This window comes from Drosophila tropicalis, unplaced genomic scaffold (genome assembly GCF_018151085.1).
Source record: "Drosophila tropicalis isolate 14030-0801.00 unplaced genomic scaffold, ASM1815108v1 contig_108, whole genome shotgun sequence".
In the NCBI taxonomy this organism is placed as follows: domain Eukaryota; kingdom Metazoa; phylum Arthropoda; class Insecta; order Diptera; family Drosophilidae; genus Drosophila; species Drosophila tropicalis.
The window spans coordinates 948,147-1,020,235 of NW_027172444.1; the positions used below are offsets into that span (position 1 = coordinate 948,147).

Here is a 72,089-nt window from a genome sequence, read left to right on the forward strand (position 1 = left end):
CAATTGAGTTGTCCGAGATTATGAAAAATGGCTTAACCATTGGAAATAAAAAAGTTCACTTAGAACTTCGCGGTATTGTCTGTGATGCTCCTGCAAGAGCATTTGTTACTGGCACGCCTGGTCATACTTCCAGTCACGGTTGTAGCAAATGCATTCAGGTGTCACGAAAAGTTGACTCTGTTTTGAAATTTAGCACTAAGAGTGCTGAATTAATCTCAGATGAAGACTTTCGCAATAGAAAGTATCCGTCGCATCATCAAGCCGAATATTTAAACATTCAGTCCGCATTTTAAAAATTGGTGTTTTAATGATAACACAAATACCACTCGACTGCATGCATCTTGTTGAATAGGGTGTCATGCGTAAATTTTTGACTAGAATAAGTACAAATAAAGTTGTCAGTAAAATATCAAAAACTGACAAAGAGAAAATTTCCGAAGCATTAAAATCCATGCGAAAATATATTCCGAAAGAGTTTGCAAGAAAGCCGAGATCATTAGTAGAGCTTGCGAATTGGAAGGCAACTGAGTACAGACAGTTTTTGTTGTATACTGGGATTGTAGCTCTTAATGATACAATGAATGGTGACCAGTATTACGAGTTTTTATTGCTTCACTGTGCTTACAGGTTGCTATGCTCCCAAAAGCAAAGACACAGTAATGTGGAAACTTCTCAGCGAATGTTGAACTTATTTGTTGAGAATTTTCCACTTGTTTTTGGGGAAAACAGTGTTTCCTACAATGTTCATAGCTTAGTCCACTTAAAAGAGACTGTTGGGCAAATCGGTGATCCGATTTCAGGCTCCTCATACTCTTTCGAAAATTATTTGCAAACTCTTAAGAGATTTGTCCGAAAACCAACTCAAATTTTACCACAAATTTTTAGGAAAATCACAGAAGATAGTTTAATTGTGGGGGAGGAGGAAGAAATAGAGTTAGGTGAAAATTGTTTAAAAGTGAAGGGATGCACTCTTAGCAATAGAAGGCCAGATAATTTTTGTTTCATAGGTAGTTTCTTTCACAGAGCAGCTTGGTGAAATATTTATTGTAGGAAAACGATTTGCAGAGATTACAAGTTTTTTTAATGAGCCTATAAGCTCAAGCAGTATAGGAATATATTTCACCGATTTAGAAATGGCATCAACTTTGGAAAAGTTTTCTGTGTCCGATTTTGTGACCAAAGCGGTAGCCATGCCGTATAAGGGGGGTTTAGTAGTTGTTCCCATGCTACATCTGTAGGTAGATAGAAATGGGGAAATGGAGGTGTTTAGTCCGTAGGCGTACTTGTAGTATGAATCGGGCATATTTATTGCGACGAAAATTCACCCACCATGATTCGAAAAACCAAAAAAAAAAAAAAAAAAGGGGGGGGAATTTAAATTTTTAAATGACAACAGTAAATAATATATTTTTCCTTCAGAATGGCCGACCAAGGAAGCTCCAAAAAAATGATGAAAATGAGTTTTGAAGTAGCAGAATCGGGTAAGCATTCAAGTGTTTAGGAAATGACAAATATTTTAATAATTTTTTCCTTTATTTCATATATTACAGACGCGACCCTTCGCTCAGATGGCTCAGAACAAAGTAAGTATATAAATAATAAATAGCGAAATATTAAAAATTTTGTATTATCTCTCTTTTTTAAACTTAGTACAGAATCTAATGAACCTGAGAAAAGTAAGTACTTGTAAAGAATTTATTGGCAGCCTGTAATTCAATACTACTTTCTTTTTGCAAACATTTCTTTCAGACAATGCTGTCATGTTGAGGCAGATAATGTCAGAGGTGCAGGAGTTGAAGGGGCTGGTCGCAACGCAGACGGCAATGATAAAGCAGATGATGAGGATGATGGCCCAGGAGGAAACACCCAACGTTGCCTTTCCTATAAGCAGTGACGAACAGCTTATACTCATGGAGAGTAAACTGGGTCCGGACAATCGGAAATATTTCGTAAGCTATTTTTATCAAAACTAAATACAAACTTATAGTAATGTTTTTCATGTGTTTTCCATTTGGCAGGTTAAAAAAATGACGCTTATCATTTCACAAGCTGCGCCTGCGACGACCTCATAGCAAGCTATAATGTGGACGGGAGGAATGGAAAATATAGCTTGAAAGCTTATCCCAATTTCCTGTCGGTGTTGCTAGGTAAGCAAAGTAAATTTGAACGTGCATTCTTCATTGCCTGATAAATAGTTATCTTTTCAGAATCAATTCAAAACTCTCACCCCGGCGACCCTCCCGAAAATACCCTAAGAGCGAGTTTGGCCTATGCCAAAAATACATTTAACAAACAAAAAAATAAAATTAATAAATAATAAATAAAATTAACACAATTGTTTAAAATTATATTGTCACTTATTTTTGGGAATGAAAGTCCATTAATGTTTCGTCGAAAATGTCGCCGCAATGTCGATTGTAAATCCGAGGTAAATTTTTGCTGGGATATTCTATCGACAATGTCGCCGCAATGTCGATTGTAAATCCGAGGTATAATTTTGCTGGGACATTCCGTCGAACACACGAGCGACTTTGTTATTCTTCTTCAGAGGAAATTCCGTCGACATGTCGCCGAAAAATCGATAGAATGTCCGAGGCGCTAGGACACACAATGTTAAATGTCGCCGCAAATTTGTATGGCATGTCCCCTGAAAATCCGAGGCGACATCTCAAAAATTGCCTCGGATTTTCTGAGGATTTTGCGGCGACCGGTACTGAAGGGCTACGTCTTTCGTCATCAACAGAGTACATGTCCTGCAGTACGTGTCTGCGGAGACTCTCCGTCGAGTTTCCGGGGACATGTCCGCTGTCTTGGGGGACATAGCGGCGACACGCTCATTTAAGTTGCGGCGACATTTAACATTAGATGGCCTAGCAATAAGGACAATCGGGACAACTGAGCGACATAGTCGACGGTATGTTCAGGGATGGTTTTTCAAAAATGTATTGAGGGACATTTGCAAAGAAATTTCCTCTGAACGTCGGCAGGTCTTCTTTGCGCTCGTGTCAGAGGACGTTTCATCGACATTTGCTTTGAATGTCGACTGTTGATCGACGGATCTTCTTTGCATGCGCTTCAGAGGACGTTCCATCGACAATTACATTAAATGTCGATAGTGTTGTCCATACAAAAATAAAATACAAAATTTTCTTTTAATTAATTTATTCATTTATTAAATTTTTATTTAACATCAAGGGTATAACAGTAAACATAAACAATAAATTATGTATCTTCTAATACCGCCGGCTGTACTCCTTGAGACATCTGCAACATAAAAAATTAAAATTTGTCACTTCTATTTTTAAAATTTAGAAACTTTATTTGAATTATTTTGAAATGCATGCAAACTTACCTTTATAAATTTTTAATAATTTAAATATTTTCGCTGTAATCTTTCACACTGAAATCTTTGACAACTGTCTTGTACGCAAATTTAAATCAAATGCAAAGAGAAACGAAAATTACAAAGCGACGCGTGCCGAAATGGTAAATGAAAACAACAATGCAATGTCCCGTTTGAACTTTGTTCTTTTTGTCTTCCTTTTTGTGGCGTGCCGAAAACACAGAGTATGCTTGGCCATAACCGACGATGCATGTAAAATTATGTGAAATTTACATATGGTTCACATCAAAAAAACATGCTTATTTAATGATCAATTTATGTATAAGTAACAAGTTATTGACAAATTATGTATGTATATATAAAAATAATATGTATGTGGTAATAATGTTCAAATTTTTCCCTCATCCATAAGTAACAAGGGTATGGAAAAGCCGTCATGAAAATAAATATTATTTGATGCTGCATTTTTCCTATTCTTGGCTTTTTTGAGGGAAGAAGAAGAAGAACAAATTGTAAAATAGAGAGTAAAATTGTTTTGTTTGTATATTGATGAATTGAGTTGCAGAAAACAAATTTTGAACATGTAAATTTATTATTGCCAAGGACTGCAAGGGTATATAAACTTCGGCATAGCCGATGTTAGCTTCTTTGATTTTTTATGCTTACATGTAAACATAAACCAACGTCATATACAGGGAAAGCTACGTGGGCGGCTAGCTACGGTTTTAGTATTTCTGTCGGCGGGAGAGCTTTCACTGTATATCATAAATATATTTACCTTCTGTTGTGGAAAACGGTCGTAGATCATTTGTAAAAAATAACAGCCATAACGCTGGACGGAACTTTTCTTTGTAGAAATGTTTCCAGACTTTTTGCACAGCGTCGCTGTTATTTTGGGCGCATTTATGTCTGTGAAGTCCAGAAGTGCCATCTTTCGGTTTGTATGGCACGATAGCTTTACAAACATTGCACTACACAAAATCGACAATTTCTTTGTCGTGCTTAATAATTTGGAAATTCTTTAATATATCAGCTTTGTATTGTTAAATATTGTTATTTTGTCCGATTTTCGGGCAATTAACTTTACAATTTCTTTTTGCGTGGCCATTTCTTTATCGTTTAATAAAAAGAGTGGTTTCGTTACAGTAAAAGCACATGTTCTTCGTGTTACTAATAAATTGCAGTCAGTGAGTAATATCGATAAATACTGAAAATTTTATCGAACATTTTTTGGGTCCCGATAGTTTTTCCGGGACCTGCGGGAATTTCGGGATCGACCTCTTATCCCGCCCCGTCCCGGTTTTTTGAAAATCTTTCCCATCCCGCCCAATTCCCATAAAGTTTTCGTGTCCCGCGGGATTCCCGAAAATCCCGATCCCGACGCCCATCTCTAGTACTTACATTTACTTTCTAAAAAAAACACTATAACTCACTAAAAGAAAACTGTCGAATTCAAAATTTAAATTGAAGACTTTTTCCACAAAAATTAGTTTTCACTTTTATTTCAATTTTTATGTCCGCACTACTTGAAGATGATTTGAAAAAGAAAAGTCATTCCCGCCGACATACTTGGCTAAATGTCTAATCCCTTAGTTCTCTTTGGACCCCTCTCTTCGCCTCGATTACCCCTAAACTTCCCTGATCCCAACTTTAGAGGAGCCTAGGGGGCGCCACAAAAACACAAGAGAAAGTAATCGGATACTAAATTGAAAAATTCAAAATTCAAATTTTCTGAACACAACCAAAAACGAATCTCGAAATCGCAATTACTGCTTTTTCCAAATTTTACCTAGTAGACTTACATTCTGTTAGTGGTGACAGCTGTAAGCAAATCTGTTAAGTATAGGGAGAGAGTATTTTTGCTGGAGAGAGAACTAAAAATTATTATGTTACCACCATGATAAGCTCTGCCAGTGGCGTGCCGAAAAAGGGGTTAAGCAAAATTTTTACAGAAGTTCAATCATGACCAAAAAGAAATTACATAGAATAAAAAAAATTATAAAAGCAAAATAAAAAAAAAATTACAAAAAAAATCAAAAAAGCTAACATCGGCTATGCCGAAGTTTGTATACCCTTGCAGTCCTTGGTAATAATAATTTTACATGTTCAAAATTTGTTTTTTGCAACTCCATTCATCAATATACAAACAAAACAATTTTACTCTCAAATATGTAAATTTCATAGCATACTCGATTTTTATGAAAATGTTTCTTCTAGTTCTTCAATTATATAGTGGTCCGATCCTTATGGTTTTCATACTTTTTTTTTGCCGGGTAATAAAAACCCACGAAAAAAATTTCAGCCCGATAGCTCTTAAGACGGCTGAGTAAAACGCGTACGCACAGACGGACGGACAGACGGACATGGCTATATCGACTCAGCTTCTCACGCTGATCAAGAATATATATATTTTATGGGGTCGGAAACGTCTCCTTCTGTGCGTTACAAACATCTGATCAATTTTATAATACCCTCTGCAAGGGTATAAAAAAAATGTCTTTGGAGTAAACCAATGACTCAGAATTTTTCGTTTACGTAAAGATAAGCATTAAGACAAAATTATTAGGCCAAAAAAAAGTTAAAGACTAAAATTATTTCCGCCCAAAATTAATTTAGCACATTCAACATTAGGGCCTGACTAAGATATTTAATTTCATGGCTGAAGGCAATGTAGCGATCACCAGCAAAAGGCAAGCAAAAGTAATCGGATACTCCATTGGAAAATTCAAAGAAAATTTTCTGATCACAAAAACAAATCTCGACATCGCAGGTATTATTTTTTTTTTTTTAATTTTACATAGTAGACTAATATTCTGCTAGTTAGTATAACACTAATTAACAATACAAGCAGCGCAAGCAGTGAAAGCAGGTTACTATCTGAAATTTATATTGCTCGCCTTTAGGGATAAAACGTTTATATATCGTTTTAGTTATAAACAAAAAAAAAACATTCCTACTCTCATTTTTCGTTTTCATTCTAAATAAAAAAAACGGTTACAAGCGCTACCACACACTCAACACATTTGAAGCGTCATTTGCATGTTAAACATGGTGAAATAATTAGAGAGTGCGACACCAAAGAGGAGAATAAAATTTAAGTAATAAAGAAGAAAATAACTCATGAAACGAGTGAAGAAAGTATTGTAAATTTAATTGTTAAAATTGTAACAACCGACGGAAAGCCATTTATGTTCTTGGACAGCGAGGGATTTAAAGAAATTGTTGATCGAATTTATAATGCCCTTGGTATGAACCCTATGAGTCCATCAAAGATTACATTAAAAAAATTTTTTGGAAATTATTGACGAATATGGCATAACAGCTGATCAAATATTCAGGTGAACATTAAATTTTACTTTATTTTTAATATGTTTGCTATTAATGAAAATTAAATGTATGTACGCAGTGTTACCTCTGATAATGGGAGAAACATGGTGAAATCCGTATAAATATTAAATGACGACATGGAGGAGTCTCTTTTTGAAGATGACACCGAAGAGGAAAGTTGCATGAGAAAGCTTGATGAAGTGAGCTTGGCAAACATCCATCTGTTACGGTGTGCAGCGCACACTCTTCAGCTGTGCGTCTATGATGTTAATAAGCTAAACAAGATTAGCCAAAAAATTGGTATCTGTCGTAAATTATGCAAAACATTGCGTACTGAAACTATGAGGTAAAAATATATTTTATTTGTATAGACGTATATTTATTGAGCACAACAAAAATATACCATCACTCGATGTAGTCACCAGGTGGAATATAACATACTTAATGTTGAAAAAACTAATTGAGTTAAAAGAGTTCCTGGCCACAAAGTGTTGCATTAATACCGACATAGAATGGGACTGGGTGGAGACATATGTATGCATGTCGAAGCATTCAAGGACGCATATGATGCGACTATAAAGCTGCAGGAGAAACATTTAGCGTACATTTTTCATTATATGGGTGGAACTGAAACTACAGTGCCAGAATAGCAAAAATTTTCTTAAACAAAAATTATTGGCACAGATTAAACTTCGAGAAAGCAAATTGCTTGAAAACGAAGCATTATTATCTGCTATTTATATGGCTCCACGAGTGAATCGGAGTTTAACAGACCACCAAAAATATTTGGCAAGCAAAATTTGAAAAAAAAAAAAAATGGATTTTTGCCTGTTTGAGCTGAAACAAGTAGGACGAAGTAGAATTGAAGTTTGGGTCCTGTTTTATTTACATATGTCATAGCTTGTAGACACGTGTTCTTTGTTTGAAATAAGTACAATTGCCTTTTGGCATTTTACATTGCAAAAATCATAGCTTCTAAACCGATAGAGTGATTTTAAAAAAAAGATTATGGTAAAGAAGCTTCAAAGTGATTGTTTGTCAAGAGTGTTAGGTGTTCGTGGTGCTGATATATTTAAAATCAAAGTCAGAAAATATTTCCAAGCCTGTTTTTTTCTTTAAAAATCAAGCGAAACCAGTTTTTTTTTCAATCACAAATGGAATTTATCATTATTTTCAACGACTATGTAACATTTTACAATGTTTTATTTCGATTTTACAAAAAGTAAAAAATAAAAATTAAAAAAAAATTTTTTATGTTAATTTTGAAAATTTGCTATTGATGGCTGATTTTTTTTAAAATAATTTTCAATATTTACATTAATATCTAATAAACTCAACATTTTGGGACTATAGTTGCTATTTTCAAAATCATTTGGATTTTCACACTCATGGAAAACTTTCAAAATCCCTTTATTCTTTAACAACATGGTAGCACAAATAAATAAAACTGTCTTGAGTTATATTGACAAATACTATTCAGTCCGGATTTGATGTGTTTCCAATAAAAACAAACAAGCCACAGGCAAATATGCATGCGCTCTTCTTATTATATCTCCGCATATTGGGACTATATATGTACATCTGATAGGCAAATATTTCACCTACCCAGTGTAAGGTCCGGCATTGATCCTAGTCGATTCTTGTTAGTTGTATTCCACCAAAGTAAAAAAAACCTCAATATTTAGTGTATTTTTAAACGCTTCTAGTTCAATAACGATTTGAGTAATTATTAAAATTTATTTAACATGCTATTAATAAAGAACATACTTTTCAGATAAAACCTGAGATCGATTGTTGAAATCGCCCAATATTCAATTTTAAAGTTTCAATTTTTTGTAATAATTATCATTTATTCCCATTTACTAAAAATGTCTCAACTTTGGGCGACTCTAACACCTATGAATCTCAACCGATGGATTGGACTCAAATTCTCTGAAGTATTCCCTATCAATTGTACAAACTTTATTTTGTAAAACCAACATCGCATTATTATTTATTTGTTCCAAGTTAAGGGGGGATTTTGAAAAAATGGAAAATTTTTTTTTTCACATTTCGATAGTTTAGGTATTTAAGAATATTTTCCTAAAAGGATATTTCAAAATTCGAATTATATCTGAAGTTATTGTCATTTGGGTGACGTAGCATCCAGACCGGTTTGGGCTAACCGTAAAACTTTGAACGCGTTTATCTCGAAACTATTTTGTTCGATGCGATCGTCATAATATCTCAAGATCTAGTAGACCGATTTACTTGAAATTTGGCATGAATATTTTTTTTACATTCCTTTATAGCATGAACCATTGAAAACTAAAAATGTTTAATTTTCAATTAAAATTAATTAAATTGCGCGAAAAAATTTGTTTCAATTTGTTTTTTGGTTCATACCCTATTGGCATTTGTACAAACCAAGACATTCATAATTCATGAATTTTTTTCGGATGCACAGGAGTGTAGATATCATGACGGTAGTGACACTGTTTTTTTTCCCCCACCTCTACTTTAACGACGCATAACTTGCTGAAATTTTTATATTTATTTATTTTTATACCCTTGCAGAGGGTATTATAAAATTGGTCAGATGTTTGTAACGCACAGAAGGAGACGTTTCCGACCCCATAAAGTATATATATTCTTGATCAGCATGAGAAGCTAAGTCGATATAGCCATGTCCGTCTGTCCGTCGGTGCGTACGCGTTTTACTCAGCCATCTTAAGAGCTATCGGGATGAAATTTTTTTTACCCGGGTGAGATAAAGTATGAAAATCTTTGGGATCGGACTACTATATCATATAACTCTGGAACAAAATTTTTTGCAAAAATTGGAGTATCCCCATGAAATTTACCAATATAATAGAATTTGATATAAAATCTCAGATCCCAAAATTTGACCCTGATCGGATAAATAGAACACAAGTTACAGTCTATATAAATCGGTTCAATCGCTGCCGGCAGCTCTGCTTGCTGCCTACTACGTCATCATCAACACAACAGAGCACATGCATACACACACAGACGCAACGCTACATAAACTGTATGTGTATGCGTGCGTTGCTTTGCTTAGGGAATGAGGGAAGAAGAAGAACAAATTGTACATAGTATGAAGAGTAAAATTGTTTTGTTTGTATATTAATGAATTGAGTTGCAGAAAACAAATTTTGAACATGTGAAATTATTATTGTCAAGGACTGCAAGGGTATATAAACTTCGGCATAGCCGAATTTAACTTCTTTGATATTTTTTGTTGTTTTTTTTTTTTTTTTATTGTTTTTTCCTAAATACCCTAACTATCTAATTCTATACCTAATTCTACCCGCCCACACTAATCTTACTGATCTTGGCCCATCCTGTTGGGCCATTTGCCCCACCATTTCTGAGACCGTCTCCGGCCATTCGCTCTCTTCCACTGCCTCATACCTCTCATGCCCGTCTGGCGCTGGGCAAGACAACTGCCTGGCCAATATTGGCCGAACACTTTCATTTTGCACCGTGGGTGCAGACATTTGTCTCTTTAATGCCGGTCTTGGCCACACCCACGGGCACTCTTGGGAGTCGAGTTGCTGTTGTTGAAGTTGCTGCTGCTGATGTTGCTGTGGCTCCTGCTGTTGTTGCTCTGGCTTTTCTTGCTGTTGTTGTTGTTGCTGTGGCTGCAATTGTTGTTGCATCAATTGTAGCTGCAGTTGTTGTTGCTGCTGCCCTTGTTGCTGGCATTGTTGCAGTTGTTGTTGCTGTTGCTGCACTTGCTGCTGGCATTGTTGCAGTTGTTGTTGCTGTTGCTGCACTTGCTGCTGCCATTGTTGCAGTTGTTGTTGTTGCTGCACCATCACCATCACTATGGGTGAGCTATATGGGATGCATAGAACCATCGCAAAGCCCATATAGCTCACCCATAGTGATGGTGAGAAAGAAACAGACAGGCAAATGGAGATTATGCGTAGATTTCAGACAGATTAACGCAAAATCTATAAAGGATGCATACCCAATGCCACGCATCGATTACATCTTGAATCAACTACGCGAAGCAAAATTCATAAGCAGCTTAGATCTGAAGGACGGATACTGGCAGATTCCGTTAGAAGAGAAAAGTAGACCAATGACGGCATTCACAGTCCCAGGGAAGGGGTAATTCCAATGGAAAGTAATGCCATTCGGTTTACACTCAGCATCAGCAACTTTCCAACGCGCACTGGACCAAGTCATTGGCCCAGAAATGATACCAAACGCATTCGCATACCAAGATGACATTGTGATAGTGAGCAAAACAATCGAAGAACACATGAATCATCTACAAGAAGTGTTCAGGAGATTGAAGGAAGCAAACTTGAGAATTAATGCCGAGAAGTAACAATTCTTTAGAAAAGAGCTAAAATTTCTAGGCCACTTGGTGACAGAAAACGGTATTGCAACGGACCCCGAAAAGGTGGCCGCAATAGCCCAATTAGAACCACCAACTTGCACAAAGGAATTACGCCAGTACTTAGGAGTGGCATCCTGGTACAGACGGTTCGTACCAGGTTTTGCAGCACTAACACACCCATTGAACGAACTACTAAAGAAGAGAACAAAGTGGCACTGGAGCGAGGAGCATCAGGCAGCATTCGATGCTGTAAAGGAAAGGCTGACGAGTGGCCCAGTATTGGCATGTCCAGACTTCACAAAAACGTTTTAAAGTGGTAACAGATCACATGGCGTTGAAGTGGTTGAATAGCATAGAAAGCCCTACGGGCCGTATAGCCCGATGGGCACTGGAACTGCAACAATACGATTTCGAAATAGCATACAGAAAGGGCAAATTAAACATTGTCGCAGACGCTTTGTCAAGGCAACCAATGGAAGGGTGCAAAAGAATAATAGACAATGGTGCCAGATTAAGACAAGCAAACAACGAGTGTGGGTGGATTCAAGACATAATGGGAAAAATAAAACAACAACCACAGAAATATCCGGATTACATTATAGAAAATAGTCAGGTATACAGGAACATTCCACACAGAGCAGGCCAAGAAGAAGTGGTAGCTTGGAAACTATGTGTGCCAAAAACACTACGTAATCAAGTAATGGCCGAAAACCACACGGCAACAACAGCAGGGCATACAGGGAGCAGGCGAACTACTGCCAGGACCGCAGCAAGATATTACTGGCCAGGAATGCAACGAGATATCAGGACATTTGTAGGAAAGTGTACGATATGCCAACAATATAAACCCAGCCAACAGCAGGCAGCGGGAAAGATGCTAACACAAATACCGGAAGAACCATGGGCTACAGTATGCGCTGACTTTGTAGGACCGTTGCCAAGATCGAAACACGGAAATTCGATGCTACTAGTAATCATTGACAGGTTTTCGAAATGGACAGAACTGATACCGATGCGGAAGGCAACTGCAGAAAGTCTAGTTAAGGCCTTTCGAGAGAGGATACTATCTCGATTCGGAGCTCCAAAAATGGTGATAACGGACAATGGAGTTCAATTCACTAGCAGGATATTCAAAAAAATGTTAGAAGAATGGGGATGCCAACACCAACTGACAGCACCGTACACGCCACAAGAAAATCCAACCGAAAGAGCAAATAGAACAGTAAAAACAATGATTGCTCAGTTTACGGGGGAAAATCAACGCAACTGGGATGAAAGCTGGCCAGAAATAACTCTAGCAGTGAATACAAGCCAATCAGAGGCAACAGGATTCACGCCAGCGTATGTAATACAGGGGCGTGAACCAAGAATGCCGGGTGCACTATACGATAATGTCACGATAGGCACAGGGAAGCAAACGATACCACCAGACGCGAAGGTAAAACAAATGCAAGAGCTGTTCGAACTAATACGGCGAAATCTGGAAACGGCTGCACAGGATCAGGCCCGCCATTACAATCTGAGACGAAGAGAATGGAGACCAGTGATTGGAGCAACGGTATGGGCAAAAGAACACCACCTTTCAAATGCTGCAGAAGGATTCGCAGCAAAGCTGGCACCAAAGTTTGGAGGCCCATATGAAGTGATAGGCTTTGCATCTCCGGTCATATGCAAAATACGGCACAAAGAAACGAAAAAAACCAGACAAGCACACATCAGCCAACTGAAGCAACAGCAACAAATATGCGAAGAAGCGGATGGCACGAAAAGTGATGAGCAATGAGGATGGACGACTCGAATGACATGGCGGCGAGAAAATCTGCACAGACCGGCCGGCTGGACAGAGAACTCAAAACATGACTTAGAGCTGAAAATCTAAAAACGCATCGCATCAGAAACAAATTATAGCAAAGTTGCAAACCGCATCGCAGAGCACAATGAAGATGTGCGAATATCGTAATGACACGTATACAAGCATGCGAAAACGAATTTAGAAACTGGCAACGGATACCCGAATATCGTAACGATGCAAACAATATGCAGGCATAATAGAAAAAAACCAGAAATAGAACGATTGGGGACAGCACCAATACATATGCGCATACACCGTGAAAAGAGAGGGGAAACGCACCCACACAGGCGCATGATGTTACGCACCCACACATACGCACGATATGACGTATGTAATGGTGAGTCACCGCAATGCACATACACATGCGCATGCTACTATGCATATAATGGTGAAGCATCTCGGCGTTTTAAAATATGCCAAGAGAACAAGGGCAAGGAGGAGAAATCCTAAATAACGGTAAATATCAAAGAAATGACCGAAAGGCGAGGTTTCATGCGTGCAAGTGTCATGATCAGGAAACACTCAAAGTTTATCACTCGGCGAGTAAAGAAAAAAAAAAAAAAAACAAAGAAAAACCATGAACGCATTTAATGCAAATTTTGGCCAGGATGAAGGCGTAGCTCGACGAGGTGCGGCACCGCGGGCCAATATGGAACGCGGTGACTGGCATCGGTCCGATGAGGAGTCCGACGACGATGTGCCGGACATGGCAAATCCGGCCATCGCCGCCTCTTCGGACGAGGAGTTAGATGAGGACGGAGAGGAAAGCGGGTACATGACGGAGGAGAGCGAGGCCGAGTCAGCGGTAAACATACAGGAAGAGGAGAGCGACGATGAAGCAGTATGGAGGGAGCTGGATGAGGCTATGCAGATGATGGAGAACGAAGGGGCGGAAGAGGCGAGCAGCGATCGAAATAGCCCAGATGAATATGCGCCATGGGACCAAAACAGAATATATGAGCCGCCGGCAAGATTGTGGGAGCCAGCGCGGTGAAGCAGTATGGAGGGAGCTGGATGAGGCTATGCAGATGATGGAGAACGAAGGGGCGGAAGAGGCGAGCAGCGATCGAAATAGCCCAGATGAATATGCGCCACGGGACCAAAACAGAATATATGAGCCGCCGGCAAGATTGTGGGAGCCATCAACGCCGTTCCGTATGGTGGACGCAGGGTCAGAGGCCAGCGAAACGGCGGGGATGGCCGTGGCTGATGAAGGTGCGGCTGATGGAGTAGCCAGCCCACCTCCATTCGAGCCGGAGGGCATAGATTGGGAGGCAGAACGGGCCGCGGCCGAGTGCACGCAATGGATGAGTTGGTGGCGTCAGCATATCCTGCAGCAGCAGGAAGCTGAGAGGGATCTGCTGGCGTGGGAGAAAAGCCGAGAGGAGGAGGAGGAGCAGTTGAAGCGGGCGAGGGAACGGCTGGCGCTGATAATGCAGCAGCAACAACAACTGCAACAATGGCAGCAACAACAACAACTGCAACAATGGCAGCAGCAAGTGCAGCAACAGCAACAACAACTGCAACAATGCCAGCAGCAAGTGCAGCAACAGCAACAACAAATGCAACAATGCCAGCAACAAGGGCAGCAGCAACAACAACTGCAACAACTGCAGCTACAATTGATGCAACAACAATTGCAGCCACAGCAACAACAACAACAGCAAGAAAAGCCAGAGCAACAACAGCAGGAGCCACAGCAACATCAGCAGCAGCAACTTCAACAACAGCAACTCGACTCCCAAGAGTGCCCGTGGGTGTGGCCAAGACCGGCATTAAAGAGACAAATGTCTGCACCCACGGTGCAAAATGAAAGTGTTCGGCCAATATTGGCCAGGCAGTTGTCTTGCCCAGCGCCAGACGGGCATGAGAGGTATGAGGCAGTGGAAGAGAGCGAATGGCCGGAGACGGTCTCAGAAATGGTCCGCACCCGTCTCATGGGCTTGCTTGGCCCTCACTTTTATTTTCTCTCGCTCCCCAGATTTTGGCTGCTCGCAATCTAACTGCTTTCATTCTCATGAGCGTGACGTAGGCAGAGAGTGCGCTATTGGTCACCGATACTCTCCCTCACGCATAGTGTACGTGTGTCATGCGTGTACACTTATTCAGCGTATTCTAATGCATGCACTCATATTTGCCTCTCTGTGCTCTTAATTTGCATAAGTAGGCCAATGCCCCCGTTTGTGTGCAATTATGCAGTCAAGCCGGGTTCCATTTACTCTTATACAGCCACTAATACTCATTATGTTTCCCACGCATCTTCCCGCTTGTACGAAATCGCCAGCGGTTGCGTGGGGTTCGATCGGCCATGTTCGACCGGCCTCTTCCATTAGCTCTTATACGACCGAACTTATCGTATTATGTTTCCCACGCATCTTCCCGCTTGTACGAAAATCGCCAGCGGTTGCGTGGGGTTCGATCGGCAATGTTCGGCTGGCCTTGTTTATTTGATCATTTACATCCGATTTCACTCTTATACTTTAGTTTGTGTCTTGGCTGCGTTTGTATCTTATATTTTGTGGCTTTGTATCTTGTTTGTTGTAGCTTGTTTGTTGTGTGGGACATTATTCTTGTGTATATAATGTTCCTCACACTCCCCCTTCTTCGGGAGGGATTTGCCCTCCCCTGTCCCTTGTACCTTGTGTTTGTTTTCTGTATGTGTATTTTCTATTCTCGTATTTGTGCATTCAATATGTTTGCATTTGTAGCTTTGGCCTGTGTTTTGTATTTTTTTTTGTTTTCTTTGGTTTTGGCTTGTCTTTTGCTTGTTTTGTGTGTTTTGCTTATTTTGTGTTTTTCTTTGGTTTTGGATTGTCTTGTGCTTGTTTTGTGCCTTTTTTTTCTTGGGACTCAGCTCGCATCTTTTATTGGCCAATTGGCATCTTCTAATGTTGGCGATTACTGAGTATCTTTTCTTAAATGTTGTCGGATTAGGGCATCTTTTCATTGTTTGTTCCTTTTTTTTTCTTGGCCCGTTCCGCATCTTTTTTTTTACTTACTAACTTATTTCTAATTTTTTTTATACCCTTGCAGAGGGTATTATAAAATTGGTCAGATGTTTGTAACGCACAGAAGGAGACGTTTCCGACCCCATAAAGTATATATATTCTTGATCAGCATGAGAAGCTAAGTCGATATAGCCATGTCCGTCTGTCCGTCCGTCTGTGCGTACGCGTTTTACTCAGCCATCTTAAGAGCTATCGGGATGAAATTTTTTTTGGGAGCTTTTTTTTACCCGGGTGAGATAAAGTATGAAAATCTTTGGGATCGGACTACTATATCATATAACTCTGGAACAAAAATTTTTGCAAAAATTGGAGTATCCCCATGAAATTTACCAATATAATAGAATTTGATATAAAATCTCAGATCCCAAAATTTGACCCTGATCGGATAAATAGAACACAAGTTACAGTCTATATAAATCGGTTCAATCGCTGCCGGCAGCTCTGCTTGCTGCCTACTACGTCATCATCAAATCAACAGAGCACATGCATACACACACAGACGCAACGCTACATAAACTGTATGTGTATGCGTGCGTTGCTTTGCTTAGGGAATGAGGGAAGAAGAAGAACAAATTGTACATAGTATGAAGAGTAAAATTGTTTTGTTTGTATATTAATGAATTGAGTTGCAGAAAACAAATTTTGAACATGTGAAATTATTATTGTCAAGGACTGCAAGGGTATATAAACTTCGGCATAGCCGAATTTAACTTCTTTGATATTTTTTTATATACTCTTGAAATGTGAATAAGTAATAAAAAATGGCTAGTAAAAATCTCAACTGTTTCTTATTTATTTATTTCTTAAAAACTCTCGAAATATGGTCTTCTAGACTAGAATGCCCTCTTAATTAATTAACAAAAAATATGAATTATGTAATCAGAAGGAGTGTTGCCAGAAATTTAGAGTCACCATAAGCTAGATTTAAGGAAAAAATAAGCTAGAATAAGCTAAATATTTTAAAAAAAGCTTAAAAATAAGCTAACCATAAAAACACTTGGTGTATAACATTTAATTTAAATTTTATTTTATTGACAACATTTGCCATGACGGCGTAATCCATACCTGTAAAATTAAAAGGAATATATTAAAGGAATCATTTCAAAAACAAACCTTATACGTAAAATTGCGTTCAAACCTTTAACATTTAATTGGTTTCGCAATTTACTTTTAACGATGTTAACTTGGCTAAATACGCGTTGAACAGCAGCATTTGACCAAGGAAGCGATAGAATGTGTATAGTAAATAATGCTAGCTGCCGAAAAGTGTTGTTTCTGCCAGCATCCTTATAATTAAGGACCTCGGCCCAAAACTGGGAAGTATTTTCCTTTTCCTGCCAATTTATGAAATGAATTTTTGCAAATTGAGCAACAATTTCTTCAATATTTAAGTAATTTAAAAATTTCATTAAAGGATTATCTCAGTCGGGTTCTTATTTGCACGTAGAATATTGTGTACGGCAAGAAAATCCATTTTCTTCAGAACCTAAAATCGCTCAATATCGCTGTAGTATGACCAAATGTTAATAACGAAATAAACCCAAAAATGTAGGTACAAAATACCAAAAGTCACCGAGAAATATTATTTTAGGGTAAATGTTTACTATTACTACTCGAGATTTCAGTGTTGAAAAGTGGAAAAATCGGGTAAAGCTAGATTTCAGTGTTGTCAAACGCTATTTTTTATTTGGCGCGCTGTTTGACCGCCCTGGTAGCCAAATATTTTAATCAAATTTCTAAAGTCGAGGAATATTTGGCTGCTCTGGCAGCCGAATATTGTATTCTAAACTATATTTGTTCCATAAAATCAAGAAATATTGTAAACTCAACAATATTTTCGTTTGTTGAGAATAGTGCGAACAAAAGATTCAAAATGCCCGCGTATTCGAGTATCCAAAATTCGGCATTTGGCAACACCATCTCAAAATTGAACAGCTTTTTTTAGCCGAAAAAGGCTACTTTTAGCAATAGTCCCGCTAAAAATATTAATTTTCTTTTGTTAATTACTCAAAAACTACGAAATAAATCGCCAAGGCGCACCTGAGGTCGTGCTCGTGCAATTTTTCTCTTTCGTTTGATACCAAAATTATGTAGTTTAAGGGCGTTTTGGGCCCGAGTAGTAATAGTAAACATTTACCTATTTTAGTTTGATTTGCCCCTTTAAATGATTATAAAAATACTTTATAATCCCTAAAAAAATCTTTATGTAGAAATTTTTTTAAAACCAAAGTAAGCTTTTTGAATTTTGAAATAAGCTAGATTTCAAGCTACAAGCATTTTAAGCACTTTCCAAGCTATTTCATTTGAAAATAATCCAGATCTAGCTTAAAATAAGTCAAAATGGCAACACTGGTGTTTTCCATTTGGCAGGTTAAAAAAATGACGCTTATCATTTCACAAGCTGCGCCTGCGACGACCTCATAGCAAGCTATAATGTGGACGGGAGGAATGGAAAATATAGCTTGAAAGCTTATCCCAATTTCCTGTCGGTGTTGCTAGGTAAGCAAAGTAAATTTGAACGTGCATTCTTCATTGCCTGATAAATAGTTATCTTTTCAGAATCAATTCAAAACTCTCACCCCGGCGACCCTCCCGAAAATACCCTAAGAGCGAGTTTGGCCTATGCCAAAAATACATTTAACAAACAAAAAAATAAAATTAATAAATAATAAATAAAATTAACACAATTGTTTAAAATTATATTGTCACTTATTTTTGGGAATGAAAGTCCATTAATGTTTCGTCGAAAATGTCGCCGCAATGTCGATTGTAAATCCGAGGTAAATTTTTGCTGGGATATTCTATCGACAATGTCGCCGCAATGTCGATTGTAAATCCGAGGTATAATTTTGCTGGGACATTCCGTCGAACACACGAGCGACTTTGTTATTCTTCTTCAGAGGAAATTCCGTCGACATGTCGCCGAAAAATCGATAGAATGTCCGAGGCGCTAGGACACACAATGTTAAATGTCGCCGCAAATTTGTATGGCATGTCCCCTGAAAATCCGAGGCGACATCTCAAAAATTGCCTCGGATTTTCTGAGGATTTTGCGGCGACCGGTACTGAAGGGCTACGTCTTTCGTCATCAACAGAGTACATGTCCTGCAGTACGTGTCTGCGGAGACTCTCCGTCGAGTTTCCGGGGACATGTCCGCTGTCTTGGGGGACATAGCGGCGACACGCTCATTTAAGTTGCGGCGACATTTAACATTAGATGGCCTAGCAATAAGGACAATCGGGACAACTGAGCGACATAGTCGACGGTATGTTCAGGGATGGTTTTTCAAAAATGTATTGAGGGACATTTGCAAAGAAATTTCCTCTGAACGTCGACGGTACGTCGGCAGGTCTTCTTTGCGCTCGTGTCAGAGGACGTTTCATCGACATTTGCTTTGAATGTCGACTGTTGATCGACGGATCTTCTTTGCATGCGCTTCAGAGGACGTTCCATCGACAATTACATTAAATGTCGATAGTGTTGTCCATACAAAAATAAAATACAAAATACAAAATTTTCTTTTTATTAATTTATTCATTTATTAAATTTTTATTTAACATCAAGGGTATAACAATAAACATAAACAATAAATTATGTATCTTCTAATACCGCCGGCTGTACTCCTTGAGACATCTGCAACATAAAAAATTAAAATTTGTCACTTCTATTTTTAAAATTTAGAAACTTTATTTGAATTATTTTGAAATGCATGCAAACTTACCTTTATAAATTTTTAATAATTTAAATATTTTCGCTGTAATCTTTCACACTGAAATCTTTGACAACTGTCTTGTACGCAAATTTAAATCAAATGCAAAGAGAAACGAAAATTACAAAGCGACGCGTGCCGAAATGGTAAATGAAAACAACAATGCAATGCCCCGTTTGAACTTTGTTCTTTTTGTCTTCCTTTTTGTGGCGTGCCGAAAACACAGAGTATGCTTGGCCATAACCGACGATGCATGTAAAATTATGTGAAATTTACATATGGTTCACATCAAAAAAACATGCTTATTTAATGATCAATTTATGTATAAGTAACAAGTTATTGACAAATTATGTATGTATATATAAAAATAATATGTATGGTAATAATGTTCAAATTTTTCCCTCATCCATAAGTAACAAGGGTATGGAAAAGCCGTCATGAAAATAAATATTATTTGATGCTGCATTTTTCCTATTCTTGGCTTTTTTGAGGGAAGAAGAAGAAGAACAAATTGTAAAATAGAGAGTAAAATTGTTTTGTTTGTATATTGATGAATTGAGTTGCAGAAAACAAATTTTGAACATGTAAATTTATTATTGCCAAGGACTGCAAGGGTATATAAACTTCGGCATAGCCGATGTTAGCTTCTTTGATTTTTTATGCTTACATGTAAACATAAACCAACGTCATATACAGGGAAAGCTACGTGGGCGGCTAGCTACGGTTTTAGTATTTCTGTCGGCGGGAGAGCTTTCACTGTATATTATAAATATATTTACCTTCTGTTGTGGAAAACGGTCGTAGATCATTTGTAAAAAATAACAGCCATAACGCTGGACGGAACTTTTCTTTGTAGAAATGTTTCCAGACTTTTTTGCACAGCGTCGCTGTTATTTTGGGCGCATTTATGTCTGTGAAGTCCAGAAGTGCCATCTTTCGGTTTGTATGGCACGATAGCTTTACAAACATTGCACTACACAAAATCGACAATTTCTTTGTCGTGCTTAATAATTTGGAAATTCTTTAATATATCAGCTTTGTATTGTTAAATATTGTTATTTTGTCCGATTTTCGGGCAATTAACTTTACAATTTCTTTTTGCGTGGCCATTTCTTTATCGTTTAATAAAAAGAGTGGTTTCGTTACAGTAAAAGCACATGTTCTTCGTGTTACTAATAAATTGCAGTCAGTGAGTAATATCGATAAATACTGAAAATTTTATCGAACATTTTTTGGGTCCCGATAGTTTTTCCGGGACCTGCGGGAATTTCGGGATCGACCTCTTATCCCGCCCCGTCCCGGTTTTTTGAAAATCTTTCCCATCCCGCCCAATTCCCATAAAGTTTTCGTGTCCCGCGGGATTCCCGAAAATCCCGATCCCGACGCCCATCTCTAGTACTTACATTTACTTTCTAAAAAAAACACTATAACTCACTAAAAGAAAACTGTCGAATTCAAAATTTAAATTGAAGACTTTTTCCACAAAAATTAGTTTTCACTTTTATTTCAATTTTTATGTCCGCACTACTTGAAGATGATTTGAAAAAGAAAAGTCATTCCCGCCGACATACTTGGCTAAATGTCTAATCCCTTAGTTCTCTTTGGACCCCTCTCTTCGCCTCGATTACCCCCTAAACTTCCCTGATCCCAACTTTAGAGGAGCCTAGGGGGCGCCACAAAAACACAAGAGAAAGTAATCGGATACTAAATTGAAAAATTCAAAATTCAAATTTTCTGAACACAACCAAAAACGAATCTCGAAATCGCAATTACTGCTTTTTCCAAATTTTACCTAGTAGACTTACATTCTGTTAGTGGTGACAGCTGTAAGCAAATCTGTTAAGTATAGGGAGAGAGTATTTTTGCTGGAGAGAGAACTAAAAATTATTATGTTACCACCATGATAAGCTCTGCCAGTGGCGTGCCGAAAAAGGGGTTAAGCAAAATTTTTACAGAAGTTCAATCATGACCAAAAAGAAATTACATAGAATAAAAAAAATTATAAAAGCAAAATAAAAAAAAAAATTACAAAAAAAATCAAAAAAAGCTAACATCGGCTATGCCGAAGTTTGTATACCCTTGCAGTCCTTGGTAATAATAATTTTACATGTTCAAAATTTGTTTTTTGCAACTCCATTCATCAATATACAAACAAAACAATTTTACTCTCAAATATGTAAATTTCATAGCATACTCGATTTTTATGAAAATGTTTCTTCTAGTTCTTCAATTATATAGTGGTCCGATCCTTATGGTTTTCATACTTTTTTTTTGCCGGGTAATAAAAACCCACGAAAAAAATTTCAGCCCGATAGCTCTTAAGACGGCTGAGTAAAACGCGTACGCACAGACGGACGGACAGACGGACATGGCTATATCGACTCAGCTTCTCACGCTGATCAAGAATATATATATTTTATGGGGTCGGAAACGTCTCCTTCTGTGCGTTACAAACATCTGATCAATTTTATAATACCCTCTGCAAGGGTATAAAAAAAATGTCTTTGGAGTAAACCAATGACTCAGAATTTTTCGTTTACGTAAAGATAAGCATTAAGACAAAATTATTAGGCCAAAAAAAAGTTAAAGACTAAAATTATTTCCGCCCAAAATTAATTTAGCACATTCAACATTAGGGCCTGACTAAGATATTTAATTTCATGGCTGAAGGCAATGTAGCGATCACCAGCAAAAGGCAAGCAAAAGTAATCGGATACTCCATTGGAAAATTCAAAGAAAATTTTCTGATCACAAAAACAAATCTCGACATCGCAGGTATTATTTTTTTTTTTTAATTTTACATAGTAGACTAATATTCTGCTAGTTAGTATAACACTAATTAACAATACAAGCAGCGCAAGCAGTGAAAGCAGGTTACTATCTGAAATTTATATTGCTCGCCTTTAGGGATAAAACGTTTATATATCGTTTTAGTTATAAAAAAAAAAAAAACATTCCTACTCTCATTTTTCGTTTTCATTCTAAATAAAAAAAACGGTTACAAGCGCTACCACACACTCAACACATTTGAAGCGTCATTTGCATGTTAAACATGGTGAAATAATTAGAGAGTGCGACACCAAAGAGGAGAATAAAATTTAAGTAATAAAGAAGAAAATAACTCATGAAACGAGTGAAGAAAGTATTGTAAATTTAATTGTTAAAATTGTAACAACCGACGGAAAGCCATTTATGTTCTTGGACAGCGAGGGATTTAAAGAAATTGTTGATCGAATTTATAATGCCCTTGGTATGAACCCTATGAGTCCATCAAAGATTACATTAAAAAAAATTTTTTGGAAATTATTGACGAATATGGCATAACAGCTGATCAAATATTCAGGTGAACATTAAATTTTACTTTATTTTTAATATGTTTGCTATTAATGAAAATTAAATGTATGTACGCAGTGTTACCTCTGATAATGGGAGAAACATGGTGAAATCCGTATAAATATTAAATGACGACATGGAGGAGTCTCTTTTTGAAGATGACACCGAAGAGGAAAGTTGCATGAGAAAGCTTGATGAAGTGAGCTTGGCAAACATCCATCTGTTACGGTGTGCAGCGCACACTCTTCAGCTGTGCGTCTATGATGTTAATAAGCTAAACAAGATTAGCCAAAAAATTGGTATCTGTCGTAAATTATGCAAAACATTGCGTACTGAAACTATGAGGTAAAAATATATTTTATTTGTATAGACGTATATTTATTGAGCACAACAAAAATATACCATCACTCGATGTAGTCACCAGGTGGAATATAACATACTTAATGTTGAAAAAACTAATTGAGTTAAAAGAGTTCCTGGCCACAAAGTGTTGCATTAATACCGACATAGAATGGGACTGGGTGGAGACATATGTATGCATGTCGAAGCATTCAAGGACGCATATGATGCGACTATAAAGCTGCAGGAGAAACATTTAGCGTACATTTTTCATTATATGGGTGGAACTGAAACTACAGTGCCAGAATAGCAAAAATTTTCTTAAACAAAAATTATTGGCACAGATTAAACTTCGAGAAAGCAAATTGCTTGAAAACGAAGCATTATTATCTGCTATTTATATGGCTCCACGAGTGAATCGGAGTTTAACAGACCACCAAAAATATTTGGCAAGCAAAATTTGAAAAAAAAAAAAAATGGATTTTTGCCTGTTTGAGCTGAAACAAGTAGGACGAAGTAGAATTGAAGTTTGGGTCCTGTTTTATTTACATATGTCATAGCTTGTAGACACGTGTTCTTTGTTTGAAATAAGTACAATTGCCTTTTGGCATTTTACATTGCAAAAATCATAGCTTCTAAACCGATAGAGTGATTTTAAAAAAAAGATTATGGTAAAGAAGCTTCAAAGTGATTGTTTGTCAAGAGTGTTAGGTGTTCGTGGTGCTGATATATTTAAAATCAAAGTCAGAAAATATTTCCAAGCCTGTTTTTTCTTTAAAAATCAAGCGAAACCAGTTTTTTTTTCAATCACAAATGGAATTTATCATTATTTTCAACGACTATGTAACATTTTACAATGTTTTATTTCGATTTTACAAAAAGTAAAAAATAAAAATTAAAAAAAATTTTTTATGTTAATTTTGAAAATTTGCTATTGATGGCTGATTTTTTTTAAAATAATTTTCAATATTTACATTAATATCTAATAAACTCAACATTTTGGGACTATAGTTGCTATTTTCAAAATCATTTGGATTTTCACACTCATGGAAAACTTTCAAAATCCCTTTATTCTTTAACAACATGGTAGCACAAATAAATAAAACTGTCTTGAGTTATATTGACAAATACTATTCAGTCCGGATTTGATGTGTTTCCAATAAAAACAAACAAGCCACAGGCAAATATGCATGCGCTCTTCTTATTATATCTCCGCATATTGGGACTATATATGTACATCTGATAGGCAAATATTTCACCTACCCAGTGTAAGGTCCGGCATTGATCCTAGTCGATTCTTGTTAGTTGTATTCCACCAAAGTAAAAAAAACCTCAATATTTAGTGTATTTTTAAACGCTTCTAGTTCAATAACGATTTGAGTAATTATTAAAATTTATTTAACATGCTATTAATAAAGAACATACTTTTCAGATAAAACCTGAGATCGATTGTTGAAATCGCCCAATATTCAATTTTAAAGTTTCAATTTTTTGTAATAATTATCATTTATTCCCATTTACTAAAAATGTCTCAACTTTGGGCGACTCTAACACCTATGAATCTCAACCGATGGATTGGACTCAAATTCTCTGAAGTATTCCCTATCAATTGTACAAACTTTATTTTGTAAAACCAACATCGCATTATTATTTATTTGTTCCAAGTTAAGGGGGGATTTTGAAAAAATGGAAAAATTTTTTTTTTCACATTTCGATAGTTTAGGTATTTAAGAATATTTTCCTAAAAGGATATTTCAAAATTCGAATTATATCTGAAGTTATTGTCATTTGGGTGACGTAGCATCCAGACCGGTTTGGGCTAACCGTAAAACTTTGAACGCGTTTATCTCGAAACTATTTTGTTCGATGCGATCGTCATAATATCTCAAGATCTAGTAGACCGATTTACTTGAAATTTGGCATGAATATTTTTTTTACATTCCTTTATAGCATGAACCATTGAAAACTAAAAATGTTTAATTTTCAATTAAAATTAATTAAATTGCGCGAAAAAATTTGTTTCAATTTGTTTTTTGGTTCATACCCTATTGGCATTTGTACAAACCAAGACATTCATAATTCATGAATTTTTTTCGGATGCACAGGAGTGTAGATATCATGACGGTAGTGACACTGTTTTTTTCCCCCCACCTCTACTTTAACGACGCATAACTTGCTGAAATTTTTATATTTATTTATTTTTATACCCTTGCAGAGGGTATTATAAAATTGGTCAGATGTTTGTAACGCACAGAAGGAGACGTTTCCGACCCCATAAAGTATATATATTCTTGATCAGCATGAGAAGCTAAGTCGATATAGCCATGTCCGTCTGTCCGTCCGTCTGTGCGTACGCGTTTTACTCAGCCATCTTAAGAGCTATCGGGATGAAATTTTTTTTGGGAGCTTTTTTTTACCCGGGTGAGATAAAGTATGAAAATCTTTGGGATCGGACTACTATATCATATAACTCTGGAACAAAAATTTTTGCAAAAATTGGAGTATCCCCATGAAATTTACCAATATAATAGAATTTGATATAAAATCTCAGATCCCAAAATTTGACCCTGATCGGATAAATAGAACACAAGTTACAGTCTATATAAATCGGTTCAATCGCTGCCGGCAGCTCTGCTTGCTGCCTACTACGTCATCATCAAATCAACAGAGCACATGCATACACACACAGACGCAACGCTACATAAACTGTATGTGTATGCGTGCGTTGCTTTGCTTAGGGAATGAGGGAAGAAGAAGAACAAATTGTACATAGTATGAAGAGTAAAATTGTTTTGTTTGTATATTAATGAATTGAGTTGCAGAAAACAAATTTTGAACATGTGAAATTATTATTGTCAAGGACTGCAAGGGTATATAAACTTCGGCATAGCCGAATTTAACTTCTTTGATATTTTTTTATATACTCTTGAAATGTGAATAAGTAATAAAAAATGGCTAGTAAAAATCTCAACTGTTTCTTATTTATTTATTTCTTAAAAACTCTCGAAATATGGTCTTCTAGACTAGAATGCCCTCTTAATTAATTAACAAAAAATATGAATTATGTAATCAGAAGGAGTGTTGCCAGAAATTTAGAGTCACCATAAGCTAGATTTAAGGAAAAAATAAGCTAGAATAAGCTAAATATTTTAAAAAAAGCTTAAAAATAAGCTAACCATAAAAACACTTGGTGTATAACATTTAATTTAAATTTTATTTTATTGACAACATTTGCCATGACGGCGTAATCCATACCTGTAAAATTAAAAGGAATATATTAAAGGAATCATTTCAAAAACAAACCTTATACGTAAAATTGCGTTCAAACCTTTAACATTTAATTGGTTTCGCAATTTACTTTTAACGATGTTAACTTGGCTAAATACGCGTTGAACAGCAGCATTTGACCAAGGAAGCGATAGAATGTGTATAGTAAATAATGCTAGCTGCCGAAAAGTGTTGTTTCTGCCAGCATCCTTATAATTAAGGACCTCGGCCCAAAACTGGGAAGTATTTTCCTTTTCCTGCCAATTTATGAAATGAATTTTTGCAAATTGAGCAACAATTTCTTCAATATTTAAGTAATTTAAAAATTTCATTAAAGGATTATCTCAGTCGGGTTCTTATTTGCACGTAGAATATTGTGTACGGCAAGAAAATCCATTTTCTTCAGAACCTAAAATCGCTCAATATCGCTGTAGTATGACCAAATGTTAATAACGAAATAAACCCAAAAATGTAGGTACAAAATACCAAAAGTCACCGAGAAATATTATTTTAGGGTAAATGTTTACTATTACTACTCGAGATTTCAGTGTTGAAAAGTGGAAAAATCGGGTAAAGCTAGATTTCAGTGTTGTCAAACGCTATTTTTTATTTGGCGCGCTGTTTGACCGCCCTGGTAGCCAAATATTTTAATCAAATTTCTAAAGTCGAGGAATATTTGGCTGCTCTGGCAGCCGAATATTGTATTCTAAACTATATTTGTTCCATAAAATCAAGAAATATTGTAAACTCAACAATATTTTCGTTTGTTGAGAATAGTGCGAACAAAAGATTCAAAATGCCCGCGTATTCGAGTATCCAAAATTCGGCATTTGGCAACACCATCTCAAAATTGAACAGCTTTTTTTAGCCGAAAAAGGCTACTTTTAGCTATAGTCCCGCTAAAAATATTAATTTTCTTTTGTTAATTACTCAAAAACTACGAAATAAATCGCCAAGGCGCACCTGAGGTCGTGCTCGTGCAATTTTTCTCTTTCGTTTGATACCAAAATTATGTAGTTTAAGGGCGTTTTGGGCCCGAGTAGTAATAGTAAACATTTACCTTTTTTAAAACCAACCTTTTGAATTTTGAAATTTTGAAAGAAACAAAGTCTGATATTTAAAGAGAGAGCGAGTATACATCAGGGGTAGGCACCCATAGCCCGTGCGGCAGGGGTAGGCACCCATAGCCATATTTTATTCACTTTTCATTTTTCGCAGTGTAAAGCAAACACATACACTGACAGTTTGCGCTGGCTCTTTTTGTGCCTACCCCTGCCGTGCAGTGTTGCCAGATTTTAAGGGTCAAAATAAGCTATATTTACAAAAAAAAAGCTAGAATAAGCTAAAAAAAATGTTAAATCGGCTAAAAAATAAGCTAACCAAAAAAACACCAGATAAATTAGAATTTTTGTTAAATAAATGGAATTATTTCATCCACTTCTTCATCTTTATTAGAGTCCGAATATTTTTCGGCTGTACGGATTAAATTTAAATAATATGTGGGCAGCTGGTAGTTATGGCAACATTTGCAATGACGACGCAATCCATATCTGCTTAAATAATTGATTTGTATACATTGAACAATTAAACATTTTTTAAAACAAACCGTATGTATATTGAGTTGAGCGTTTTCACATTCATTTTATTCCTCAGCTCGGTTTTAATAACGTTCATTTGACTGAACACACGTTCAACCGCTGCATTTGACCACGGTAACGAAAGGATTTTTACTGCAAATAATGCAATTTCTTCGAAGGATTTGTTTTGGCCCGCATCTTTATAATTTAATACTTCAGCCCAAAACTGTATTTTTCCTTGTATTTTCCCATGGAATTAGGTGAATTTTCTCAAATTGGCACATAATTTTATATATTTCTTCACACTGAAAATTTTTTAATACAGATATATCTTCTGTATTTTTGGTTGTTCGCAGTACATTTTCAACCGAAAAAACTTGCAATTTATTTAATACCTCATAGTCTGAAATATGATTACGCTCTTAAAATAACCAAAACGCGTTCACTATATATTATATTTATTCTCGATTACACTCTTAAAATTACCAAAAAGAAGTATCAATTATAAAAAACAATGTTTTGGGAGCAAATTTTTTTCAGGCTAAAATAAGCATTTTGAAATAGAAAATAGGCTAGATTTCAGGCTATAAGCATTTTCAGAAATTTTCAAGCAATTGAGGTTTGAAATATGCTAGATCTAGCTTGAAATAAGCTAAAATGGCAACACTGCTGCCGTGCGGACACTTTTCTTCGGCATATGATCGTGTGCATGCCGAAATCAACACGAAGTGCACTTGAGAGCGTAAAAACAGAATTAGTCTGTTGCAGCATTTTGACGCGAGCGCATCTATGTCGCGTTGTTGGATAAATGAAAAAATTAATTTGGGGTTGTTTGATTTGATCATCAATTGTGCTGGTTTGAGCGATTGCGCCATATTTTAACCACTTTTCATTTTTCGCAGTGTAAAGCACACACATACACTGACACTGAGGTGTGATTGCGAGGAACAAAAGTTGAACGTGTACTTCGTCGCGTCCTTTTTATACCATACACCCATAGGGTGAAATGGTATATTAAAGTCGCCAAAATGTATGTAACAGGCAGAAGGAAGCTTCTCCGACCCTATAAAGTATATATATTCTTGATCAGGATGAACAGCCGAGTCGATCTGGCCATGTCCGTCTGTCCGTCCGTCCGTCTGGGCTATAAGAGCTAGAGCCACCAAATTTGGTATGTCCTTCCGCCCGTCCGTCCGTCTGTATGAACACGCAGATCTCGGTGGCTATAAGAGATAGAGCCACCAAATTTGGTATGTATACTCGTGTAGTATGTAAATGTATAAAGTTAATTGGAATTTCGGCCACGCCCTCTTACGCCCCCAGAAATCACATAAAACTGTTTTTCTTAAAAAGTATAACAGCTAGAGACATCAAATTTGGTTTATATACTCGTTTAGTTGGGGCGCAGAAACTAAGTGTTCAAACTTTTTGCCACGCTCCCTTCCGCCCCCGGAACTTACATAAAACTTATTTTCTTAAAAACTATGACAGCTACCGACATTAAATTTGGTATGCAGACTAGCTTAATGGACGCGCAGATATTGGCCACTTAAACATTTTGCCACGCCCACTTTCGCCCCCGCAAATTAAACAAAACTGATTTTCTCGAAAACTAACAAAGCTAAAGTCACTAACATTAGTATGTACACTGGCTTAGTATGCGTGCAGAGTATATATATTTTCATATTTTGCCACGCCCACTTCCGCCTCCATAATTTAGAAAAAACCGATCCCCTCCTGTAGTTTTTTGACCATTGCATTCAAATTCGGCAGACTAATTAATCTTATCTACTTCTACCAAACTACCAAATTTTATTGAAATCGGATTGGAAACATGCAAAATATGCGTATGAACGTATGTTACTAAGCGGTCCACAAGGACAGAATTGGCCGTTGGCTAGTGGCGGCGCTAGAGTGCTCGTGTGTTTGTAGAGTGAGCGAGATAGCACATAGTATGAAGCATGTAAAAACAATAGACATACATTTGGTTTTCGAAATTTGAAATATTTGTTTCACCTAGTGTATGGTATACCCAAGTCGACGAGTCGACTTACTTGCTTCATTTATCCTACCTTCGTACACCGAGTGGCCTATATTCCACCTGGCTGCCTGAATTATCTAAAGGAAGCCGAGCCGGAGCGGTATAACTCCCAACGCCCCCCAGGGGGGAAATACCTGGTCGTCAGGCTGAAGGAAATGGACGGCGAGGAGCCAATGGTGTTTGGGAGTAGTAGATTGCTGCTACATTCGCCTCCAATCCATGGCGAGTTGCCACTGCGAGCGGCTGCTAGCCAGCAAGAGGACACCCCAAAGAAATCTCGGGATGCCATGAGCCCAGACGGAGAAGCAGTTAATGCTTACGACTGTGCCCCACCGAAAAGGTAAAAATTGCAGCCTGTCTGCAAAGAACTATCGGAAATGGGCGTACTGTTGGAGGAGATCTTGGAGAAGATAAAGCCCGAGAAGAAAGGAAGCAAGCGGGCCATCACCAACGCCCTTCGTGAAAAGGTGGAGAGCTGCAGGCGGAAGTCAGCTCCCGACTCAGCGGGCACCCGACCGAGACAGTTACATTGGATGCAAGTACCAATTGCTCGAAGGCGCCACCTGAGCGTGCCAGTCGTGGGCAGCAGACCGAAGCAATGTCCCCCATGACCATGCTTTCTCGGCCTACTCAGACTTCGCCGTTGGCAAAGCGAGAAGACAAGACACTAGGTTCGTCTGAACCAGCTGGAAAGCAACTGCGGCAGCCGAGTGCTCACGCATCTAAGCAGCGTTCTAAAAAACGGTACCCTGTGAAACCCCAGCAGCAGCAGCAGGAGTCACCTACTCCTCAAGGCGACAAACCGCACCTCCCAATAGCGGATCATGAGACTTCCGAGGACAACCAAGGCTGGAAAACAGTCGGCCCACCAAAGCCTCGACGCGTGGTGGCTCCTCGAAGTAGGCCAAACACAGAATCAGGCATAGAGCCGATGCAATTCTGATCGAGGCCAGCAGCGGGCTCAGTTATAGCCAAGTCCTAACGATGTTGACCAGACGTACGGATGGCAAACTAATCCACGTCCGTGAGCATGTCTCCAGAGTACGTCGCACAGCTAAAGACGCGCTGCTATTGGAGCTTCGCAAGGACTCTGCTACGAGTATAAAATCGCTCCAGGACGACATCACCCAAGTGCTGGGTGCAAAAGCCGGTGTGAAGGCCCTTACACAGCTTAGGACGGTAGCGGTCTACAACCTAGATGCAGGGGTGACCCCTGAGGAGCTTCTAACGCAGCTATCCTCGCAAGCTAAGATAGACGTAAACGCGCTAACCGTTAAAAGCCTCCGGGCAGGTCTCCGGAACTACCAGACGGCAATTGTGAGCGCACCTGTGTCTGTGACCCGAAAGCTCATCGAACTTGGTCGCGAAGAGATGGGCTGGGCTAACTGCCGAATTAGAGAGCTCGAGCAGCGGCCTTTGGGCTGCTTCAAGTGCCTAGCTACTGGTCAAGGAGGACAGATCAAACTGTTGCTCAACCGGGTGGTAGAATTAGCTGCAAGGGCAATTGAAGGTACGAGATGGAAAGGTGGTGCCAAAGAATACTGCCTTGTGGTAACACTCGACATCCAAAACGCCTTCAATTCAGCGAGATGGAACAGGATCTTGGAAGCGCTTGGGGCCTTCGGTATTCCGAGCTATCTCATCAAGTGCGTAGCCAGCTATTTCTGCAACAGGAGGATACGATTCTGGACAGACGCAGGTTTGGAGGAAAGGGTCGTATCTGCTGGCGTCCCACAAGGGTCTGTTTTGGGTCCCCTGCTATGGAACGTCATGTACGAAGGTATAGACGTAAACGCGCTAACCGTTAAAAGCCTCCGGGCAGGTCTCCGGAACTACCAGACGGCAATTGTGAGCGCACCTGTGTCTGTGACCCGAAAGCTCGTCGAACTTGGTCGCGTAGAGATAGGCTGGGCTAACTGCCGAATTAGAGAGCTCGAGCAGCGGCCTTTGGGCTGCTTCAAGTGCCTAGCTACTGGTCAAGGAGGACAGATCAAACTGTTGCTTCAAGTGTGGTGTAGCAGGCCACAAGACAGCCGTCTGTGCCTCAATGGAACCGCATTGCTTCCTCTGCGCTGCGCAGGACTTAAACCCAAAAAACCACCTTGCGGGTAGCCGTCTAAGCCCAGCTACAGGCGTATCGAAGACTCCCAATGAGCTTTAATGACCCAGCCAATCCCTGAAGATCCTGCAGTTGAACCTGAACCACTGCATCGCAGCCCAACAGGTCCCTGTTGGGCCAAGAACTCGAGCGGCAGAGCAGCGGTGTGGTGTTGTGGTAGTAATGACGGCGTATTGGAGGACATTCTACGCGAGGATGGATTTGTGAGAGCGAGGTTTGGCAGGTATTGGCTCTACAGCTGCTATCTCGCGCCTAGCTTGACCCTGGAGCAGTTCGGCCGGACGGTAGACAGCATCGCTGAAGACATTAGAGGGCGACAACGAGTGATTATAGGTGGCGACTTTAATGCTTGGTCAGTCGAATGGCGAAGTACTCGCTCGGACGCTCGAGGTAGATTGCTGCTGAAAGCTTTCGCCAATCTAAACATCTCCCTGCTGAATGTTGGCTCCCAGAATACCTTCAGAAGGGCCGGCACAGGATCTATTATGGATCTTTCTTTTGCCAGCGATAGCATCGCCGGCTCAGCAACATGGCGCGTGGGATCAGCGTACTCGGCGATTGACCACGAAGTCATCACCTTCACCATTGGCGAGAGCAGGCAACCGTTCTCAAGGACGCACCACTTTCGGAGGTTTTTTAAGCCGGAAACTAACTCGCAGGTCTACGGTCACAACCAGCGAGATGAAACAGGATCTTGGAAGCGCTTGGGGCCTTCGGTATTCCGAGCTATCTCATCAAGTGCGTAGCCAGCTATTTCTGCAACAGGAGGATACGATTCTGGACAGACGCAAGTTTGGAGGAAAGGGTCGTATCTGCTGGCGTCCCACAAGGGTCTGTTTTGGGTCCCCTGCTATGGAACGTCATGTACGAAGGTATCTTACGCTTGGATTTCGAGCCTGGCACCCATATAGTTGGCTTCGCAGACGACGGAGCACTGGTGGTGATAGCCAAGGAACTCAAGGCAGCTGAAGAAGTCACAAACCGGGCGATCATTATGGTTGGCCAATGGCTCTCTGCGGCCGGCCTGCAATTAGCCGCGCAAAACATGGAGGCGGTACTCATAAGTAGCCGCAAGCGAGTTGAGACTGCCAGCATTAGGGTCGGCGACACTACCGTTGTCTCCAAGCGTGCTCTAAAGTACTTCGGAGTCATGATCGACACAAGGCTGACTTTCAGAGAGCACTTGGAGTACAGCAGTGGGAAAGCAGCATCTGTAGCGCAATCGCTCTCTCGAATACTACTTAACACGCGTGGACCAAAACAAGGACGGCGTCTCTTGCTATCCAGCGTCATCCGTTCGACTGCACTCCACTTGGTGCCTTCGTGGATAACGGGGATTGAATATTGATTTATTAATAATCTATATATTTTTGTACATATATGAATGGTTAAATAAATAAAATGTATTACTTACGCATGCCTATTTTAAACTTATTATAATAACATTAATTTTATGGTGCACAAAAATTCGAGGGGACAGCAAAACACAAGTAACATTAAGCAATAAGCTAAGCACATAGATTTGTATGTTTTGAATGTTGAATGTTTTGCTATTTTGTACGTAAACGCTTTGGATTAGAAAACAGATTTAGAAGCAACCTTTTATGTGTTTCATTTTGAGAAGGCCATGACTGAGAGTGTCGATGAATGTGGAAAGCGTTTTTACTTCTTTTCGTAGCATTCGCATTCGTGGACTGGAACACCGAGGATGCGGACATAAGATTCTCAATATATTGGCCAAGAACTTGATTTTCCGAGCGCAATTTGAGATTCCTTTCCTTTACGGAGTCTACTCGCTGTAAGAGGTCGTCGAATGTGTTTTGCAATTCCAGAACCTGGGTTATTAGGGCCTTCTCCTCCCGGTCGTCCTGGGCCATCTCGAGGGCATCTAGAGAATTATGAGAGGAGTCCGGCGTCGAGCTGCGATTGGTGAACGAGGAGCGCAGCGAATCCAAATGAGCGTCCATTTGGCATGTTGTGTGTCGTTGCCGATGCCTCATCATCATTGATGACAACCTGTGGGTCTTCATCGATAGGCATAATGGTATCATCATTGTTGATGAAGGACATTATTAACTTTTTAGTAATGGTTAAAGGTTTAAAATCGGGGACCTCAGTTAATGATTTTTTTTAACTTTTGTTTTCTGTTCACTTAACTGCCCAAAACACTTAAAAATTACTGATGATGGAAACCAGATCCTACAGGCGGAGCCTCGAGTCGACGCCTCGCTTAAGCGCAATCGGGGTGTGCAGTGCTTTTCGTACCATCTCTGATGACGCCGCGCTGGTGATCGCTTGGTTGCTGCCCATCGAAGAATACGCTGGAATTGCGTCGGCCTCCTTCACTGCGTCGAGGCAAACAAGCAGTACTACCACTAATCAGCAGAGAGGCCTTGAGCATCGGATGGCATGGCAGTCAAGTCTGCGTAGATGGCAGGAAAGGTGTGACTTCTCCTCCAAGGGGGGGTGGACTCACGCTCTGATCCCTGACATCATTTTATGGGTTTCGAGAAAACATGGGGCAGTGAACTCCTACCTCACACAGCTCCTGAGCGGTCATGGTTGCTTCAGAAGCTATTTGAAAAGATTCAACCACGACGTGTCGGATAAATGCACATGGTGCGTAGCTGGCATTGTAGAGGATGCAAGCCATGTGCTTCAGCACTGCCCACGCTTCGAAGTAGAACGGTGCCGACTGCAGAATGTAATGGGTGAGATGGTGACGGCGAGTAATCTGACGAGGATGATGATCACAGATCCAGACGTGTGGGAGGCGGCCAGCGACTTCGCCGTGCGCGTAATGATGGTACTTAGAAACTTGGAGAGATTCAAGGTCTGCCCAATAAATAAAGCCCACGGTCTGTGATGCAATACCGACAGGCCTCCCACAGTAGCCGTTATCTTTTATTTTTTTTTGTTCTCACCTTATGTTCTCCGCCATTGTTGTAACATATTTGTATTAAATGTTTGTAAGTTCTAAGAAATAAACAAAAAAAAAAAGAAAAAACGTTTGCGCTGGCTTTGTGCCTACCCCTGGCGTACAGTTATTCTCGCATACAGACTGCAAGGAAAACCAGAGGGCCGGGGCTAACTTCGACCGCAACAAAGTTTGTATACCCTTGCAACTTTTTTGGTAACTCTTTCCTTACCTATTAGCCATCAATGTGGAAGAACGTTTTATCTAAAAAGGCTTATCTTTGTGAAAGAATGCCAAAAGATACCAAAAAAAGTTGCAAAAGTTGCCCTGTTTTTATACCCTTGCAGAGGGTATTATAAAATTGGTCAGATGTTTGTAACGCACAGAAGGAGACGTTTCCGACCCCATAAAGTATATATATTCTTGATCAGCATGAGAAGCTAAGTCGATATAGCCATGTCCGTCTGTCCGTCCGTCTGTGCGTACGCGTTTTACTCAGCCATCTTAAGAGCTATCGGGATGAAATTTTTTTTGGGAGCTTTTTTTTACCCGGGTGAGATAAAGTATGAAAATCTTTGGGATCGGACTACTATATCATATAACTCTGGAACAAAAATTTTTGCAAAAATTGGAGTATCCCCATGAAATATACCAATATAATAGAATTTGATATAAAATCTCAGATCCCAAAATTTGACCCTGATCGGATAAATAGAACACAAGTTACAGTCTATATAAATCGGTTCAATCGCTGCCGGCAGCTCTGCTTGCTGCCTACTACGTCATCATCAAATCAACAGAGCACATGCATACACACACAGACGCAACGCTACATAAACTGTATGTGTATGCGTGCGTTGCTTTGCTTAGGGAATGAGGGAAGAAGAAGAACAAATTGTACATAGTATGAAGAGTAAAATTGTTTTGTTTGTATATTAATGAATTGAGTTGCAGAAAACAAATTTTGAACATGTGAAATTATTATTGTCAAGGACTGCAAGGGTATATAAACTTCGGCATAGCCGAATTTAACTTCTTTGATATTTAAGATACATATGTTTAACAAGCAGTTCACAGTCGGTTCTTCGCAGTTCGGAGTCGATGACTCCAAAGGCGAACGCCTGCGAAGCTGGAAGATGACGTTAAGGATATAAATAAGACACTGTCAAATATTGAAAATCGACAGTTAGAAATTTTCACAATTTTAAAAAAGTTGACCAATGACGACATGCCTTCAGCGGCAAATCTTTGCCCCATCCTAAGTATGAAAGACTTATGAAAAGTCGAAAACTTAATCAAGGATGATAAAGAAGCTTTTGTAAGTACCTTAAGCCTTTTAAGCAATATAATTGAACTTAACATTTTCTTCCTTAATTTATATATACAGGTGCGAACTCTACAAAAAATTGCTAAAGGAAATATTGTGAAACATTTTAATAGTGTTGTAGGCAGCAACATAATTCCAAGCTTAAATTATGACGGCCTTAGCGGAAAAGAATTGTGAGGAACATATATTTGACAATAATGTTCCACACAACAACATGGAAATAACCAAAAAGAACGCAATGTAAAACCAAGGATGCATAATGCCAGGCAAAATGTTGCCAAAGATCATGTTTCGCAACATGTTGCTGCAATTAAAACACGCAACATTTCGCTACGATGCAACATGTTCGATCGAACCACATACGACCAACAGCAATTTCGTCACAGCGGGAAGATGCGTGGGAGCCAGAGAACAGAAAAATCAACGGCTGGAGAGCATACGCACAAGAGAGAGGGCTGCGATGCTCCAATCACAAGAGGGCATGGACCGATTAAGAGAGCGTATGCATGAACATTGAGAATTCAGCAATACAGGCGCAGCACACCGACACTATGCGTGTGCCGATTGAGAGCGGGTACCGGTGCATGGAGCGCTTTGAGGCTGAACAAGCAGAGAGACACAAGAGGCCAAAGTGATGGCGAAGCATGTACAACGGGTGGTAGGGGGGGGCTGTGTGCATATCAAGTAAAGCCAATATCGTCGATCAAGCCCGATGGGCAAAGGGAGGTATGTGCAAGCCGAAGAAAGGGGGAATTGGGTATTGGGGAAGCCCTGTCTACGAAGCCAATGACGTTTTGATGACGTAGACAAATGATTTTAGTTAATGTTGAAATAAATTAACTAAAACCAAATAAACGAAAATCAAAATCAAAAAAACCCAAAACATCAAAATAAACTCGAACATACATATGTACATATATATATACATAAATTATTGTGTCGTGATTTCACTGGGGCACAAACTAAAATTTGTTGTGCCGAACCTCGCCCTAAAGATTGAAATTATCCTGAAGGACGAAAAAGGACCAGAGTCGTTCAAGGAATTTAAGTATTTGAACGATGCTCTATCAGGTACATATGTATAAATCTTCTTAATTTTAATGAATATAAAATTAATAATCTTTGATTGACAGATGCTATTAAAACCGAAGAAGTGCGTTACTACAATAAGGAACTGCTTTTGCGTACAGGAAGGTCGGCTGGCAAAACAAAAGTTTGACAGAAAATCAAAAAAAAATATTATTACCGAAGATATATGAAATACATATATGTGGGGTTTTATTTACAATATAACTATAGTCTAGGGGGTTTACATGAAAATACGACTTTACACTTTACACTATGCTAAATGACAATCGACGTTTGGATCGGCTCGACTTTGGCGTCCGTCTATGACGCTTCGACTTTTCACGCCCGTCGTCGTTTTGTCGTCGTCTAGTCTCTCGTCTTCGTGTACAGTGGGACTGATAAACATCGCAAATCCACATCCCACATATATAAAAATAAAAATATATTATAAATATATGAAGCGTTATCGAATTTTCATTCGTAATCAATTATTTCTGCAAGTTTAGTGGGAAAATGGGTTGCTGGTATATTGGGTTTTAATGTACGCACATTATTAACCCATGAGCGAGTTTGAAATTGTATGCTGAGTTTTCTCCAAGTTGAGGAATTTCTGCATTACAATATTTAAAAAGTATATGCATAGGTAATCCATTATCGATGGAAACTTCGTCACGTCATTACTTTTTGCATTATAAAATTCAATAATTTCATGCACACGGTAGAAAACTCGGCCATTCGTTAAGAAAGTAATGGAGCTTGTATTCGGTTTCTGAATACACACAGGCGGGAAGTAATCCATTAGTAATCGATATAATAATGAGCATTTCCGCCACTGCACTGTTATGCTATGTAGCCCTTCGAAATCAGAGCAGTAGCGGGAGCAGAGCAATATTTTTATTGAAATTGCTGCTATGTAGCAGCAAATGCAAACACTGAAGCTTACTTACTTCACTACTTACTACGCCAAAGTTTATACACCCTTACAGTCCTTGGCAATAATATTTTTACATGTTCAAAATTTGTTTCATTCGCAAATTCCTCTGAATGTCTGAGGCGATTTCTCAGATGTGATGGTTTCAGTTCCAGTAGCGTTGCGTCTGTGTGTGTATGCATTTGCTCCGTTGATGATGTATGACGTAGTAGGCAGCGCTGCCGACAGAGCTGGGTGTAGAGCAGATTTTTATTAGCTGTAACTTGTGTTCTACTTATCCGTTTAGATTCAAATTTTGGGATCTGAGGTTTCATATCCAATACTATCACATTAGTTTTTCATAGCGATACTCCAACTGCTTCACCTACTTTTCGTTACTAACTATGAATATGATATAGTGGTTCGATCCTACAGATTTTTATACTTGATCTGACCCAGGTAATTAAAAGCACAAAAACAAATATCAACCCGATAGCTTTTAAGATGGCTGAGAAACGCATAAGCATCGGCGGACATGACAATATCGACTCAGTTTCTCATGCTGATAAAGAATATACATACATATATCCTTTATGGTGTCGAAAACGTCTCCTTTTGAACATCCGACCAATTTTATAATAGCCTCTGCAAGGGTGTAAAAAGGCGAGTTTACCCTTTTCTGCTGCTTATTATTAAAAATCTTATACATAAATTAGTTAGATTTATTGACCTCAAGGTAAAACCCAGTTTTGATTCTTAGAAAACCTTGAAACCCGCTGGTTTCATTTCTTAATGTTAGCCTAATGATTAGACAAATGTAAAACATAATTATACCATACACCCATAGGGTGAAATGGTATATTAAAGTCGCTAGAATGTATGTAACAGGAAGAAGGAAGCTTCTTCGACCCTATAAAGTATATATATTCTTGATCAAGATCAGCAGCCGAGTCGATCTAGCCATGTCCGCCTGTCCGTCCGTCCGTCTATATGAACACGCAGATCTCGGTGGCTATAAGAGCTAGAGCCACCAAATTCGGTATGTATCCTCGTGTAGTGCGTAAATGTATAGAGTTAATTGAAATTTCAGCCGCGCCCCCTTACTGCCCCAGAATTCACATAAAACTGTTTTTCTTAAAAACTATAACAGATAGAGACATCAACTTTGGTATATACACTTGTTTAGTTAGCACGCAGAAACTAATTGTTCAAACTAGCTTAATAGACGCGCAAATATTGGCTAGTTAAAAAATTTGCCACGCCCACTTCCGCCCCTGAAAATTAAACAAAAACTAACAAAGCTAAAGTCACCAAATTTAGTGTGTACACAGGCTTAGGACGCGCGCAGAGTATATATCATAGCTCGCAAATGACAGTTGATCGTTTTTTCTCATATGCTCTGCTTCGTATCATAACCGAAAAGATTGTCCAGAAATGATCTCTCTCTGAGTTGCACTTTTTGTTTTGTTTTAAATTGGTTTTTGTCAAGCGCTTTGCATTGACTCATTCGTGTGACGCTCTCAAATGAGTGTCGCGTAAAGGGTAATACGATTTTTGGTCACACAAAGAGTCTCAACAAAAGACAGTTTGACTAAAAAACTCAACAGAAATTATCTTTGCCTACCGTGTACATATAAATACATACATATGTACATACACATACATAAATGTAAATAAGAACGCATCAATCGCGTGTGATTACCCAGCAAGCATTTTTGAAGTTAACAGAGCATATATGAGTCTTTTATGAGTCGCGCGACGATTGAAAATAGTCATATTTGCGCTCATTTTCTGATCATAAATGGCCCATTCGTCGGGAGAAAATGGTAGCCTAGCCGCGACTCATCTTGATGAGTCGCTTATAACCACTTTCTTTAATCGCTTTTGAATCATATTTAAGTCGCACTTTCAATCATACGCGACTCCCTTTTGCTATGCATTTTCATTCATGCGCGACTCTTTTTTGAGTCATTATTTGAGTCATAAGCGATTCTCTTTCCAGTCATAAGCGATTATTTTTTTAATTATAATTTCCATTATTTATTTTACAAAAAAAAATAAAAAAAGTTTATTTAAATTCATTCAAACATAACGTTTTCGTTTGGAAATTCTATCCTTAGCATGCACAAAATGCTTTTGAAGGACGCCATTCATGTCCTTGTCGGTGCATTTGTATTTAGCGTGACAAATGTCTGAAAGTAAACAAAATTATTAATATTGTACATCAATAGTAGAGATATATACCTACTTTTTATTAATGTCACGAGATTGCACTTTTCTGCGTTTGGCTTTGTGGCTGTTCCCTTCCAGCTGTAGTCAGAAGACAATTCGTCCGTAAAAACTTTCCTTATCGCTGCCCTCAAAAACTGCGCAGGTCCATCTCCTCCTGTTTTTGATATGAATTGTTTCTGAACAAATTTTAATAGTTTACTTATATATAGTTGACTGTCGTCTTTCTGCACCGCCTCATCAAATTCTATTAAGGCGTCAATAGAATTGAGAGGAAGTTTCTGCAGACTACGAAATTCAACTGCGACATCAACGGAAGGCTCCTTGTTTCGCCTACACTCTAGTTTCAGAGAAACAACTTCCTCTGTTAACTTTGTTATCGTGCGCGTCATTGAAATTTTTAAGTCCCGCAGCTCGTCTCTTAGCTCAGATATTAATATAGCCAAATCATTGTTCGACACGTCCACGTTTCTTACTGAAAAGAATATTCCATAATATTTAATATTAACCTATGATAACGGATAATTGATTACTTACATTTTGTCAAATTATTCGAAGGTACATAATCAAAAAATTCGGTATTTGCAACTGAATTATTCTGCGGCATTATGTATCTCTGGCGTAAAAAAATAACTTGCCGTTAGAGAATCACGTAAACATATAATTTTATTAGTTATTTGATTCATTAAAAAATTAGTTTTGTTATTAAGTGTAATGTCTGCGGCGCAATATACATTGAAGTCCATTGAATTAATTGGGTGCAAAAGAAATGATGACAAGTTGGTCAACTCACAACCCACAAAAACCTTTTGTATTTTTCCATTTTTTATTCTCCCAAACCTTGCTGGCAATTCTTCACTTAATTGCTCTTCCAAATGATAGCTCTTTTCTACCTGCCTTTTATAAATTTGAGCTGCAACACTTTTTCCCTTTTCGAACATTGCATGAACATTTTTAATTTTATGCAAGTGGTTTTCAAATTTAAAAGCGCTTATTCCATCTAAAGCTCCAAAAAGTTGAAAGTCTTCATGCAAATGCAGCAGGGAATGAAAATTGTATGTCAAAAAATACAAATCATATATTTTTTAGAACAAAAGGTCCAGTGTAGAGTAAGAACTGCCTCATCTCTGTTGCTTTCCACCTATCAAGCTCTTTTACACTTCTAGGTTTTCTATTAAACTCCCTAGGCATATTTTTCTTATTGAATGTCAACTCACTCGAAATTAATTCAACTTTCCATGAAGGTAATGAAAAGCTTTCACCTTTTTTATTTTGTCTAAGCATTCAATAATGTCCGCATAACACCTAAACATACGACGTGCATATAATCTAAGGAGCACTGTGAGATTATATCTATATTAAGTATTTCCAATGGAGTAGACTGCTTTTAAGTGATGTTCCGGCTGGGAACGGTTTCGGAACGATGTATTGTCTCTAGGTATTGTCTCGGGTTCTGGTGGGAAAACTAGACGATGTTTGGCCATCTGCCCTTTCTGCAAACATCTTCCACAAGAGTAATACCCAGAATGTCCCTTTGTTCCTAAAACAAACGCTTTTGCCGGTGCATCCATCACAAAACAACGTACAATAACATTCAAATGTTTACTTTCAAACTGAATTCCCTTCTCAATGAGAACTTTTAGTTCTACAATGAACTCTTGTAAAAAATCAAGTGCACAATGTGGCTTTGAAATTCCTTCAAACACACCAACTAGGCAAACATATGATGTGTTCACAACACTTGCCAAAATCGGCCAAACTTGCTTCGAACTACTTTTAAATAAAGGAAGGCCATCTATGCCAAAGTCTAACGTTAAATTTGGTAACTTCCAATTATTCGTCACAAGAAAGTCAGTTAAACAGCTCTTAAGCCCGTAATGAACATAAGTAGCATCGCCAACCTTTCTCTCAGTGACGGAACCAGGCGTATGCAAAACTGTTCTGCCATCTTTCGGCACATGAATATTGAATTTTCGCATCAATAATAATAATGCATTAAGTGCAAATATACTAATGCCAAAATCAGTGGCCCATTTGGCTATTTCCTCACGCAAGTTCAATTCATTATTATCTTTATGTAAACAATTCTCATCGTCACTACTAGAGAAAGAGCTATCACTTGAACAGTCAACATTGCCATTTTCGGGTGGGGGCTCGTTTATTGCCAAAGTTTCTTGCACATTTGTGTTTTCTTTTAATTTTTTATTGCCCCCGAACAGTATTTTTTGGGTTTCCCGTTTTGCAATTCTTCGCAATTGCTTTGCAGACATTTTCACCTTTTTGATGTAATTATATTTATGCAAAGTTATTAATTTGATGCTTACTGACCTTTCTGTTTCACTTGCACAATTAACAATGACCGAAAATTCACATTTTGCCAAGTGCTTTACAATTTGGAGAGAACAATCAGAGAGAGAAAAAAATAACAGTTAGGAATCATCTAGAAGAGCGAAATGCACAACAACTAAAAAAAAAATTGGAAGAAGTAAAGCATGATGATTTTTGTCTACGCCAATTCACTTCGTTCGTCAGTGCATTGTTGTTATTGTTTTTTCCAACTCCTGCGCGAGTCGCTTTGTACTTTTCGTTTCTTTGTTCATTCGCGATTGAATTTCGTAGGCGCAGGAAATGTTGAATTTTTTCAAATTCCGTGTATACAGTAATAAAGGTAAGTGCTATTAAAATATTTTGAAGTTTTCATTCCCTAATCAATTTTGTTCTTTTTTAAAATCCATCCGATTCCGGATGAGCCGGCGGAGAATGTGCTAAGACATTGGTTGGCACAAGCCAAAAGAAGTAAAGCAATAAAAAACGTAAGAAAAGTGTAAATATACATAAATATTAAAATTTAATGTAATATATTTAAGAATAAAAATAAACAAATTTAAATGTATATATATGTTATAAAATAGAAACTAATGCGTGTTAAAAAACCAAATCAAATCAAGTTTTTATTTATTTTTGGGAAAATGCGGGGATATTCCATCGACAATGTCGCCGCAATGTCGATTGTAAATCCGAGCTATCGGCGATATGTCGCCGAAAAATCGATAGAATGTCCGAGGCTCTAGGACACACAATGCTAAATGTCGCCGCAAATTTGTATGGCATGTCCCCTGAAATTCCGAGGCGACATCTGACAAATTGCCTCGGATTTTCAGAGGAATTTGCGGCGACCGGTACTGAAGGGTATGCTTCATTTAACTCAAGCAATCGATCAGTGTTTGACTTGAGCGAAATGAAAACAGAAATGACTGTCTCGATCAGAGCGCGAGCGATCTAAGTCAGTCGCGACAAAAGCAGTTTCTGTCTGAGTCTTTTTTATTGTTTGAGAGAAAGACATTTATTTGCAGACAATGGAAAAGTGTCAACAGTTATTTGCGAGCTATACTATACATATATATTTTCAAATTTTTTGCCACGCCCACTTCCGCCTCCATAATTTAGAAAAACCGATTTCCTCCTGTAGTTTTTTGACTATCGCAATCAAATTCGGCAGACTAATTAATCTTAACTAAAAATGAGGCCATATATGGCTTTCTATGCAATTAGGTGAAGGTTGGTAAAACAGTTTTTTTTGTCATTATAGCATAGAAATACATTGCATTTCTCAATATTTTCCACCCAGTAAGTCAACTCCACCCATATGGTAATTGTACACATCAACTGCCTTAGGAGACTCGATGTCTATATACTTTTTGTGTTTCTTACTGAATCGGTTTTTCGATGAAACAGGATTGCTTCCCGAACGTATGTAGAAAGAATGTTGACTACCTTATTGTCAAACCAAGAGACAAGGCCAAGCTCCATCCATCGATATTAGTAACTTTTTCGACCATGCTTCCACGTCCTTGCTTTTTCAATTCTTTTTCAGTTGGCATCTTTGAATTAGGTACTCGATTAATCCTACCCTTGCGGGATTATACTGCTTTAAGTGGTGACGGCACTTCGTAGGAATAATTTGCTCATCAACCACCAAATGTGCTTCCTTAGGCTGATGTCAGAGTGGCCGCGATAAGCGATGCGATGCTACAAGCGATAGTTATCACAGCGGTCTGCAAAGCGATGGCATGGCAGATTGAAAGCTTTCCGCAAAGCGAGAAACCTAGCGAGGGTTGTAATTTTAGTCTCAGGTGCAATCATCGTCGTCATGGATTCAGACGAAGAATTTTTTGCGTCAGCAGCAGTTATAAATGTTGTAATGAAAAAAACCACCGGGATCCATCCACTGAATAGTAACCGTTTAAAAGGAGAGTTTAATAGTTTGTATAAAAATTTAAGGCAGTATCCTGACAAATTTTTCAATTATACTCGAATGTCGATCAATACATTCGATTATATTTTGACGAAGATTCATTAAAAACTGGTAAAGTGTTGGACAAATTTTGTTGTTAATCCCATAACGCGAAAAACTTATTCTAACTTTGAGGTAACTATGTAATTATAAATATATATTTTTTTTTTTGCAACAAAAATGTTTGATTTTTTTAATTGTTTTCGGAATTATTTCGGTATCCAAAATGAGAAAGTACGATCTTTTGAATTTCCAATCTGCAAAGCATTTTTTTTCGCATGTCCATTGACTATAACCAAAAACAACCTATTTTTAAAGCTCAGAACGCAACGAAAACACACGTATAACAACAGTTGGATGAAGCGAGAAAGCGTGTCAGAATCGCTTTCTCGCAACTCGCTTTAACTTGTCGCTTTGGCTCTCTTCTCGCTTCGCTTGCACTCTGACATGCATTCAACGATTACATATAAATTTGAATGCAGAGCTTTCTCGCTTATTGTCGCTCAATATTATCGCATCGCTTATCGCGTCCACTCTGACATCAGCCTTAGGAACGAGCAGTAATTGATTACGGATTTTGTCTAGCACCGGTTGAATCTTGAATAGCTTGTCACACCCGGCTTCACCTGCCAACCTCATATCGTCATTATTGTTGATGTGAAGAAAACGTTTTATAGTTTCCCATCTGTTTCAAGTCATGGTGCCATGTATAAATACTTGACCAAGAGTCGTATATGGAGTCTTGAAGATGGTAATTGCACTAATGACATGTATGTATGTGACCATGCCGAAAAATTGCTCTACTTCATTTCGAGTAATATTAGCGGGCCCTTTCTTCGAGTTACCCCCTATATCAGCGGCACCATACATATTTGCCTGAACCCCTACTTCAGCGATAAGGCGCTCGACACTTGTCTATCGGCTTTGGCCGAATGGCAAAAATCGAATTGAGCGGCGAATTGCCTTTGCTGAACAAACATACTTTTACAAATTTCTCGAAAACCTCTCACACATTCTTTATAAAACTTCTCACACATTTTAAAAAGTCTATTGATCATTCTGGCATTTAAACTGTATTGAGCCGTGGAGACTTTTGCTTACCCGAGAACTTTATGCACAGTTTTTATCAGAAAAATATCAAAGAAGCTAACATCGGCTATGCCGAAGTTTATATACCCTTGCAGTCCTTGACAATAATAATTTTACATGTTCAAAATTTGTTTTCTGCAACTCAATTCATCAATATACAAACAAAACAATTTTACTCTTCATACTATGTATAATTTGTTCTTCTTCTTCCCTCATTCCCTAAGCAAAGCAACGAACGCATACACATACAGTTTACGTAGCGTTGCGTCTGTGTGTGTATGCATGTGCTCTGTTGATTTGATGATGACGTAGTAGGCAGCAAGCAGAGCTGCCGGCAGCGATTGAACCGATTTATATAGACTGTAACTTGTGTTCTATTTATCCGATCAGGGTCAAATTTTGTGATCTGAGATTTTATATCAAATTCTATTATATTGGTAAATTTCATGGGGATACTCCAATTTTTGCAAAAATTTTTGTTCCAGAGCTATATGATATAGTAGTCCGATCCCAAAGATTTTCATACTTTATCTCACCCGGGTAAAAAAAGCTCCCAAAAAAAATTTCATCCCGATAGCTCTTAAGATGGCTGAGTAAAACGCGTACGCACCGACGGACAGACGGACAGACGGACAGACGGACATGGCTATATCGACTTAGCTTCTCATGCTGATCAAGAATATATATACTTTATGGGGTCGGAAACGTCTCCTTCTGTGCGTTACAAACATCTGACCAATTTTATAATACCCTCTGCAAGGGTATAAAAATATCAAAGAAGCTAACATCGGCTATGCCGAAGTTTATATACCCTTGCAGTCCTTGACAATAATAATTTTACATGTTCAAAATTTGTTTTCTGCAACTCAATTCATCAATATACAAACAAAACAATTTTACTCCTTTTACTACGATTTGTTCTTCTTCTTCCCTCATTCCCTAAGCAAAGCAACGCACGCATACACACACATTACATGTAGCGTTGCGTCTGGGATTGCGTTGCGGGGATTCCCCACTGTCACTCAATGGTCTTGTGCACATTGTCTTGGCGACTGGAGCGACAACTGTCCCTGGGTTGTCGTTCCGGTCTTGAAAGCTAGGATATGCAATGTTAAATGTCGCCGCATTTTTAATAGGAGTGTCGCCAGTTTGTCCCCGGGGACAAGCGACATGTCCCGGGGACAAGCGACATCCCCGGCGATTCCCCGATGAACGGTACTGAAGGGGTATGACGTAGTAGACAGCAAGCAGCGCTGCCGGCAGAGCCCGATATCTCTTAAGGTGGTTGAGTAAAGCATACGCACGGACGGCCAGACGGACATGACTATATCGTAGTAGGCACCAAGCAGCGCTGCCGGCAGCTGTTGATCCGATTTATATTGACTGTAACTTAAGAACACAATTGTGTTCTATTTATCCGATCAGATTCAAATATTGGAATCTGAGTTTTTACATCCAATACTATCATCATAGTAAATTTCATGGGGATACTCCAATTTTTATGAAAATGTTTCCTTTAGAGCTATATGATATAGTAGTCCGATCCTGATAATTCTCATACTTGATCTGCTCCAGAAAAAGCACAAAATTTCATCCCGATATCTCTTAAGGTGGTTGAGTAAAACGCATACGCACGGACGGACAGACGGACATGGCTATATCGACTCAGCTTCTCATGCTGATCAAGAATATATATACTTTATGGGGTCGGAAACGTCTCCTTCTGTGCGTTACAAACATCTGACCAATTTTATAATACCCTCTGCAAGGGTATAATAAGAAACGAAAACTTTTAAATTTCATATTAATTTGTGCTTTTGAAAAATTTGTGCGCTTCCAATAAATTTTGGGAAGGGAAGTCAGTGCTACTTTTTGGCGACCAAGGCACGGCAAACAATCGACAAAATGTAAACGACGAGCCGATAGAGCCTGCAGGCTGCAGAAGCAGGCTCGAAATACACGGACCCGCAGTGTTGCGCGACAAGATCCTGTTTAGGGCTCAAGAGAGCAGGAGGCCAACACGGGACGCAAAAGCCCACTTCGTTGTTCGCCAAGAACATACTGCTCGCATAGAGATAAAAATCAAAGAATCACAAGACGGACCACAAGAAGGCGGGAACAGAAGTTAAATTCATCCCAAAGAAGAGTGACAACAGATACAGGATATGAATGAGGCAAGAGTTATTAATTTTTGCCAAGACTCTCAGAATCGAGAAGCGGAGTCTCAGAGACAATCGCAACGAAATAGAGACGCCAGAGCTGCAATCGCGCCTGAGGAGTTGCAGAAAAACAGAGACTTGCAGGCAGCAGCGCAGTAGTGCCGTACCTCAAGCGTACCTCAGAATTATCAAAATAGGCAACACGGAAATATGCATGAAAGCCAATAAAATTTCATTCTAAAAATTGTAACGATCCTTTCTCGTCCCTTGGGATATTTATGCTATCTCTTGGGCCAGGTTCGGCACAACAAAATTTATTTTGTGCCCCGGTGAAAATTAGAACTCGTTTGTGTAATTATTAGTTTTGGTAATGTATTTATTTACGATTATTTATCGGCTTGGTTGGATATGGCAAGTTTCTCTGAAGAAGTCCCGAACTTGGACAGCGCTTCTTGTGGCTGGGGTCCCTCGACGCTCGATCCCAGTCCGTCTCTCGTTCTTTGTGTCTCCTCTGGTTCCTATTTCAGACTCGTGATATAAATATCTTGTCTGATATCTCCCTCTTCAGAATAATGCCGGCGCGTTAATTGGCCTTAGGATATATCCTATGGCTTTTCTCTCACGTTCCTGGCGTATTCTGATCTTCTAGGGACGTTGCTTCCACCTCAATGCCTCTGACTGCGTTTCAAAGATGGTCTTTGCGTGCTCGTAGCTCCAAGGATAAATCCTGTGGCCGTTTGTCGTAGGGCAGGATTCTCTCAGCAATTGGTATTCGTCACGATATATAGATCCCGGAATTTCGGTAACAGGATATATCCTTGTACCTTCCAAAATGCTGGGAATCGTCCTGAAGCAGCTTGACTTTTCTTATTTCTTGCCTGGGCACGGTGTTCTAGTCCTATTCCAAGGACTTGCTGGTTATAGGATAATTTGAGAGGTTACTCGTAAGGCCTTCTCAAATTATTCTAACTTTCTTGACCCTTTCACTCGTTTTGGTTTCACTAGTATGAGCTTTTAAGATTACTCGGAAGGCCTTAAAACTCCCTTTGTTGATCACGACTTGTAGACTTGATAATTTGCTTGATGGTCGTTGCCTTTATATAGGCAGCTCCCACGGCCTCAGGAGTAGATTGGTGGAGTACCGCTATACAGCTGGTACATTTCCATCGGCCCTCTGCTTTCACCCACGCATCCACTTGTTGCTATACGTGGTGAAAGTCCCGTAAATCCTTGGCGCATATGTCCACTTTCTCTGTGGCTGCGCGCCCATTCATTCCCTTGTCCTTGTCTTCCTCGCTTGTACATATATATTGACTTCCATCACTCTTCATCAGCATAGCCCTCACTTGGTTTTGTTTCGGCACCATGCATTCCCCGCACCCGTCTCGCGGGCTTGCTTAGCCCTCACTTTGGCTCTCTTCTGTTCGCATGATTTCGGCAGTTCGTGCTCTAACTGCTTTCGATCTCGCATGCGTGAAGTAGGCAAAGAGTACCCATTGGCCACCTGTACTCCCTCTCGCGGTCATACACGCATAGTATCCGTGTAATGTGGGTGTATGTTTATTCAGCGTATTTGCACATGCATTGTATGTTAATGCATGCATCTCTATTATGGCCTCTCTGTGCTCTTAAATTGTCTCACTGGGCCAATGCCCTTTTTCGCTTGCATTTATTTGCGAAATATTTCGATCGACATCGTACATTTTGTTTGTGTCTCGGCTGTATCTTGTATCTGGTGCGTTATTTACACCGTTGGATTGCTTTGTTGCTAGTTTGTTGTGTGGGATATTATTATCATTTATAATATTCCTCACACTCCCCCTTTCTTCGGGAGGGATTTGCCCTCCCCTGTCCCTTGTACCTTGTGTTTGTTTTCTATGTGCATTTTCTTGTCTCATTTTTTTTTTATGCTTGTGTGTTTTTTTTTTTTATGCAACGGCTTTGCCAAGCCTTTTTTTTTTTTTTTTGTGACTCAGATCGCATCTTTTATTGGCCCTTTGGCATCTTTCTTGTTGGCGATTACTGAGTATCTTTTCGTTCTAGGTGGCGGATTAGGGCATCTTTTCTCTCTCTATTCCCCCTTTTGTTTTTGGCCCGTTCCGCATATTTTCTTATCTTCTATATCTTACATATATTTACCCTACTTATTATACCCTTCTTTCCCTATATACACGAATTACCCCTTGCGCTATCCTAATCCTATACCTAGTTTGCCCCGCCCACACTAGCCTAACTCTCCTCGGCCCTTCTTGTTGTGCCATTTGGCCCACAATCTCCTCCACCGCCTCTGACCATTCCTCTGGTTGCACCGCCTCATATCTCTCGTGCCCATTTGGTACTGGGCACGATACTTGACGGGCCACCGCAGGCCTCGCTTCTTCCCTGGGCCCCGTGGGTGCAGACATTTGTCTGTGTATTATCGGTCTTGGCCACACCCACGGGCATTCTCGGTACTCCACTTGTTGATCTTGGTCTTGTTGCTGTTGTTGTTGGAGTTGTTGGAGTTGTTGCTGTTGGGTTTCTTGTTGTTGCTGTTGTTGTTGGAGTTGTTGCCGTTGGATTTCTTGATGTTGCTGTAGTTGGAGCTGTTGTTGTTGCTGTTGGTTTTGTTGTTGTCGCTGCTGTTGGAGTTGTTGCTGTTGGATTTCTTGTTGTTGCTGTTGGTTTTGCCTCTTGCTTTCCATTATCGCCGCCAGCCGTTGTCTGGCTTGTGCCAACTGCACCGCCTGCTGCCGCGCCCTTTCTTCACGCAACGCTTGCTCTCGCAACTCTGCCACCTTTTGGCACACCCACATGTGTTGCCACCGCGGATCGCACATCGCTACATCTATGTCATTGCCTAGAGTTTGGCTGGCCTCTCCATCAGCCGCACCTGCCTCAGCCACGGCCTCGTCCTCCGATTCGTTGGCTTCTGACATATTGTCCACCATATGAAACAGAATCGGCGGCCGTGCTGGCTCCCAAGCTTGTGCCGTTGGATCAGGTAATTCCTCTTGGTCCCACGGTGCGTACTCTGTCGGACTGCTCTGACCGCTGCGCCTCTCCAATAGGAACTCTTCGGGATTCACTAATTGGAATTCACCTTGCTGGTCCCATAACGGACTGTTCCGACCGCTGCTCGCCTCGTCCATCCTCTCCTCCTGCTCCTTCAGCTGGAACGCCTCATCCAGCTCCCTCCACATCATTTCATCATCATGGAGCCGGTCTGCCACTACCGACTCAGCGACACTCTCTTCCTCCGTTTCTTCTGCCGTATTGAGTCCACCATCCGACTCCTCCAGAGTGGTGTACCCACTGTCTTCTTCTTCGTCCTCATCGAACTCCTCATCTCAGGAGGCGGTGATGGCCGGATTTAACATGTCCGGCTCATCGTCGTCGGACTCGTGCCAGTCACCGCGTTCCATATTGTCCCGCAGTGTCGCACGTCGTCGAGCTACGCCTTCATCCTGGCCAATCTGTTCGTTGATCGCATTCATACTGAGATTTAAAAAAAAAATTATACTTCTTTACTCGCTGAACTTTCGACTTTGAGTGTTTCATGATTATGATTTTTGCACGCAGGAAACCTCGTATCTTTCCTCTTTATTAGTTTTTACCGTTATTCAGGCTTCGGATTTTTCTATTATAACTATAGTGGCTGAATATTCTAATGCCCCTGCGATGCCCACTAATACACCTGTATTACCGCGAGCATGTGTGGGTCACGCGCTAACGTTTAAGAGAGCGTGTGTGGGTCACTCGCTGACATTTAAGAGAGCGTGTGTGGGTCACTCGCTGACATTTAAGAGAGCGTGGCTCTTGTATGTGTTGGTATTGCCTCTGCTTGGGTTGTCTCCATTCCTTCTATGTCGTTTTTTTTTTCCCTGCCCGTTTCTAAGTTTCTATTTTGCCTGCATAATTGATTATAAGTATCGTTACGATATTTGCATATCTTCATCTTACTTCGAGATGTGGTTTGCGACTTTGTTATTTTGCTGTTCCCATTTTTTTTTTTTTTTTTGATACGATGTACTTTGAGATTTCAGCTCTATGTGATGTTTTTGAGTTCTCTGTTCAGCCGGCCGGTCTGTGCAGATTTCTCGCTGCCATGTCATTAGAGTCGTCGATACTCATTGCTCATCTACTTTCTTGCCATCCTCTTCCTCGCATATTTGTTGCTTCATCTGGCTGATATGTGCTTGTCTGCTTTTTCCCGTTTCTTTGTGCCGTAATTTGCATATGACAGGAGACAAGAAACCTATCACTTCATATGGGTCTCCAAACTTTGGTGCCAGCTTTGCTGCAAATCCTTCTGCAGCATTTGAAAGGTGGTGTTCTTTTGCCCATACTGTTGCTCCAATTATTGGTCTCCATTCTCTTCGTCTTAGATTGTAATGCCGAGCCTGATCCTGTGCAGCCGTCTCCAGATTACGCCGTATTAGTTTGAACAGCTCTTGCATTTGTTTCACCTTCGCCTCTGGTGGTATCATTTGCTTGCCTGTGCCTGTCGTGACACTATCGTATATTGCACCCGGCATTCTTGGTTCACGCCCCTGTATTACATACGCTGGCGTAAATCCGGTTGACTCTGATTGGCTTGTATTTACCGCTAGTGTTATTTCTGGCCAACTTTCATCCCAGTTGCGTTGATTTTCCCCCGTAAACTGTGCAATCATTGTTTTTACTGTTCTATTTGCTCTCTCGGTTGGATTTTCTTGTGGTGTGTACGGTGCTGTCAGTTGGTGTTGGCATCCCCATTCATCTAGCATTTTTTTGAATATTCTGCTAGTGAATTGAACTCCATTGTCCTTTATCACCACTTTCGGAGCTTCGAATCTAGATAGTATCCTCTCTCGAAAGGCCTTAATTAGATTCTCTGCAGTTGCCTTCCGCATAGGTATCAGTTCTGTCCATTTCGAAAATTTGTCAATGATTACTAGTAGCATCTAATTTCCGTGTTTCGATCTTGGCAATGGCCCCACAAAGTCAGCGCATACTGTGGCCCATGGTTCTTCCGGTATTTGTGTTAGCATCTTTCCCGCTGCTTGCTGTTGACTGTGTTTGTATTGTTGGCATATCGTACAAACGTCCTACAAACGTCCTGATATCTCGTTGCATTCCTGGCCAGTAATATCTTGATGCAGTTCTGGCAATAGTTCGCCTGCTTCCTGTATGCCCTGCCGTTGTCGCAGTGTGGTTTTCGGCCATTACTTGATTCCGTACCGTTTTTGGCACACATAGTTTCCATGATACCACTTCTTCTTGGCCTGCTCTGTGCGGAATGTTCCTGTATACCTGGCTATTTTCTATAATGTAATCCGGATATTTCTGTGGTTGTTGTTTTATTTTTCCCATTATGTCTTGAATCCACCCACACTCTTTGTTTGCTTGTCGTAATCTGGCACCATTGTCTACTATTCTTTTGCACCCTTCCATTGGTTGTCTTGACAAAGCATCGGCGACAATGTTTAATTTACCCTTTCGATATGCTATTTCGAAATCATATTGTTGCAGTTCCAGTGCCCATCGGGCTATACGGCCTGTCGGGCTCTCTATACTATTCAACCACTTCAACGCCATGTCTGGAGCACGAACATTTTTGTGAAGTCTGGACACGCCAATACCGGGCCACTCGTCAGCCTTTCCTTTACATCGAATGCTGCCTGATGCTCCTCGTTCCAGTGCCACTTTGTTCTTTTCTTTAGGAGTTCGTTTAATGGGTGTGTTAGTGCTGCAAAACCCGGTACGAACCGTTTGTACCAAGATGCCACTCCTAAGTACTGGCGTAATTCCTTTGTGCAAGTTGGTGGTTCTAGTTGGGCTATTGCGGCCACCTTTTCTTGGTCCGTTGCCGTTTTCTGTCACCAAGTGGCCTAGAAACTTTAGCTCTTTTCTGAAGAATTGGCACTTCTCAGCATTAATTCTTTAGTTTGCTTCTTTCAATCTCCTGAACACTTCTTGTAGATGATTCATGTGTTCTTTGATTGTTTTGCTCACTATCACTATTACTACTACTTTTCTCTTCTAACGGAATCTGCCAGTATCCGTCCTTCAGATCTAAGCTGCTTATGAATTTTGCTTCGCGTAGTTGATTCAAGATGTAGTCGATGCGTGGCATTGGGTATGCATCCTTTATAGATTTTGCGTTAATCTGTCTAAAATCTAAACATAATCTCCATTTGCCTGTCTGTTTCTTTTTCACCATCACTATGGGTGAGCTATATGGGCTTTGCGATGGTTCTATGCATAACATTGTCAACAGTGCGTCGATTTCTCCTTGTATTTTTGGATTTTTCGGGTAATACCTTTGTTTTATTGGGATATCGTCCTTCATCGTTATACGATGTATCCCCACCTTTGACAGTCCCTTAACTTTCCCTAATTCCTTCAACTCCTGACTTAGAAAACTTTGTATTTCTTGTTGCTCACCATTCTGAGTCACTATGATGGATATTCTTTCTACCAGCCTGCCCTGTATTCGCCTTACTGTCGGTATTCGCACTTTGTGGCCTCCACACGATATTTCTGTGTTCATAATCCTGAGGAAATTCCACCCTAAGATCAGCGCATCCATTCCTAGCGCCGGTTGAATCTTGAATAGCTTGTCACACCCGGCTTCACCTGCCAACCTCATATCGTCATTATTGTTGATGTGAAGAAAACGTTTTATAGTTTCCCATCTGTTGCAAGTCATGGTGCCATGTATAAATACTTGACCAAGAGTCGTATATGGAGTCTTGAAGATGGTAATTGCACTAATGACATGTATGTATGTGACCATGCCGATAAATTGCTCTACTTCATTTCGAGTAATATTAGCGGGCCCTTTCTTCGAGTTACCCCCCTATATCAGCGGCACCATACATATTTGCCTGAACCCCTACTTCAGCGATAAGGCGCTCGACACTTGTCTATCGGCTTTGGCCGAATGGCAAAAATCGAATTGAGCGGCGAATTGCCTTTGCTGAACAAACATACTTTTACAAATTTCTCGAAAACCTCTCACACATTCTTTATAAAACTTCTCACACATTTTAAAAAGTCTATTGATCATTCTGGCATTTAAACTGTATTGAGCCGTGGAGACTTTTGCTTACCCGAGAACTTTATGCACAGTTTTTATCAGAAATATCAAAGAAGTTAAATTCGGCTATGCCGAAGTTTATATACCCTTGCAGTCCTTGACAATAATAATTTCACATGTTCAAAATTTGTTTTCTGCAACTCAATTCATTAATATACAAACAAAACAATTTTACTCTTCATACTATGTATAATTTGTTCTTCTTCTTCCCTCATTCCCTAAGCAAAGCAACGAACGCATACACATACAGTTTACGTAGCGTTGCGTCTGTGTGTGTATGCATGTGCTCTGTTGATTTGATGATGACGTAGTAGGCAGCAAGCAGAGCTGCCGGCAGCGATTGAACCGATTTATATAGACTGTAACTTGTGTTCTATTTATCCGATCAGGGTCAAATTTTGGGATCTGAGATTTTATATCAAATTCTATTATATTGGTAAATTTCATGGGGATACTCCAATTTTTGCAAAAATTTTTGTTCCAGAGCTATATGATATAGTAGTCCGATCCCAAAGATTTTCATACTTTATCTCACCCGGGTAAAAAAAAGCTCCCAAAAAAATTTCATCCCGATAGCTCTTAAGATGGCTGAGTAAAACGCGTACGCACCGACGGACAGACGGACAGACGGACAGACGGACATGGCTATATCGACTTAGCTTCTCATGCTGATCAAGAATATATATACTTTATGGGGTCGGAAACGTCTCCTTCTGTGCGTTACAAACATCTGACCAATTTTATAATACCCTCTGCAAGGGTATAAAAATATCAAAGAAGCTAACATCGGCTATGCCGAAGTTTATATACCCTTGCAGTCCTTGACAATAATAATTTTACATGTTCAAAATTTGTTTTCTGCAACTCAATTCATCAATATACAAACAAAACAATTTTACTCCTTTTACTACGATTTGTTCTTCTTCTTCCCTCATTCCCTAAGCAAAGCAACGCACGCATACACACACATTACATGTAGCGTTGCGTCTGGGATTGCGTTGCGGGGATTCCCCACTGTCACTCAATGGTCTTGTGCACATTGTCTTGGCGACTGGAGCGACAACTGTCCCTGGGTTGTCGTTCCGGTCTTGAAAGCTAGGATATGCAATGTTAAATGTCGCCGCATTTTTAATAGGAGTGTCGCCAGTTTGTCCCCGGGGACAAGCGACATGTCCCGGGGACAAGCGACATCCCCGGCGATTCCCCGATGAACGGTACTGAAGGGGTATGACGTAGTAGACAGCAAGCAGCGCTGCCGGCAGAGCCCGATATCTCTTAAGGTGGTTGAGTAAAGCATACGCACGGACGGCCAGACGGACATGACTATATCGTAGTAGGCACCAAGCAGCGCTGCCGGCAGCTGTTGATCCGATTTATATTGACTGTAACTTAAGAACACAATTGTGTTCTATTTATCCGATCAGATTCAAATTTTGGAATCTGAGTTTTTACATCCAATACTATCATCATAGTAAATTTTATGAAGATACTCCAATTTTTATGAAAATGTTTCTTCTAGAGCTTCTTCATACCTTATCTGCTCCGCGTTATGAGTATCCCAAATATCAAGTATCATCCCGATAGTTCTTAAGTTGGCGGCGTGAAGTTGATTTGCACAACTCAGTTTCTCATGCTGATTAAGAATATATATACTTATACATATATATACATATATAGTCCTTCTGGGCGTTACAAACATCTGACATTATTGCACTTTGTTTGCTTATGGGCAGTACCCTGAGTCCCTTAGTCGCCAGGAATTAAGCTCACCAGCTTCTTATAGGAGTTTGTGGAATTCCTTTGCCGCGCAAAAATTTTATGCAAAGAAAAATTAATAATTTTGTTATGTATGTATGTAATACAATTTAACGACAGTCGAAACTCGCGATCATGACATTCAAACTGATGTAACCCTTACGGCACTGAAGCCTATTTTTATACCCTTGCAGAGGATATTATAAAATTGGTCAGATGTTTGTAACGCACAGAAGGAGACGTTTCCGACCCCATAAAGTATATATATTCTTGATCAGCATGAGAAGCTGAGTCGATATAGCCTGTCTGTCGTCTATCCGTCCGTGCGTATGCGTTTTAGTCAGCCATCTTAAGAGCTATCGGGCTGAAATTTTGTTTCTGTGCTTTTTAGTATCTGGCGGAGATCAAGTATGAGAATTAATAGAATCGGACTACTATATCATATAGCCCCAGAGCAAACATTTTCACAAAAATTGGAGTATCGCTATGAAATTTACATATGTATGTGATAATATTAGATATAAAACCCAATCCCAATCCCAGATCCCAAAATTTGAATCGGATCGGATAAATATAACACAAGTTACAGTCAATATAATAATCGCTGCTCTGCTCCCAGCTCTGCCGGCAGCGCTGCTTGCTGTAGTAGACAGTCATACGTCATCAACAGAGCACATGCATACACACACAGACGCAACGCTACATAAACTGTATGTGTATGCGTGCGTTGCTTTGCTTAGGGAATGAAGGAAGAGTAAAATTGTTTTGTTTGTATATTGATGAATTGAGTTGCAGAAAACAAATTTTGAACATGTAAAATTATTATTGTTAAGGACTGCAAGGGTATATAAACTTCGGCATAGCCGATGTTAGCTTCTTTGATATTTCTCAGTAAGAGCAACTCACGCCATCTTCTACCCTCCCCTTCTCACGACAAATAAAATTAAGTAAGTCGACTCGCCGATTTGGGTATACCATACACCAAGTGAAACAAATATTTTAAGTTTCGAAAACCAAATGTATGTCTATTAAATTGTTTTTACAAACACACGAGCACTCTAGCGCCGCTTAGTTAAATACGTTCATAGTTCGTTTCTAGTCCGATTTTAATAAAATTTGGTAGTTTGGTAGAAATAAGATAAGATTAATTAGACTGCCGAATTTGATTGCGATAGTCAAAAAACTACAGGAGGAAATTGGTTTTTTCTGGCATGAAAATATATATGTATACTCTGCGCGTATGCTTAGCCAGTACATACTAAATTTGGTGACTTTAGCTTTGTTAGTTTATGATAAAATCAGTTTTGTTTAATTTTCGGGGGCGGAAGTGGGTGTGGCAAAATTTTTAAATAGCCAATATCTGCGCGTCTATCAAGCTAGTTTGAACAATTAGTTTCTGCGCGCTAACTAAACAAATATATATGTACATATATCTAACAGTTGAATGTGAATTCCGGGGGCGAAAGGGGGCGTGGGCGAAATTCCAATTAACTCTATACATTTACATACTACACGAGTATACATACAAAATCTGGTGGCTCTAGCTCTTATAGACTCCGAGATCTGCTGGTTCATACAGACAGACGGATCGACTCGGCTGTTGATCCTGATCAAGAATATATATACTTTATAGGGTCGGAGAAGCTTCCTTCTGCCTGTTACATACATTTTAGCGACTTTAATGTACAATTTCACCCTATGGGTGTATGGTACATATAAAAACTTCAAAATACAGATTTCTTTTTTAAATTTTATTAATTTTCATTTTTTTTCGTTAGCTCTACCAATTTAGCCGTTGGTTCCATTGCACAGTGGTCTGCCCCATAGGCCAAAAATAAAAAAAAAAAAGTTAAATTTTTTGCTTAAAATGTGGCAACTCTATTTCAAAACAGATCAAACTTTTTTAATCAGCTCTTTTTTCGACACTGTGCCAGCTGTTCTCTTCAAAAATAACTGTTAAACACAAAGCATGAAATTTTACTCGTTTTGCAGCGTGAGTACAACAAAGAGAACAAAAAACTTAAAATTAAATAAAGTATTTAAAAAGTCGTTTTATAACAATGGAAGTTTTGAATGTTGTTAATAAAGGTATTAGCTATTATTTAAAATTATTTTTATGTTCTCTGCAAGTTACTTTTATTTGTAAATATTAATGTAATATACATATGTTCAATTTCTTTACTAATTCGTGTGTATACTTAAATTTCACTTAAGCTTTTAGTTATGAAGCTAATCGTAGCTAACAATCAAATTGACTTCAATAAATTTGTCCAAATTTAAAGATTATAATATGTAAAATTTAGCTGCTAGTTGTTGCAAGTTGCCGCGCAATCTTTCCTAGAATTATGCGACTTCGACGTTTTCGGTGTCTTTTTCGTCTGTCTAACTGTGCATTCTTGTGCTGTGTGTTGTGATTATCGTCTTCGTCTCTTTTCTGCGTTATGCTGAATGTTTTTGTGATTGATGTCTGTATTTGTTCTTTTTGTTTGTTTTTATGTTGTATTTTTATTTTAAATTTGTATTATTTTAAATTTTTGTACAGGAGATTTTTTTGAATGTGAATTGAGTCGTAAGTTCATATTTGATAAGTGGTGTTCCGAGCCCGGTACAAATCCAGAGAAGATTCGGCGCATACATATCTCAATCTTTAAAATTAATGATTGAAAAAAGAAGGATACAATATTGGATCTTCGTACTTGGAGGAATTACAAAATCGCGTTAGTTACTGTTGCAAACAAATATCAACATTTTGGCGTGAATGCCGTCGAATTAAATCGTTCGTTTTGGAAAAGCAGTCTGATTGGCTTGGAAAAAATGACTCATTTAAATTTAAATGTGAGTTGCATACTCCACCTGGAAGCAATATTGACGGTGGTCGTCCGAAGACAAATTATTCAGACTGCTCATCCCGAACAAAGAGAAGACGGATCGCTGAGATAGCCAAAATCGATGAGCCGTTTGCTGACGTTCTGCGCTCTTCTGACCAAGGACAATTGACAATTGTACCTGCAAGTGCTGCTGAAGTTGTCTCCCTAATCATGGATGCCAATTTAACGAAGCATCAATATATTCTCATTAGAGAATTTGTTAACAGCAAAATTTCTGCAGAGCTCTTGTGCGGTTATGAGAGTGTCTTAAATGAAAAAAAAAAAATGTTATCCCCAAAAAATAACAGTAAGCGAGTCACATGCTGAAGTGGAGCTTCAAAGTTTGTTGGACCACACCACGAAGAGAATAGTTAAGTTGCAAGATAATGTAATAGACGATGCTCTCAGTAAACCCGTGAACAACTTAAAACTTATCGGGAAATGGGGCTTCGACGGAAGTTCCGGGCACAATGAATATAAGCAGAAAGTGGAGAACAATAACTTGGAAGACAGCCACATGTTTGTCACTTCATATGTCCCACTTGCCCTGATACTTAGTGAAGACAGCTCAAAGATTATCTGGAAAAATCCACGACCATCGTCCACTCGATATTGTCGACCTGTGCGATTCCAGTTGAAAAAGGAATCAAGTGAAGTGAGCATTGAAGAGGAAAAGTACTTTAAGAATCAAATAGAAAAGCTCCTTCCAACAGATATTGTTATTGGAAATAAGACAGTATATGTTCATCATGTGCTGCAATTAACAATGGTTGATGGCAAAATATGTAATGCCTTAACTCAAACTTCATCCTCTAAATGCTATATATGCAACGCGAAGCCCACAGAGATGAACAACATAGAGGAAAGCATGCAAAGGGAAGTTCAGAAGGATCGATATGAGTTCGGATTGTCACCACTTCATGCATACATAAGATTTTTTAAATATTTTATTCATTTGGCTTATAGACTTGATGTCAAAGTCTTGCAAGTTAGATGCATTGAAGGAAAGGAGCAAGTCAATGAGCGAAAAAAAAAATTCAAACAGAATTTCGCTTAAAAATGGGATTGTTAGTCGACAAGCCCAAAGTTGGAGGGTCTGGATCATCGAATGATGGAAACACTGCCAGACACTTTTTTAATAATGCGTGCCTTTCGGCTGAAATAACTGGATGTAGACCTCTCTTCTGGTTACCAAATTAATGTAAAAAAATTTAAGGCATTCGCACTTAATATAGCGAATGATCTTACAAGGACATATTCTTGGTACTATCTGCCACCTACCGTTCATAAAATTTTAATTCACGGCCCATACATAATAGAAAATGCTTTACTTTCTATTAGAGAGTTGTCAGAAGAAGCTACTGAGTCAAGGAATAAGGACATTAAAAAATATCGTCTGCAACATACCCGCAAGATTTCTCGTCAGGCAACAAATGAAGATTTATTTAATCGACTATTGCTGACGTCAGATCCTTTTATTACAGAACAGCGAAAGTTACCAAAAAAAAAAAAAAATCAATTTTAAATAAATCTGTTTTTGATTTGTTAGAATAGTATTTTATATTTAATCATACTTAGCATAATATATTACAACAAATTTAAAATATATTCAACTTTTTTAAAAATGGGGATTTGGGGCCATAACCATGGGTGGCATATCGGAAGGGGCTTACTTACGGAAGATTTATATATATTTTAACAATTACTGTATTTTTATAGAATTTCGGAAAAAATTTCAGAATTTTATCTCCACTAGAAGTATTTTTGGCCGCTCGCTCCATACAGGCCCAACCACTGTGCATTGGTGGCGGCGGCAGTGTTTCCGGTGCTGGTGGCGGTGATGATGCCTTAACCTTGGCTTTGGGCACACGCGGTACCATGACGGGTGGTCTAATGGCTGTAAGTTTTTTTCCCCGCCGCTGGCCCGTGTCACCGTTGATGGTGACGTCCTGTAAAAAAACAAAATAGTATTATTAGTTACAATAAAACAATAAAACCAAAAATACTTACACAGTTTTTAGATATGAAGTTCATGCTCATGTTGTTCAGTTATATTTTGCAAATGATTAGAGCTGGATGTCCGTCAAGTTAGCGACACTGTTAAACTCGAGTTAGCGACGGTCCTCTGTTAACCCTCTGTTAGGTTTTCTGTATTTTTATTTCTTAATTTTTCAGCTATTTATTAACATATTTGAAACAAATAAAGCCTGAAATTATTAAGAATAGATGAAATTTTGGTTTTAATTCAGATTTGGGGGTTTTTGAGCATTCCATATATTGACAAAGTCCTTTTTTCGCTTTCGTGTATCTCGTTTCCAAAAAACACGGCTCAATGAAGATTGAATGCCGGATTTCACTTATTCATCTATATCCCCACCAAGTTTCATTATGTGGTTTCATACAGTTTTCGAGAAAATTGCATTTTTTGCACCAACCATGATGTTCCCCATACAAAATGTGCCAAAATATGGATAAATTTCAACGGGCAAAAACTAGCTTCAAAAAAAAAAACACGGCTCAATGAAGATTGAATAGCTTCTCTGCAATTGGTTGCGCTCAAAGGAACAGCTTGAAAGCTCATGGCAGAGAGCCAAATGGCAGCGACGCACAGTTGGGCCTCTGCTCGGATAGCGTTGCAAAAATACGTTTTTTCATAATCGCGTTTGGCAAAAATGATATATGCAATCGATAGGAAATACTTCAGAGATTATGAATCCGAAAAATTTTTGAAATCGGTTGAGATTCATGGGTGCTAGAGGCGCCCAAAGTTGAGACATTTTTAGTGAAAAGGAAAAAATGCTAATTTTTAAAAAAAATCGCAACTTTAAAACTGATTATTGGGCGATTTCAAAAATCGATCTTGGATTTTTTGGTTTTATCTGAAAAGTATGTTCTTTATTAATAGCATGTTTCATAAATTTTAATAATTACTTAAATAGTTATTGAATTAGAAGCGTTTAAAAAATGTACTAAATATTGGCATTTTTTGAACTTTGATGGAATAAAACTAGCAAGACTCAACTAGTATCACTACCGGACTATATACACTAGGTAGGTGAAATATTTACCTATCAGATGTATATAGTCCCAATATGCGGAGACCTGCGACAGCGATGCGTAAGCCATAAAACTAAGGCAACCTCGCCTAAAAAATGCGCTGCAGGTATAAGGAAGAAGAAGAGCGCATGCGTATTGGCCTGTAGCTTCTTTGTATTTAAATGATAACATTGCGTAATGCTGTTTTGCAAATACTACCTGTTTACATATATGCCTTTCTACAATGATAAATTACTAATTATCTGCTTTGGAAAAAATGACAAGACTTATTATTGACAAGACTTGTTATTTAAGTTGATGAAAAGTTTGTCCTATTTGTGGGTTGGTCGTTTTTATTTCCGTTTACCTAATTGGATGTAAATATTAAGTTGTTTACCTAATTAATACAAAAAGGGTAATACCGAAACACGAATGATGGAAATACTTCAAGGAGATTTTTTGAAAATGATGAAGTGACATCTTTTATAACAGGTGTTAGTCAAGAGATTATTAAAAGGTTGGCTGTTATCTTGAATATTATAAATTGCAAGGAAACGGTAAATGGTGACAAATTTGCCGAATATACTTCAAAGACTGCTCATCTTTTGACTGAATTGTATCCGCAAAAAAAAAACTTACCCCAACGGTACATAGGATTTTGGCTCACGGAAAGGATTTAATTGAATATCAGTGTTTACCACTTGGAGAGCTATCCGAAGAAGCACAGGAGCGTAAAAACAAGGACTACAAGGAATACATTAAAAACTTCTCGTGTTAGATAAAATGAAGACCTTTTTAACATGCTAGCAGCCTCTTCGGACCCACTTATTGCATCACTGAGACACGTGCGATCACGAAAGGACTTGGAAAATAGCAACTATAGTCCCGAAATGTTGAGTTTATTAGATACTGATGTCAATATTGAAAATTATTTTGAAGAAAATCAGCCATCAATAGCAAATTTTTAAAGTTAACCTAAAAAAAAATTTAAAAAAATTTTTTTTTTCTTTTTGTAATTATGTTAAAAAATCAAATTAAAACATTAAAAAATGTTACCTAGTCATCTAAAACAATGAAAAATTCCATTTGTGATTAAAAAAAAACGGGTTTCGATCCATTTTTAAAGGAAAAACATGCTTGGAAATATTTTCTGACTTTGACCTTGAATATTTCAGCGCCACGAATACCCAGCACTTTTGACAAACATTCATTTTAAAGCTTAAGGTATTCTTTATCATATGCTTTTTTAAATTTTTGAAATCGCCTTATTGGTTTAGACGCTATGATTTTTGCAATGCTAAATGCCAGAAGGCCCCACTGTGCGACGCCATTGGGCGAAACAAGTAGAGAGAAGTAACTTAGAAAGCTATGACATCGCTACATATGTATGTTTGCAAAATGTACACTCGCTTTCTCTTTCCCTCTCTTGGAACCTCCGCACATATTACTGATGAGGGAAAGAGAGATAGGCTCGTGTTGCCTTCGTGAGCAGGTAGGCATCAATAATATATTTTGCAAAGCGAGTGAGAGTTAGAGTAAGAAAGAGTAAGAAAATAGCGGATACATATTGATGAGTTGAAAAGAGTGAAGAAATTATTTGGATTATTTAAGGTGCTCTTACAAAACCGCTCTTGCGGACAAAACTCTACATACGACCCCTCTTTTTGTATATTTCCACAATCTGTGGAATTCACGAGAAAAATATAAAAAATATCAAAGAAGCTAACATCGGCTATGCCGAAGTTTATATTCCCTTGCAGTCCTTGGCAATAATAATTTTACATGTTCAAAATTTGTTTTCTGCAACTTAATTCATCAATATACAAACAAAACAATTTTACTCTTCATACTACAATTTGTTCTTCTTCTTCCCTCATTCCCTAAGCAAAGCAACGTACGAGTTAACATCTTGGCCAAGTCGTGTTGGAGGAAAAGAGTAACTTTTCCCTGTGTTTATTTACTTTTAGTTTTTATTATAAAATTAAAACCTCCGTCTTGTTTGACGGATGATCATTTTTATTCGGCAACAATGCCATTGATGATTCCTTGTAGATAATTTGTATCCCACGTTGGGGCAAAAAAAAATAATTTTATCTTTAAGAGGCTTAATACTATATCTATTATAAATAACATGTTTACGTATTTTCAGATATTTAGTCTTGTCATTGGCAATGGTATAATGAATGAATTTATAGTCTTTAATTCTGAACATTGGAATTTTTATGTAAAATATTACATTAGTATGGTTTACAAATGTATCTATTTCAAGTAATCTATATAAATGTTCTTGCGATGAAATTTTGACATTTCGTCTTGCTAAAATTTCTGTGATTTTGTCTTCTTTAGTTGAAAAAATAAATTTTGGGATAATTTTAAGCAAAAAAAAAAAAAATAAATTATTATTTAAATGGTTATACATAACATCAATGCTAAGGCCAATGCTTTTTAAATATTGAAGAACATGGATTTCGTTCGTTTATAGTTTATAGTTTTTTTTTTTTTTTTTTTTTTTTTTTTTTTTAAATTACTTATAATATTCTGTTTGTTATTAGTATGATCGGTAATGTTTGAAAATCTTATAATTATTTTATTATTAACGTTTCATTGATGATTGACATTGTTTATTCATTTGTTCATGCTCCCTTAAATTTTCCTAAATTCCTTTCTTTTTATACCCTTGCAGAGGGTATTATAAAATTGGTCAGATGTTTGTAACGCACAGAAGGAGACGTTTCCGACCCCATAAAGTATATATATTCTTGATCAGCATGAGAAGCTAAGTCGATATAGCCATGTCCGTCTGTCCGTCGGATAAATAGAACACAAGTTACAGTCTATATAAATCGGTTCAATCGCTGCCGGCAGCTCTGCTTGCTGCCTACTACGTCATCATCAAATCAACAGAGCACATGCATACACACACAGACGCAACGCTACATAAACTGTATGTGTATGCGTGCGTTGCTTTGCTTAGGGAATGAGGGAAGAAGAAGAACAAATTGTACATAGTATGAAGAGTAAAATTGTTTTGTTTGTATATTAATGAATTGAGTTGCAGAAAACAAATTTTGAACATGTGAAATTATTATTGTCAAGGACTGCAAGGGTATATAAACTTCGGCATAGCCGAATTTAACTTCTTTGATATTTTTTTATTCTTTTTGTGTAATAAGTATGTTGTTGTTTACAATAATTAGGTATGTATGTATGAAAAATCGTATTTAATAATTTTTTGTTTGCTTGTGTTTTTGTATTTTACCTTATATATATATGTACCTGGTTTTTTTTGCTAAGGCTTTCTTGTCAATCGTTTTATTTTTGACTTGTGAATTTTTTGCTTTTTCTTTGTAATAAATGTGACCCCCTTATCTTTAGTGACAATATGTTTTGAAAAGCGAGGAGTCAATTTATTTCTTCTATTTTCTTTTCTGAATACTGTCTCGTCAGTTTCCACTTCTGGTGGATCCTTCCTTTCTTCGTTTAGTTTTAAAGTTCGTTTTTTATTTTGATCAGATATTTGTTGAGCAATCTTGGGGTGGGTTCGACCCGAGAATAATTCAAAGGGTGTGAAATTAGTTGCAGAGTGTATAGCATTGTTGTAAGTGATCAATGCTTCAGCGAGGATATCGTCATGTATTGTGGGAGTTTTTTCAGTTTTCCCCCTTTTCCATTATTAGTCTGTAAATTTCTGTTAAAGACGAATGAAACAGCAACACGTTACTTGAAGACTGTTGAAAAGATGTGACATGTCTGGTGATATTGTATTGAGTGCAAAAATCAATGAAAAGATTTCCTGCGAACTCTGCACCCTGGTCACACACAATCTTTTTAGGTATGCCATAAGTGCACATAAAATGTCTGATTTATTTTACTATATTTAGGCTATCTCTTGCTGGTATAGTGTACCCAGCAGCAAATTTTGAAAACTTGTCTATTATTGTTAAAACATTTTGATGGTTAATGGTGTACAAATCGATATGAATTATGTCTAATGGGAGTTTTGGAACCTCTGTTTCTTGATGGGGAACTTTTTGCGGATGTCTATCGTATTTCAGGGTTTGGCATAAGTCACAATTGTTTATTGTTTTTGTAATTTTTTGCGTCCTATGTGGAAAATATATTGTTCTTTTTAAATGGGCTAGAGTTTCATCAATTCCCCTGTGATTATTATAATAGTGATAGTCTCTAATTTCTTTTTCTTGTTCATCCTGTGTGGTACTTTCTTCCAAAAACTCTGTGCATCTAACAAGTTTATAGAGTGTACTGTTGGAGAAAAACTGTGAAAAAACCTCTTGTACTATTTTGAATATTGTGTCAGTGGTAAAAATTGCACAAGTTTTATTTGTTTTTTAAAATAGTTTTCAAAATTCTAATCACGACTTTTTTATTAAAAATGGGTTCTGATATAATGCGGGGAAGTTTGTTTTTAAACGGGCTTTCGATTTTGATGTTAGAAACTGGATCTTTGTTAAGGACAATTTGGATATTAAAATCGTTTAAACATTTTTCCGAAATTGCTATAAGTTGTGAAATGTTCTCTAGGCCTGAATGTACGGTTTCCTCACATGTCGCCTCGACTGATTCTTGGTCATTTAAGTTGATATCAAGTGTTGTTCTGCTCAAGGCGTCAGCAATCACGTTTTGAGACCCCTTTTTGTATATAACTTCGTAATCGTACTCTAACAGTCTGAGCTTCCATCTCACCAATTTGGAATTTGGTTCCTTGAAACTCATAAGCCATGTCAGGGGCTTATGGTCAGTGACAATTTTAAATTTTTGACCAAAAAGATACGGTCTAAAATACTTAATTGCATAAATTATGGCAAGCATCTCTTTTTCGACGGTAGAGTAGTTCGCCTCGGTGTCCGTTAGTGTTCTGCTAGCGAATGAAACTGGCTTGTCCGATCCCAAGTTTCCTTGAGATAAAACAGCCCCTAAACCGACATTACTTGCATCTGTAGTAAGTTTAAACGGTTTATCGAAATCAGGGTATATTAGGATCGGGTCATTACATAATAAGGTTTTACAATATTCGAAAGTTTTTATAAAGTCCTCGTCAACAGTAACCTTTGATTTTCCCTTCAGTTGTTTAGTTAGTGGTTTTGTTATTTTAGCAAAATCTTTAATAAACTTTCTATAATAACCCATGACACCTAAGAATGAATGATTGGATATGTTCCTGTAAGGATGTCGAGAAAACAATGATGTCATCCATATATGCAAGGCAACAGGTTCCAAATAAGTCACCAAATAAAGAATCTATTACCCTTTGAAAAGTTGCAGGTGCATTAGTCAGGCCAAAGGGCATTCTGATAAACTCGTAATGTCCTTCCTCCGCCGAAAATGCTGTTTTCTGGATGTCGTCCTTGTGCATCTCTATCTGGTGGTAACCACTGGCTAAATCCAGTATTGAAAAATATTTCGATTTCCCAATTCTATCCAAGACATCGTGTATTATTGGCATAGGTTACTTGTCTTTTATGGTTTTCTCATTTAGCTTTCTAAAATCTACAACTAGACGCCACTTTCTTTTTCCTGAGGCATCGGCTTTTTTTGGCACAAGCCAAACCGGTGCACTCCAAGGAGAGTGACTATGTCTTATTATTTTATTATCGAGTAATTTTTTTAATTGTTCCTTTACCTCAATTCTTTCATGGAACCCATACCTATAGGGTCTTGTATAAATCGGGATATCATCTTTAGTCAAAATCTTATGTTTGACTTCGTTTGTAAATGATAGTTGCTTACTGTCATCATAAAAGATGTCAGAAAATTCAACACAAATGTCTTTTAATAATTGGATTTCTTCTGAGTTGATATGTGCAGTTCTAATTACTTTGTTAAAATCAAATGAGCTTAAATCTGTTTCATTATCATTTTGGATGTCATTTGGATGTTTACTTCTATATGCTGACCTTTGGAATATGAATTTACTTGAAGTGGTTGGTCAAAACATATACTTTTATGTGAGTCAGAGTAATTTGTTATTTCGACCCAACTGAAGTTATTTTCTGCTGAATATAATCCGTTTGAAATAAAAAGGTCATTATCTAGTTGTATTTCCTGACAAAGAAAAGTGTCTTCTTTAAGGTTAACAGGGATCTTGATTAGCTTTCTGGTTGAATGCTCAATCTCTAGCTTTTCTCCTGCTAAATTTTCTTTTCAGAGTATTGGGAGTTTAGCATTTTGTGTGATCAACACGAAATTTTCTAAGTCTACTTTTGCTTTCAATGTTTTTAGTAAATCGACTCCTATAAGGCCATCGAAAAATTAATGGAATTTAAATAATAAAAATTTTAGTGTACCATTTTGGTTAAATTCATTAAACATGTCTAGTAAACATGCTGAATATAGTGCATGTGTATTTATAATTGTTTTTATAATTCTTGGTTCGGTTAGTTTAATATGTTAGTAGTAGACCCTGTGTCGATCAAAAGGTGTAATTTTTTACCAAATGGGAATTGAATTTGAACATATGGTAAAATCGAGCCATGTGTGTGCTTGGTTATGTAGCCTGCTTGGATGTTGAGGCTACATACTGAAAATTTTGGTCATCATTAATGTTGTGCAACTCTTCTCTTTTTTTTTATTTGATTACTGTTGTTTGTGTTGGATTTTGCAGACTGGTTAGAGAAGTTGGAATTTCTAGTTTGGGTACTATAGTTTCCCCAATTTTTCTGTCTCTGTCGGTCACTTTGTTGCTCATTGTCGTACTTTTTTTGTTTAAATGGTCTTTGATTGTTGTTACTGTAATTATTTGCTTTTCTCTCTTGAGACCAATTTCTCTCCCTTTTTTGTTAGTTTCGGGGCCCAAACGATTCCGAATTTCGACCATTATACGTTGTTCTTTCAAAGCTCTGATTTATTCGCCTAGCTTCTCTTTGACTAGTATAAACTTCCTTTTCCGCAATTGCTATTTCATATGCTGTAACGATATCCGTGGGGTCTCTGCCTCGAACTATTGAACCTAAAGGTCCACGAAGTCCCTTCAGAAAAGTGGTTAGACATTGGTTAAGAAACAATTCTTTCTTTGTTTGTATGATAGTTGGATTGGTATCCTTTTGGTCAATGATGTTTAGTAGAGCTCTTTGAATATTTGTGATTTTTTCGTATAATATCTCTACCGGATGGCTTTGCAGTGTTAATATTCCAAGATCGGCTGTTAGATTATACTCGGTTCTTTTATCGACAAAGTGTTTAATTAAGGTATCTTTAATTTCATTCGAATTAAGTCGCACATTTGATTGATACAAGACTTCATGAGCTTTACCCTGAATTTTGTTCCTGATTGCTCCCAAAATCATGACCCCTGCAGGTGTCTGATCTGCTCCTTTAATAAGCATTAAAAACTCCTCAACATTGGTAATGAATTCTTTTAGTCCCTCTTTATTTCCCTCATATACAGGCATAGACTGAATCAATTGTAATAAATCGGATATCTTAAACCCAATGGCTCCTGTGTTTGGGGGGCCAGTGGGTTAGGCTGGAGGAATCTCCTGATCTAAAGGCATTGATAATTCGAAACTCATTGGTAATTCGAAAACTTATTTTTTTTTTTTTTTGAATTTGTTTTTGTTACTATCTAGTCTCTTAGATCTTGTTTCTTACTTTTTAACTTAATCGTAGCTTAATATATCTTTCTTACTTATGTTTTATTGTAATTAGTGTTATGTGTCCTTCCTTTTTTTTTTTTGAATCTGTCGACGCACGAATTGTTGTCCCTCCGTGTGGCAAGCGATGAAATGATGGGTTTTAATATTTGTTGGTTTATTTCGCGGTTGTGCTGAAGCTAGCTGAGATTGTTGCTCGTTGCAGTAGTCCCAACTAAGGGCGGACAGTCATCAGCCGTGAATTTCACCAGATTAAGCTATGACACACCTTGTTAATAAAAAAAAAAGAGGGCCGGGGCTAACTTTGACCGCGTCAAAGTTTGTATACCTTTGCAACTTTTTTGGTAACTCTTTCCTTACCTATTAGCCATCAATGTGGAAGAACATTTTATCTAAAAAGGCTTATGCTTGCGAAAGAATGGCCTACAATCATAGGAAATAACGAAGATATTGATCAAAGTCACTGTTTTCCACCGATCGTTCCTATGGAAGCTATATGATATAGTCACCTGATCTTTATCAAATTCGACACAGTCATTAACAGATATATTAAATTAAGAAATGTTTAATTTGAAAACAATCACGTTAAAAGTAACGAAGTTATTTACAAAAGTCACTGTTTTCGCCCGATCGTTCCTATGGGAGCTATATGATATAGTCATCTGATCTTGATCAAATTTGGCACAGTCGTTTATAAGCGTAATAAACTCTCTAATATTAAGTTTCACGATAAAAGTCACTGTTCGTGACTTTGGGGTTTGTATGGGAGCTATATGATATAGTGGTCCGATCCGGCTGAATCCGAGATATACAACCCCTGCAGTATATACAAGCCTACATGCAAAATTTCAGCTCGGACGGACATGGCTATTTGAACTCGTCTCGTCGTACTGATCAAGAATATATATATGTACTTTGTATGGTCGGAGATGCTTCGTTCTATGCGTTGCACACTTTTGACCAAAATTAATATACCCTTTTTGCAAGGGTATAAAATTTTTTTTTTTTTTTTTTTTGAATAGACAAGCTTTTTATGTGTATTCAACAAAGATGTTGATTTTTATACCATACACCCATAGGGTGAAATGGTATATTAAAGTCGCCAAAATGTATGTAACAGGCAGAAGGAAGCTTCTCCGACCCTATAAAGTATATATATTCTTGATCAGGATCAACAGCAGAGTCGATCTGCCATGTCCGTCTGTCCGTCCGTCCGTCCGTCCGTCCGTCCGTCCGTCTGTATGAACACGCAGATCTCGGAGACTATAAGAGCTAGAGCCACCAAATTTGGTATGTATACTCGTGTAGTATGCACATGTTCAGAGTTACTTGGAATCTCGGCCACGCCCCCTGGAATCACATAAAACTGTTTTTCTTAAAAAGTATGACAGCTAGAGACATCAAATTTAGTTTGTCTACCCGATTAGTTAGTGCGCAGAAATTAACTGTTCAAACTTTTTGCCACGCCCCCTTACGCCCCCAGGAATCACACAAA

At 38.4% G+C, this 72,089-nt stretch overlaps 1 protein-coding gene, 1 long non-coding RNA gene and 1 pseudogene across 2 annotated transcripts; 1 reads left to right on the top strand and 2 right to left on the bottom strand.

Moving 5' to 3' along the window:
* The first annotated feature begins 1,549 nt into the window (after positions 1-1,549).
* On the top strand, positions 1,550-1,838 carry LOC137572749 (uncharacterized). The gene is made up of 3 exons (XR_011031739.1): positions 1,550-1,583; positions 1,651-1,676; positions 1,750-1,838. It is a non-coding gene; the product is annotated as an uncharacterized lncRNA (long non-coding RNA).
* Positions 1,839-33,147: 31,309 nt separating this feature from the next.
* Positions 33,148-34,421, bottom strand: LOC137572865 (uncharacterized; annotated as a pseudogene).
* Positions 34,422-34,928: 507 nt separating this feature from the next.
* On the bottom strand, positions 34,929-51,739 carry LOC137572875 (uncharacterized). Its single transcript, XM_068284722.1, has 3 exons — positions 51,658-51,739; positions 50,534-51,591; positions 34,929-35,105 (listed from the first exon to the last, which is right to left on the bottom strand). The coding sequence occupies exons 1-3, from the start codon at positions 51,737-51,739 to the stop codon at positions 34,929-34,931; spliced, it is 1,317 nt and encodes a 438-aa protein (XP_068140823.1).
* Positions 51,740-72,089: the final 20,350 nt, after the last annotated feature.

What these genes read in the sequence shown, in the direction of transcription:
- LOC137572875 (XM_068284722.1), bottom strand. Translation starts at nt 51,739, where the DNA reads ATGAATGCGATCAACGAACAGATTGGCCAGGATGAAGGCGTAGCTCGA. An exon ending in GCGGGACAATATGGAACGCG is followed by an intron (nt 51,592 to 51,657) that starts GTGACTGGCACG and finishes CCGCCTCCTGAG; the next exon opens with ATGAGGAGTTCGATGAGGAC. An exon ending in CAGAGGCGGTGGAGGAGATT is followed by an intron (nt 35,106 to 50,533) that starts GTGGGCCAAATG and finishes TTTATTGGGCAG; the next exon opens with ACCTTGAATCTCTCCAAGTT.